The sequence below is a fragment of the Adiantum capillus-veneris genome, chromosome 16 (assembly GCF_014529385.1).
Source record: "Adiantum capillus-veneris isolate H3 chromosome 16, ASM1452938v2, whole genome shotgun sequence".
Classification (NCBI taxonomy): Eukaryota; Viridiplantae; Streptophyta; class Polypodiopsida; order Polypodiales; family Pteridaceae; genus Adiantum; species Adiantum capillus-veneris.
In genome coordinates this window covers 16,390,215-16,462,303 of record NC_140946.1, presented here as the reverse complement: position 1 = coordinate 16,462,303, position 72,089 = coordinate 16,390,215, and the positions used below count along the sequence as shown (strand labels likewise).

The 72,089-nt window shown below is 41.6% G+C and overlaps 2 pseudogenes; one reads left to right on the top strand and one right to left on the bottom strand.

The window, feature by feature from the left end:
• Nucleotides 1–39,301: 39,301 nt before the first annotated feature.
• Nucleotides 39,302–56,464, top strand: LOC147438616 (uncharacterized; annotated as a pseudogene).
• Nucleotides 56,465–58,419: 1,955 nt separating this feature from the next.
• On the bottom strand, nucleotides 58,420–62,129 carry LOC147438615 (uncharacterized; annotated as a pseudogene).
• Between the last annotated feature and the right edge of the window lie 9,960 nt (nucleotides 62,130–72,089).

The window sequence follows — 72,089 nt, the reverse complement described above, 5'->3', positions numbered from 1 at the left end:
AGGCAGTGCGGGCTTTGATTCACCCCACACTGCAGCCCCTACCTTCTTCTAACTCTCGGCATCACCAAAACTCACTGGACCTGTTGTGAACAAGATCGCCTTAGCCTCAAAAGGCTTTTGTGTTCGAGAAGAGAAACTCATCCCCGATAAAATAGTTGACCATGAGACCACCACTACACGCACTGGAATGGTTTATAACCGTTACCTTTTGACTTTCAAGGGCCACCCTAGAAAGGATGCCAAATGGATGCCTGAAACTTTTTTTCACAACTTTCCCGACCTTCTCCACACTTTCCATCACTCACGGTCCAATTGATTTCTCTATTGAGCAACTGAAGACAGTTGCTATCCCTATGGGAGGGATGTTATGAGACTGGGCACCCTCCTATTGTAGTGGTTAGCTGCAATTGGGATAGCTGGCGTAATGGTTAATTATGTGCTGTCTATTTATTTTACTAATTGAGTTGATGATGATTTTGTAGAGTGGAATGCAGGGAGTTGATGAAGAGGCGACGGCAATTACTCTTGGCCATTTTATATTTGCACAGTATCTTAGAACATCATTTCAATAAGCCACTATGGCTATGTAAATAGTTGTAGTGGGAGCTCCCCTTATGGGTCATGCAAGAACTAATGAGCTTCACTCATTTGCAAAAGTAAAGTAGTTGTAAAAAGAGGGGCCTCAATTTTTGGCACCTTAAACTCAAAATAATATATTAAATACCAACTCCACAAGAGAGGTGTGGTGGAGTTTGGGGTTAGATTTAGGCCTTTCTCTTGCAGATTCTCTTCTCTACTCTCTTATGCTATGGTTATTTGCTGTGTACTCTCTAATCTAGTCTCCATCTCTTACACATCTCTTATACTCTCTTACAAGATTGTCTATGTCAATTCTATGTTTACTGTGTGTGTGTGTCATAGTCTATGTGAGTGTGTGTGCTTGGAAATTGGAAGAAGAAGTGGACAGGTTGATGGTGATTTCTTGGAAGCTTGTGTTGAATATTTTAAGCGGTCGATCTCCCCCTCTTTTCCCAACATAAAACTTAGCAAAGATATGAATGGAATGGACCCATGTTGTGCTATGTGTTCAGACGAGCATATCAACCATGACAAGGTGAGCATGTTGGATAACTACCAAGGTTGGTTAAAGTGCACAAAAGGTTGGTTAAGACCGTGGTCATCCATCCTTGGATGTCCAATGTATGCTTTCAAGTACCAAACACAAGCCAAAATATTTGAGTTATAAATCACATGCTATACAAATCAATAGCCGCATTATCCAATACCTTACCTTGCAATAATATATTTTTGTTGTGCCTTCTGGAACTTTTTCTCTAGTGGAAAAGAATCCTCAACCAAGAGGGCTTTACACAGCTATTCCAATTCTAAGCTTTCTGCATTGTGATAAAAGGGATGTTGTGACATTTTATTCAACACAAATGGGATAGCTCTTTTGACACATTGGTAGACAAGGAAACATACAAACAAAAGGACACACTCACAACATGAAGCATCAAGAGAAGATGAAGAGTTGACAATAACTTCTAGGTGGGTATGATGTCTTTTTCGACATCATGAGACCATAAAGAGTATTCCATCATCTAGACTGCTAAAATGGAGTGTACAACATGAGCTCATCGTATGATCAATGCAAAAGCCTTGGATAGCCCTATCTATTTCACCTTTCCTTCCTCCACTCACTTTTTATTTCCTTCGCCTATGAAACACATCAAAGCTCACAAAGAAACATTGTGCTTTGTGAAAAAAAAAATTTATATGCATGCATAGCGAGTAAAATAATTTGTTTGCATGCTGAGCATTTGTATCTGTTGTTGAAATTTTAAAACTATCTGAGTTGAAAAAAGATTGTATGCAGGAGGAAACCTCACTATAACTTTGATTGGAACCCTAGTGTCAACTAGATTTTGGTAATATAAGTCAATGTAATCCCCATCAAGCCTCTTGAGGCTAGCTTCACAAGCTGCATGCACGTAGACAGGATCTCCTTCGTCATACTTGATGCCAAAATTCATGGAAAGTTGGAATTTATGCCTTATTCCCTTCAAAGCCTGCACAAGGAGCTGTGCATCACTTACACGTGCACACATACATGCTGGGAATGCATATAGAACCACAATATGGTCCAATAGTCTCTTGCCCTTCTTGAAAAGTACTAATTTTTTGGTCTTGATTATAAAGAGAAAGCTAATGACAAAATCAAGATATATGTAAAAATCTAAGTTAGCTACCAAAATTTGTAACCAAGAATACCAACAACAGAGCTTTTTTTTGTCTTGACTAGGAAATCTACACTACAAAATAGAAAATGTGAACATTGGGGGACTCAACTTGTAGGATGCATGAAAAACATATAGAATGACCATGTTCTTGCACACACTGGCACACATAAATCTCAACAACAAGCGTGCCATATGATAAGATGAGAAAAAAAAGCACCTTGCTGGGAACAATTTCATTGGTGAAGGGTCCATAGACATTGGAGGTGTGGAGGAAGGTGATGCGAGAGTCGACAACATGGTAAATGAGATCAATCTCTAGATCAGGCTTGTGAGGGACATACGAGAAGGACATGCCCATACATCCTAGACCCTAGGCTATAACTTGGAGGCCTTGTGAGCCCCAATGGGTTGTCTTGAATGCAAGGGTTTTCGTGGCTGTGAGACAGAGGTTGGTTCCTGATGATGACGATGATGGATACTTGGTAGTGATAAAAATTATTGACATTGCACCATTTTTAAAGGAATTGAGATGGAGGGGGAGAGAGAGAGGGAAAGAGGCGTGTTGTGCACATGACAACACCTGTGTTCCCTCTTCATATGCCATAGTTGCCTCCTCCCCTATAGCACCTACCTGCAAGATCGCACACCAACGTGCATTGCTACATGGAGTAAATAATTCTTTGGGTGTGCTCTTGTTGACCCTATTTGTTCAGGATATTACCTCCAATCCCATCTTGTCTTCCATCCTTCTCTACCACAATTGCCTTCTCCCCCACAACACCTACCTCCACGATTGTACACCGGCATTTGCTACGGGGAGTAGATAATTTTTTGGATGCATTTCCACTATTGACACTATTATTTCAAGATATTCCCTCAAGTCCCATCCTTTTGTCCCATTTCCAGCATCTGAATTCACCTCTCTCACTCCCTAAACAGGGATGTAAGATTTGAACATGCATAGCTTGGGAAAGCTACACCCTGTGTGACGACTCTTAGTAGCCAACCCACGACCCATGTCAACCTGCTTGAAAGGCTAACCCAAACATTAAAAAAATCCTAAATCTCTCTTGCCACCATGAGATTGATAACGCAGATCTTATAATTTCTCTATGAGAAAAAGGCCGTTGTTGCGTATATGTTGACCACAGATCTTTTGTTTCCAAAAGATTTGATGCTTACATAGCATACAAGGGCATGCCATCCTATTGTCCATAATTAAGGTAAAGACTACAAAACAAATTAACAAATAATAGTGAGTGGATAGATATTGACTGTTATTAGAGCCAAACCAAAGGAAGATAGCAATGTAACTTAACGACCTCACTTTCTCTAGACATGCCTCCTCGGTCTAGAGGTGAACAAAGATCAGGACCACCGGGTAATACTTTCATCTTTATTGGTCAATTCCTATATTCATGGGTGTGACATTAGTACACACCCACACTTTTATGACAATGCATGTAGATCAAGGACAAACTCTAATACATAATGTAATCTATCCTAAAACTCTTAGTAATCAAACTAAGACTCATACCCTTAAGTGGAACCTAAGTGGCTAGCCCTTAAGTGGGAAAATACAGCTCATGCTGAGTCTCAATCTCAATCCTAGCAGACTCTAGAGGACCCACAACCACATTTTGAGATAGACACACTCCCTTATGCTAATGACTATTACTATAACCGCTATACCACACCAACTATCGAGCCCATCACACACACTTATGCTCCTCCCTACACACATAGTGCATGAAATTGCAATGTCTGTGCCCCTTACTACACCCATGGCTTCTACTACCATAATCCTTACTCTCACCAAGATACACCATCTCTTGGCTCTTGCTCCATTATGTAATAGAGAGCGCTCATAGGGACGCATAAGAGTTTTATAAGCAACACAATATGGTGTTGCATAAGCAACACCCATCATTGCTTAAGCAACACAATATGGTGTTGCTTGTGCGACACCTGTCATTGCTTAAGCAACGTAAATAATAACCATTGTTTGGCATCCTTTAAGTGACATACTATTAAGGAAATGCTATTTTTTTTTTAGCACATATTTGTTGGGCTCTTAGGAGCCCAGCCATATATGTGCTTAATTACCAGGGCTCTCTCTCTCTCTCTCTCTCTCTCTCTCTCTCACACACACACACACACACACACACACACACACACACACACACACACACACACACACACACACACACACAACATATGCCACATATGATTATCACCCTTTGCTATCACACAAACACACATGTGCACATGCGCACATTATATATAATACCAGTGACATATCCAAACAAAATGTAAAATTGCACACTTGATTGACAACATGTTACCATGGATTTACTAATCCTTTTATGTGGCACATGCAACTACTTCATTAGAGGATGAATGACAAACAACACTGGAGGTGGAAGAGGGCTCCAAGCAAGACACAACCGGAGATTTTTAATAAAGCCGTATGGCTCTTTTTTTGTAAATATTCCCCACATAGAACAGGGTGTTATTCTTTCATAGAATTCATCAAAAAAATGTACACAACCTTTGAATAAATAAATCGTCAATATTATCCCCCTTGGTTTGAATAAATTAATGGAAAGAGATAAGTCCTAATTGGCTAAGGTGGTATAGCAACACCCGGTGGGTGGCTACACTTGCACAAAGTGAAGTACGTGCACATGATCAGTGTATGCAACAATTCAAGATTTTTATATAAGGAACGTCGTTTGCAAGAAGATGGAATGCAAACTGCGTAGCCTCCAAGAAGCACACATGCTCTATATCTATATTTGCTAGCGCAAGTAATAAGCACTACGTAGGTATCTGAGAAGCAAACACACCCTCTATTAGGCAATGCACTACACACGGCTACAAATAATTATCATCAACGCATGAAAATTAGTAGCATACGGGATGAAAATTGCTCATCATCAATGCACACAACATTGTTGCTCGCTTATCCTACGGACAAGCCTTGAATTAGATGCACAATCGCACGAAGGTCTCTTGATCTTGCTGCATGCAACATTCCGTTCACCCCAACGGTTTGTAACCGGTGAATACACCAACCAAGATAACAAAGGCATCACAAAGAACCTCAAAGTACATACAAAACAAGCAAAGTACGACGTAATACAAACAATAATTGATGTTTTTTATCAGAAAACCACACACACAATGATAGAAGCACATGGAAAAGCGCCTTTATGCCTAATTACACACACAATAAATTTAGGTGATCTCCATTTGCATAACACACATGATGATTGTTGGGATTCAGGACAACTGGCCGGACATCCCACTTACTACTAACCCATCTACTAACTTAACCATATATACACTTATTCTTTAATACAATAGAATATGGAGCTGCAATAACAGGATAACGTTGCTGCGCGCTCCACCCAAAGCATGTCTCTCTCTCTCTGCTCTTGCACACGCTTCCTACGGCACCTTCAACTGGTATCAGAGCAGGGTTTGTGCTTGCCGTTTTTGCGTCCGCGCGCGCATGCACTTTTAAAAGTGCAAACAGGTTTTTGATTTTGGCATCGACAAATTCAGCATCCCAAGAGCATTTCCACCTGGCCTCCTAGGGTTTCCCCCCCTTTTGAAGCTGTTCGTGCAGTCGAAAGCTTCATCTGAGCTACACTTCAGGAGTTGTATTTTTCAACTCCACTTTTGCTATAGCTATAGGTACAGGTACATGACATAGAAGCAGGTTGTTTAGAGACTATTTTGGGATGGTATATATTAGCCATTTTATGGCTATTATGTGCTATTGAGATGGTGTTTATGGGCTAATTAGGAGCACTTTTCGGCATCGAGATTGTCTCGAATTTTTCAGGCATCCATCTCCTCATAGGTTCTTGCATACAAACAGGACATCCAGGTTTCTCACAGGTTGCAGTGTTTAGCATCATCACAAATTTCAGTGGGAGTATTTGATACGGATATGCATTGTTTTGGCACTTTTGATAGTGCTTGAGCTCTTTTGAGAGCGGTTTTACTCCCCGCAGGGATTTGTTTACTGCTTGCATATTTTGTTTGGTGCCTGCTTAAGCACGTATACTGCACCTTGCAGTATTGTTGACAGTGGATGTATGTTGAGTTGTGGAAACTGCCATATGTACCTTTTCTGGAGCCGATTTTGCTTGTTTCTGGAAGTCCCTGCCGTTTCTGAGACTCGGTTCGGAGGCCCTTTTTGAGACTGGGCTGGTTTCTTGTCTACATAACCTTTTGTGAGGGTCGATAGCGTGAGGTTTTCTTGAGCTGGGGGATTCTCACATGTTGAGATCCTTTTGGTGATACAGGTTGCTGGAGTAGCTCTTTTTTGTGGTCTCACCATTGGACATGTATAGAGAGGGCTAGGTGCATTTGACACCGTGTTGGAAATATTAGGTCAATTTTTTGACTTTTTATGCGTAGTTAGTGACAGTTAGTGGTTGTTGCGCCTTTCTTATGCTTTGAGAGCATTACTTTTTATGCGTTACTGATCTCTTGTGACAGTTTTGGATTGAGGTTCTGTCAGTTTTTCTGGGGAAACTTTGCTGAATTTTTCCTAAAATTACTAGTGTTTATCGCCATATTATCTTTAGTCTTGCAGCCATGTCATCTAGTGGTGAAAAGGATATTTACAATACCTAGAACTTTGATGGGATGAATTTTGCTATTTGGAAAGAGCAGATTCAAGATGTTCTTATAAAAAAGGCCAGTTGGATCCTATCATGGAGCGCCCAGAGGGCAAGTATACAGATGTTGAGTGGGAGAAACTTGATGCTTAGGCCAAATCTACCCTCTGTTTGCATTTGGCCGAATCTGTGTATTTTACTATAGTTGGGGAAAGAACTGCTAGAGATGTATGGGATAAGTTGTGTTCCAGTTATATGAGAACAAAAGTGCCACTAATGAGGTTTTCTTGATGAAGAAGATGTTTGACCTTCGTATGAAGGAAGAGGGCACTATTTCTACTCACATTAATGAGTTCAATATCATTTTCACTCAGTTGACTACTCAGGGTTTGGTCTTCGATGAGGAAATCAAATGTATCTTCTTGCTATGTAGTTTACCCTTGTCTTGGGATACGTTTTGTACTGCGATTAGCAATTCAGCACCTGGTACCGGTCTAGTGTACAATGACGTCCTTGGGAGTCTGTTTATCAAGGAGATTCAAGGAAATCTCTCGAAGGCAAGAAGGATGGTGATGCGTATGTTGCTAGTGATAGACAGAGGGGTCGCACTCAAAGTTGTGCCAAAAGCAAGGAACGTGGGGGCTCACGCAGCAAGTCTCGAGGTTCTATGCGTAATGTTGAGTGCTATCACTGCCATAAAAAAGGGCATGTGAAGAAGGATTGTAGGAAACGGCAGCAAAGCAAGAAGGATAAACAATCCGATGAAACTTCTAAGTCTGATGATTCCAACAAGGGCAAAGAAAAGTTAGAGGAGATCAATGTGCTAGAGTCTTCAATTGTTCCTATTGTAGAGACTCTTCCAGCGGTTGTTATGCCACTTACCTCTGACGTATTGGTCTTCACATTAGATCTACCTGTCGAGGCTCTTGTTAGAGAAGATGCGCAGTATGCAAAAAATTGGATAGTAGATTCTGGTGCGAGTTTCCATGTGACACCACATAGAGAGTGATTCTCTACTTATTCTCACTCTTATGGCAAAGTGAGACTTGGTGATGCTATGAACTAGACATTGAGGGTGTCAGAAACGTCAAATTGCAACTAAGGAATGGCACGCACTTTACTTTATGTAATGTCAGACATGTGCCCAAGTTGACTAAAAGCTTGATTTCTGTTGGTCAGCTTGATGATTTGGGCTACAACACCACATTTGGAAATGGTTCGTGGATGGTACGCAAAGGTAATCTTGTTGTACTCAGAGGTCAAAAGCATGGTACCTTGTATTCCATGCATGTGTCAGATGTTGGTCATGATTACATATCTATAGCCGAACTGCCATCTGCTGAGTTGTGTCATTTCCGGCTAGGTCATATTAGCCAAAAAGGAATGAGAACTCTGGCTCGTTTTGGCTACTTACCTGTCTTGTCTTATGTTGAATTCCTGTTTGTGAGCACTGTATCTATGGCAAACAGACTAGGTCCGTGCACTTACCATTGGGTCAAAAGCGAGCTGAACCTCTAGATTTAGTACATGTTTGTGGTCCTATGTCAACCAAATCTCTAGGGGGGGCCAGCTATTTTGTGTCATTCATAGATGACTCTACTCAAAAGGTGTGGGTATATCCTTTGAAACATAAGGATCAAGTTCTTCCTTTGTTCTAGAAATTTTTAGCACTCGTTGAGAATCAGTCTGGCAAGAAACAAAAGGTTCTGGACTGACAACGGTGGAGAGTATGTCTCCAAGGAGTTTGACAATTTTTGTGATAAAAGGGGGATTAAAAGGCAGTTTACTGCACCATACACACCAGCTCAGAATGGAGTTGCTGAGCGCATGAATCGTACGATTTAGGAAAGAGTCACAGCCATGCTTTCTAGGGAAAATCTCACACAAGGCTTTTGGGCAGAAGCCGTCTTGACTGCAGTGCACATTATAAATCGTTTGCCTAGTACGCCATTGAATTATGAGATTCTAGAAGAGTTATGGTCTAAACGTAAGCCCCACTATGAACATCTACGTGTTTAGGTTGTGAAGATTATGCTCACGTGCCTAAACAACTTCGCCAAAAGTTAGAGCCAAAGTCACAAAAATGTATTTTCATTGGATATGGTGCAGATGGAGAGATGGGATATCGTCTCTGGCACCCGGAATCTTGTCGAGTCATCTGTCGTTCAAATGTGATCTTCAATGAGTTAAAGATGCATAAACAACAACCTATCAAGGAAATAGAAATTTGGAGAGTCATTTTTGAGAATGTTGCCTCAGAGACAGTGAAATCAACTCAGCGGCGGGCGAGTGATGTACCTTCCACTAGCGATGCTCCAGAGGGAGCGGATAGCAATGGTCAAGGAGTGAGACAGTCTACTAGAGTCTCTCGTCCACCTGCACATTTTGAGCCAGGTCTTGATTACATCATGTTGACCGATTGCGATGAGCCTAGTTGCTACGAAGAAGCCATGATGACGGATGATGTGGTGAAGTGGGAGCAGGCTATGGAATTTGAGTATAACTCGATTCTGGCTAATGACACTTGGGACTTGGTAGAACTTCCAAATGATGCAAAAGCTTTACCTTGCAAATGGGTTTACAAGAACAAATTTACCTCAGGTGATTTAAATCCAAAGTACAAGGCTAGACTTGTAGCCAAAGGATTCAAATAGCAAAAGGGAGTCGATTTTGATGAAATCTTCTCACCTGTGGTCAAGATGACAACACTTAGAACTGTACTTGGTCTTGTAGCAATTGAGGACATGGAACTTGTCCAAATGGATGTGAAGACAACATTTCTTCATGGGGATCTCGGTGAGGATGTTTACATGCAGCAGCCTGAAGGGTTTGTTCAGGAGAATGCATCTCGTGAGGAGCTAGTATGTAAGCTCAAAAGGACACTTTATGGCTTAAAGCAGGGTTCAAGGTAGTGGTATCATAAATTTGATGCATGTATGAGGTCTCAAGGATATAAAAGGAGCGAAGAGGATCACTGCTTGTACAAAAGAAAGCTAGATGATAGCTCGATGATCATTCTAGTTTTGTATGTTGATGACATGATTATAGCTGGGAAATTCGTTGCAGAAATTTCCAACTTGAAGAAAACACTTAGCAATAATTTTGAAATGAAAGATTTAGGGGATGCTACACACTTTCTTGGCATGCGAATCAAAAGAGATCGCAAACGTCGTATTCTTGAGTTATCTCGAAAAACATACATTGAGAAAATTTTGCAGCGTTTCAATATGCAGGGGGGGAAAGCATTGAGTACCCCAATGCACGCATTCTTGAAACTTAGCGAGGAAGATGAGCCCAAATCTGATGCTGAGCAATCTGAATGGCTAAGGTACCATATTCTTTGGCAGTGGGCAGTCTCATGTATGCTATGGTGGCCACAAGACCAGACATTGCTTTTGCAGTGGGAGTGGTGAGCCGATATATGGAGAATCCTGGTAGCAAGCATTAGGAAGCAATGAAGCACATTCTTAGGTACCTCCGAGGTACAATCGGCAAGTGTTTACGCTTCGAGAACAGTGATGCATCCATCGTGGGTTACGCGGATGCAAACTATGCGGGTTGTGTTGACAATAGGAGATCAACATCTGGCTATGTCTTCATATTTGCTGGAGAAGCAGTATCTTGGAGGTCATGTCTTCAAGATTGTATGTCATCTTCCACTACGGAAGCAGAGTACGTTGCACTGTCGAATGCAAGTAAAGAGGCTGTATGGTTATCTTGCTTGGTCAAAAATCTTGGCATTGATGAGACTCTAGTGATATATTGTGATAGTCAGAGTGCTCTTGCATTGGCAAGGAATCCCGTCTTTCACTCCAAATCGAAACACATTGAAGTCAGGTATCATCTCGTGAGAGAATATTTCTTGGCCAAAGAGCTCATTGATTTGGTCAAGGTACACATTGATGACAACCCAGCAGATGATTTTATGAAAGGATTAGCTTTGGAGCGGTTTACACATTGTAGTGAGTTGATCGGTATAGATTGAAACCACTACATTGCTTCACGGTTGTACATACCAGGTCACTTGGGTTGCGTTGGCCTTCAAGTGGGATTTTGTTCGGATTCATGCCAACGGGCCGGACATCCCACTTACTACTAACCCATCTACTAACTTAACCATATATATACTTATTCTTTAATACAATAGAATAAGGAGCTGCAACAGGATAACGTTGTTGTGTGCTCCACCCAAAGCTGATCTCTCTCTCTCTCTCTGCTCTCGCACTTGCACTTGCACACGCTTCCTGCGGCACCTTCAATGGTTGGTTGTTGTATCTCTTAGAATCACACACACGGTTAGGGGTACACAAGAGGTGGTTCCGGACACATTTACACACACATAAGAGGTTAAATAACGATATGTTAATAGCCACCATCACAAGTATAACATAGGTATGGCGATGTCACATCAGAAAGAGGATGAAAAACAATTTTGTTCATAGGTCATAAACGTACACATACACATACAGGATTATAAGAAACATTTTATTTTTTGGATTCCACACACATAGGCATGTACACAAGCATATATACAAACAACACACATGAAATGTTTCACATATGCACATACAACAGTAATTATACAATTATACGAGTAGTGCAACATTAAAAGTAAAACATGCATGATATAATGTAGTAATAATCATCATCATAAAGCTAATACCCAACAAAAAAATATATATCATTTGAAGGGCGTAGCAGTGATGGAGGTGCAGTACTTTTTAGACAATAAACATATACAAGAGAAATAACACAGATGACGATGGCAAACAATAACAAGGTAATGTGGTACATAAAGCTCTACTTACAAATAAGTTCCCTTTTATTTTCATGTACTAAAAAAAGATTGTTAAGTTATAAGTTTTCCTTTGAAGTGTTTGAATTCAAAGAAATCCCCTCTAGTTTTGCTAGGTGGCAAGCATAAATATAGATATTATTAAAGATAACAAAACATTTATGACAACCTCCTGTGAGGGCACAAGTCAATGTTTAATCCGGTTTTTTTATCATAGAAGTGATATTACAAACAAAATGCTGCCAAAATTTTTACAAATTAAAGACACTTAGAAAGAAATAGGTTGACTTTGCATGGTAAAAAGTAACTGTATGTACCATAGAATGTAACAATTGAGGGATTCATACACATGTATTGAAGAGATAACTAAATGAGGCAATAGTTAGATATAGTACATAGGGATATTAACCATATGCGTGTAGCTATTGATAACAAATAGGGCTACGGGCAGACGACTAGGATGAGCATCACTCAGGACATGTTTAAGCTACAACAAATTTAGATTCGAGACAAGCTCAGGGCTGCACATAGGAGGCAAAGGAAAACCAAGCCAATAGCAATCAGCGACCCTATCTCCAAACCATGTAAATCCATTCTTTTTTTCAAAGACCGTAATAGACTCTACTTACATAGGCGAGCTAAAGAAAACATAATATATATTTAGGATTATGGTTGGGGTCTAGGATGTGATAACAATAACAAGCAGTGGGGATTTCTTGGAGTCCCTCTTCCAAAAGAGTATGTACTCACCTCAATGTGCTTTATCCTTGAGTGAAAGGCTGAGTTCTTTGCAAGATGGATAGCACTTTGGCTATCACTGTACAAGACACACTTGTTTTGTTTGAATCCAAGCTCTTCTAAGAATCTGTAAAGCCAAATTTTAATTTTTAACTTGCCTTTGTCATTGCTACATACTCTGCTTCACATCTTCCATCCGTTTTTATGTGTAGAAAATGCCTCCTTTATAGGCCAAAGGGGTTGCCCTCTCTCATGAGAGGCAACCATGTGTAGCCTCCCTTCTATAACAAGTCCGAGTTGAATTCTCCCATGTGGTGTGGCGGCTCTTCAGAAGACAAGTACAATTTGAAATCTGTCACATGCCATTGGCCATTGACTTCCAACCTCCGGCCACTGGCCATTGGCCAACCGATCGGCCATGTTTTGACCTTTGGCCGCCATTCTTCCATAATATTCCGACAAAAAAGGAATAATTGATGAGTGATTTTTCTTCATGCATGATGGCTTCGATTCATAATGAGGGCCTTACAAATGTGCATTTTTAGTACAAAAAGTTACAAGGGATAAATCAGGCTCCATACTTAACAACTCTCCCTCATGGGAAAGGGAAATCATCGGTGGGTGCACCTTTAAGACACTATTAATATAATGTGTGTTCAAAGGGGATTAAAAAAAACCCTTCACTTACATGCGTGAGGTAATAAAATGACCCCACCACCAAGCCATGAATCCATGTATGGAATGTTACGGTCTATGCAATGACCGTGATGCCACCATTGGCGTATTAAACGAGCCTCTACTACTGCAACCTCTTTTGTTGGTGCTTGCCTCCACTTCTCACACATTTATTTATGTATGTGCTGAGAAGATTGCACCACATACTTTGTTGTATGTTAATTCAAGCTTTGCTTCCAATGGAAAAGACAAGAACGCTCTCGACCGCTCATTGTATTTTTCTTGTCGCCACCATTGAAAACAATTTGGATTGCATTCCATTTTGCTCATTGTATTTTTCTTGTTGCCACCATTGAAAACAATTTGGTGGCATTCCAATTTGTTGAGCTTTGTCCACCATGAAGCCAAAAAAGTTAGCTCTTTCACACCAACACGACATCATTACATCATTGAGGCACTCCCAAAATAGACATTGAGATTTCGTGTCCTCCTCTTTCATTTCACAAGTAGCAATAGTCAAAAGGTCCTGCATCTTGTAAACAAATCGTTAGAGGGAAAGTCAAAGTCAACCCACATTGCTATCAAGGTGCAGCATGTACCTTGGATCATAAACATGACATTCCATAGTCACCCAATCGTTCACGAGTCTAGTGTAAACCGGATCCACGCACGTCAAAGATCGCCATCCCCGTCTTGTCTCATTTGGTTCACCAGGTCCACACCAAATGCTGGACCAACTGTGGACATTTTGAAGGCATAACATTTGTCTCCCTCTTTACCTTGACCATGAAACCTCCTTCCATGGAAAAAGTCATATGTGCACTCTCGCTTGAGCTTAAGAAGTGCATCAATGCCACAGATTCTCTGAAACTTCCCTCCTCGGTGTTGTTGTGAAGAAGTGTTGTACTTATAATTTCTTTTTCAAGACACATTTGAACCTTCGTGGCTCCTCCATGTGGATTTATGGTCAAAGTCCTTTACACCATCACCTTGGTGCTATCTGTTAGTGTTTTGGATGTACCACTGTGCACATTGTGTCTATGTGTGCCATGATGAATCGTGACTCTGGTTGCCGTCTCATTTAATGGCATGACATGATATACTACACAGTCACATGTTGCAATGCAGAAAGAAATTTCCTTACAAAAGTGGCATGTAAGGCTCTTATCTCCAGTCTTACAATATTGTCCAGGTGTAGCTGCATTTTGTACGTACCCATTGAAATGGCTTGTATTGGGAATATGATAATAAACTAGACGGGAACATTGTTCATTCGTGCACTTCAAAGATCCTAGGCAATGACTAAGATGCACTACACCTGGGAAAACTATATTGGATGTTGGAGGCTTCGACCAAAGATGAGGATCATACTTATGCTCCATTGCATCCATATGGTGCAACCTTCCCATTGTGGGTGGAAATTCTAAAACAATATCACCATGGTAAGCTCTTGGAATCTCTGTAAATTGATCCACTCATTGTCCTTGCATTAAGAGCTTTGTCAATGCACCCGTCTTTTCGGCCTGCAGAAGTTTTGCCTTGTACTCCTCTTGAAGCTATTTGGGAGCAAAACTTGAGGTAGGGTGCAAAGATCTACTTTTGTTTTTTTGAGTGAAGTGCATCTTTGGGAGACCATCGACAATGGCAATGGGAGTCATGTTAGGTGAGCCTGCAGAGTGTACAACATGAGATACGTTGACTTTGTATTTACGTGAAAGCTGTTCATCCAGTACATAAGTAATTTCACCCAAATTGTTGAGCATCCTTTTAAGAGGCAAAGTCATCTCAATATCACCAACTTCGATCACTGCATCTAAAGTTGTAAATTGCATTGGATAAATTATTTCTAAAAGAAATGATTCTGATATTATAAATTTACCATTGTAAAAAGTATAAGAAAATTCTTTATCAAGAAACAATAAAGAACAAGCTAAACAAACATATTAATCTTAAGACATTATTATAATAACTAACAAATTGTTTATATACTCACGTGTAATAACATAATCGTTATAATTTAAAATTTAATAATATTTCAATATTTCAACAACTATATTTTGAAAATTATGTTCTAAAAAAAAATCCAAAAATTTGTTCAAAATATATTCGTGTGTACTCTCCCTAAACTCCTCCAATGCATGTACCCCTCATATAACCCCCCCCCCCCTCCGCCTGCCCCTCAATCCCGTGTACCCCTCCACCCTCCTCACACGTGTCCCCTCCCCCACTCAAGCTCGCCTTTCGAGTGCCCCCCGTCCTCACGCATGTTCCCCCCCTCTCCCCCCCCATACCCCCAACTCAAGCTCACGCGTGTGACCTTCCCTCCTCGCGCGTGTACTCTCCTCCTCACGCGTGAACCACCCCCCCCCCCCCCCCCCCCCCTCCCCACCACGCATCGTAGCTGCCATGTGTACCGACGGTACATGTGGCACTTGCCACACCACATGTATTACCGCTTGACGACACTACATGTGGCATGCCACATGTACCTAAAAGGTATGCCACAATGGTAGCTGTACTGCCACATGGACAACATAGCTAACATGTGGCATGAAACGTGTATCGACGCTTCTCGGCGCTACACATGGTGAAACACGTGGCACCAACAGGTACCACATGTTGCACCATGTGTACCACCCTCAAGTGCCACATGTTAGCTGCATTGCCCAAGTGGTGGCACAACTGTCACTATGGCACACCACGTGTATTGTTGGCTGTCAACAGTACACGTGGCATACCACGTGGCCACAAGGACAGCCTGCATGGCGGTCCCATGGCCACATGGTATGCCATGGGCCACACTAGTGGTTATGCCACTAGCGTGTCCTAAAAGTCCACAAGCTAGCACGTGGACCGTTGGGACACACGCTACCATGTGTCCCAACGGTCACATGGAACCAACAGGTGGAACATGTTGCACCACATGTACCACCCTCAAGTGCTAGTACATGTGTCATGCCGCATGTTAGCTGCATCGCCCACGTGGTGCCGCAGGTGCCACTATGGCACACCACGTGTATTGTTGGGTCGACAGTACAACGTGGCATACCACGTGGCCACAAGGACAGCCTGCATGGCGGTCCCATGGCCACATGGTATGCCATGGGCCACACTAGTGCTTAGGCCACTAGCATGTCCTAAAAGTCCACACGCTAGCACGTGGACCGTTGGGACACACGCTACCATGTGTCCCAACGGTCCACACGCCAGTGAGGAAAGTGCGTGGACAGTGTGACACGTTGTCCATAGCGCGTGTCCCCCCCCCCCCCCCCCCCCCCCCCCCCCCCCCACACACACACCCCCGCACATGCGTAGACACACCAACGTGCCGCATGCACGGTATGCACGAAGACACACACAGACATGCATACACACACACACACACACAAACATGCGCATACATGTACACACACACAGACATGATTGCACGTGTACACACACACATTATCCGTATGATAGATAGCTGTATTACCCTACCTCCCACAATGTGGACTCTCTCCTACACATATACACACCCACACACACACACACACACACACATACCACTACATGGAGAGTAAAGCCAATCTCTTTCTTGATCCGCACATACCATGGTCTACATGGAGGCTAATGTGGGTGCTGGTCCACAGGTTTTCTTCTTAATAACAAGCACATGAACAGGTGTGTTGTGCGAGTATTTTCAAACAATAATATCACACCACATGCACACTTGCATCCACTTTCTCACCCTTTCTCAAGTTCTCTTTTACCACTATAGAAAATATGTTTAGATACTTGCATAAGGTGAGTCCAAAAAAAAGTAAAAGGAAAAGGAATTCAATTGATTGAATCCTTGAAGCGTTTTGTTGTTTTCTCAAATGAAAATGAGAAAATTAAGTAAAGCTCGTCACATGTATCTGGAAAGAAAGAAACCACTTGAGTTCTATAGAAAGTAGAATATAAAGTAGAGACAACAACTTTGCAACACATTTTTGTTGCTATTTTTTTTCTTTTTTTGCAAAACTCACAATTGTGAGTGAATTATATTGAACCAGCCCAAAAAATTACAAGGTCTAGTCATGCTCTTGTTGAGCCATGACTATACTTACATCACGGCAGCCCCCCCCAACTTGTCGCCTCTTCCTTGTTACAAAGGGTCCATAAAGTTGTCCTTTTGAGATCTTTTATTTATCGATGTCCAAGATTTTCCCCCGTCCTAGGCATTCCATCTGTTGACAACAAGGCACAAGTTGTCTTGGACCAATCCTCCGAGTGTTGCTTGCACCCGAGCGTCCATATGAGCACTTTGCTTTCTTGAGTAATTTCTACAAAGCTTTCCACCTCAGAATCTCCTTCAAACACATGGCGGTTTCTTGTTTTCCATACATTATGTAAGAAGAAGTATCTGACGATTTGAGTGCTGACGAGGAGGGCAAGATTTCCTGAATTCTTGCCTCCAAGGAGTAGGTCAGTCTTGAAGAAACTAATTTTCCATGTTCTTTGGACCCACTTGCATATTTTCCTTGCAAGGCCTTTAATAGTTGGGCAGTCCATGAATAGGTGGGCCAGATCTTCTGTCGCCATCCTGCACCCCAAGCATCGATCTGACCCAATCCCTCCCTCCTGAATCTTCACCCCCGTCGGTAGAGCACCCCAAATTACCTTCCATAGAAAGACCTTCATGTGCTGTGAAACCTTTGTCTTCCATATGTACTCCAATACTTGCTCCCACCTTTCTTCTAGCCATTGCTTTTTCCATAGCTTGTTTAGGGGGCTAGACCAATTCTTCTTATGCATCATTGTCTGGTAAATGCTTTTAGGATGGGGTTCTTCAGATTCGACTTTGGCAAAAAATCAAAAGCTTGATTTGCAACTTGGAAACTGAGTGAACATGTAACAATTTGGATCCGATTGAACCCAAAATTTCCTTGTGGCTTTGTATTATGCTGGTCTAACACTGTACAAGTTCAAAACTCAAAACTGATGTCCCTATGTAGCAGTAGTAAATAATTGCGGTTATTTACTTTTGCCAGTTTTTTGCACTTTTTGGCTTGGTTTGGCAAGTATACAACCTGTTAAAGTCCCTGGACAAGTTTTAACAAGTTTGGACAAATTCTGTTCAAGTTTATCAACTATTTTGTGTCTGCAAACCCTGATTTCAAGAATCTGGCTTAAGTCTCACTTTTGTGATCCAAATTTCACCAAAATTGATTTGCGGGGTCTATTTGATATGCTTGACCTTGTGGTATACTCAAATTTGCAAATTTGTCAATTTTTGAAATAGATGTAAATAATTGCGATTGTTTACTCCAGCTATATTTTTGCAAAACTTTATCCCAACTTTGGCACAAATCTGTTAAGCACCTCAAGTTAACGTTCTTAGCCAAGTTTCATCAAGTTTGGACATGTTTTGGTCAAATGGTCATCAGTTTTCTGTCCGCAGACTAACTTTGCAAATTTGATCTGAATTTTCAATCCAATGATCCAAATCTTACCAAATTTGGTTTGTGGGCTTATTACAACATGGTATAGCTAGTGGTATTGGTCAAAAAAGTTGAAAAATAGAGCAAATGTAAATAATCATGATTATTTACTTATGACAACTTTTTGCATCTTTTTGGTCAACTGAGCATGTACACATGTTTATCACATCAATATAAGCCTATAAATTAAATTTCATCAAGTTTGGACCAATTTTCTTCCAATTTATACTCAAGATTCAGAAAATCAGTACAAACTTTAGTTTCTTCCTAGTTTTTTGCCAGTTTGGTGATCTAAATCTTTTCTGCCTTTACAAAAGTTATTTGTACATATGCAATGAGTCAATGGTATGAACCTTGGTCAAATCTGAGCTGAAAGATAATAATCGTAATTATTAACTTCAGGCTTGAAATGAACTAATTTTTGCACTTATTTCAATGACATTCCTTTTATGAGTTATTTTAAGCCTATGAATCGAGGCAAAACTTGATTTGGCTAAAAATGTCAAGAAAAAGTAAATAATCTGAGTTTTGGTCAACTCTTGAAATTTTTACCTCGAAGTGTCCTTGAGCTTACCCACTGGTTCAGACAACTTTTAAGCTTACTCTCCAGTCGGATTGAGTGGTTGGAGTCTTTTCGTGCTATTTCTAGTCATAGACCTGAAATTTTGCAACTTCCAATAACAACTCACAATGATTCTTTCAGAGAGATCAATGTTCCAAAATCCATATCGAATCCTACTTACCCTACTCCTAGATTCTCATGCAATGGAGTTGTGGAAAGTGTTCACAAACACTCGTTTTGTTGTCTTTTATGCTTTTCTAAGCATTGATCTTAAAACTTGTCTCGTCTATCAATCATTCTCACAATCCTAATCTATTTCTACAATCCTACAATCCTAAAGACACTCGACAAGTACGATTACTTCCAAGCTACCTGTACACAGCAAAAGACGACAATCTGAGGCTATGCGATTTCTAAAAGAAAGTTTTGAACTCTAGGCGATCCTAGAGGAAGTTAAAGGATAACTTCACAAGACGCTCGTGCTTTTCCCTAGTTTAGGTCTCTTGGATCCCCAGAAACGGCACCAAATGCGGGACACGTGTCTAACCTCACTATCCTATCTTATTACAGTATTAGTGAGAACCACGATTAAATTATCAACCCATGGGACAAAGCTGACTCGACTAGTGCATAGAGGCTACAAGAGGGTGTCAATCTCTCTGAAAACAACAAACAAATCGCATCTAACTCATGCTACATGGCAAGTGACAGAAATCACTAAAAGTCAATCACTCATCGACAAACAAATCACATCCGTTGCATCATCAAACGACATCCAAACATAACGAAACTTCTAGGACATGATTATAAGATCTAAGCACACATGCTTATGGTCTCAACCCCACTTTAGGTCAAGTGCCAAAATCGTGATTATTAACAACAGTGGATTTTTAACCTAGTCATTTTCGACCCAGAATGCATCTAATGCTTAGCAATGATGCCCCAATACCCCACCTATACTTAGTTTTTGATTTTGAATTATAAATTCCTAGTTATGATGCAATTAGACCGCTGGTCGGTGACGCCAAAAGCTAAAAATTACTATGATGTGCTTACGTCAATGTGTAGAGTTCTTACCTGCAATTGCAATGCAATCGCGACTGCAATGTGACAACCGAGGAGGGAGTAGGAAGCGCAAGAAAGAGAGAAGTGAGTGTCGTTAGCTCACACTGTGTATTTCATTATCCAAAACTTAATAGCTTACAAAAATTGGCTTTTATACCTTAGCCAAGGTTTTTGGTGGTCAAAACTAATAATCTGGGAGTTCTACCAAAGATGGGTAATGACAGGTTGATACAATCTGGAAGCTTGTAGCCACGGCTCATCAATTACAAGGTTTATCCAAAAAATAGGAGTTACAATATTCTCAATTTATCAAAATAATAAGTGTTTTTACAATGAGAACTCCAAAAAATGGTATTTGTGGTATCTGTGTTAGCTTGCTGCTAACATGCACTAAACGTGTTGATGAGGCTCACAAAAAAGAAGACCTAGGCAACACCCCGATCTAAGAAATCCGAGGTCATCGACACTTTTGTCTAAGGCTGAGCAATGTAGGTGATCCTAGTCTTCTAGTGTCGTTTCCATGAGAAACATAACAAATGGGTCCAATTACAATAGCATCTTCCATATGCACATACAATCTTTTTCAAGCAGTCAGATTGTACAGGGTCTCTACTCTTACACATCCACCATAAACCATCAAAATCACTTCATGATCCACTCCAAAACCCTAAACCACAATCAAATCTCATCATATGAGTGAGCACTCCACCCACCTCAGGGTAGTGCACATCCAATCCTGCAAAACACTTTAGCACATAACATGGCTGTAAAATTTCAGTAGTATTTTGGTATCACAATTATATCCCCAAAAAATATCCAAGCGCCACATCGACTCCCATAATCAAAATCACAACCATAATCCATGAGAGATCTCACTCCTTTGGCCATAAACCATATTCCACACTACATCGACTCCCACACTTGGAGTTTGAAATATCCATTGCAATCAAATGGATCCCACACCCACGGGCCTTAAGACATGAGATATTTATGCATAAATAAGTGCAACTAGTGACCAAACGTGACTTCAAAATCAAATTTTAACAATGTCTAACCTTGCATGGGTGATGCACTATGACCACACCTCACCGCCCTAGCACATATAGCTAATTTTGAGTTTGAAAGGGTGGAAAGCAATACACCCATGCACATGAGGTATCAACATCCATCCATGAGGTTCCATAAATCACATGACATCCCATCAATTTAACCATAATGCAAAACAGTCCCATCACTTTGATCAACCATAACACCACATATACATGCGAAAAACAACTTTTTGCCTTTTTTGGGTGCATGCATAACATGCAAATGAAAGTATTTGACCTCAAAAATGCATCAAGTTAAAGCCCAATGTTTTTGTGCAAGCATTTGATATCCCCAAATACAACAACATCAGGATGATCTCTATCCATGCAAGCATAAAAGGGGGAATCATGATGAGAAATATAGCAGCCGGCTACAAAAATGGGTGCTCTTTTAAGTGTCATATATTTCAGCCATACATAATGTTTGTACTTGTCATCATAATATAATATAACACCTTATCACATCTCGTTGCCCATATGAGACTCATGCAACAAATAGTAGCACAAAAAGAAAGCCACCTTATTCATACTTGTCTGTACAATCAATCCGGGTTGACTAACCATATATTCCCATATAAATTTATGGACATCAAACACTTGAAGTCAACTCACCAAAATAAACTATAAACCATATATGAATCACGCGACCAAATCCAAACGTCATATGGTATTCCCCTACACGCGGAGGTAACCCCATACATGGAACGGTTAATAACTCGCACTCACAAAGTGATCTCAGAGACCTAAATACGTTTTTCACCATGTTTAATCAAGATTTTGATTTGGCTAAGAAAGTTCGTTCATTTGAGGAATCCATATAGTGGTTCTCCAAGGAGCCTAGGATCCAAAATTTTGACTGTGCAATGGACAACAAGTTGTATTTTGACCATAAATCTTTGCTCATGCCGAATTTTCACATCATACCTAGGAGATTTTTTTTTCTAAATCATGTGTTTAATCTTTGGTTCAAAGGGTTTGCCGTGATTCATAGCGGTTGAAGAGATATGACCAAATGATGTGAAACAAAAAGAGCTTTTTATGTACATACATGATCATAAACACATTGTGTGCAAAAATCAACGTGCTAAATATGATGTAACAAACATGGAGCATCCTCATACACACCAAAAAAGTCCAAATACGCCCTCCTCATATACGAAAAAGCAACCATCAAGAGGGAAGCTACTCAAAAAACCGGAGTAGAGAGAGAAAGATATGATGGCTATGGAGTTCAAAGCTTCTCACCGTGCTATAGAAGTGATTATTGGCTATTGAGTTTAGAGCTTCTCACCGTGCTTTAGAAGTGATTAGAAGGCTTCTTGCTTTGCCGCAAGAGAGCGCGGTGAAGAGGAGGGTGACATAGAGGTTCATACCATGAAGTCGTTGGAGAATGCACACACCGTGAAAAGAGAAGAGGAGATAATAAGCATTCGGGAAAATTTGGACTCTCAAAGGGGCTCTATAAGGAGGTTTGAATTTGCCTCTCTTGTCCAAAGTGCTTTGTCAAAACCTATCAACCAACTTATCATTGGAAAGATCTTAGAAAGTAGGTTCTAAATCCCCAAACTCCTACAAATCTGGAGTTGATTTGTAGAAGTTATGGCCTCCCCACTTAAGATGAAATGTGGGGAGAGATTCCATTTATAAGACAGAGTTGTCACATCAAAAAATAGAATCTTCTAGAATATAAGAAATTTAATGGCATGCTATATTTCTTTGTATAGATCCTGACGAGTACATTCTAAATCCAAAAGGTCCGATAAGTTTTGATTTCATTTGTAAAAATTTTACCTTGCACCCGTTTTGGACAAGAGGGAGAAAGTCAAAGTCCTTATAGGGCTTATTTGAGAGTCTAAAATTTTCCTAATGCAAGTAGAGAAAGAGAGAGTGTTATTCTTCTTCTTCTTCCCAAGAACGAGAGAAAAGATCTTATGGAGATGGTGGTGGAGAGCTTGCACCACTCTGTACGAAACGTATATATTGCCATGCGGTAATAATTGAGGTAAGTGTTGACACTAAAAAGTCAGCTTTCTATGACAATTTATAGGCTCTTTGCCTTGGCTTGCACCCCAAGGCAAAACAGGGCGTCCCCTCTCAGCTTGGATTAGCTTCTGATTTTTGGGAAAAGACTCTAGTATTTTCAAAAACATGGCACGGGTTTTGATGGTCAACTCTGACCTTTATCCTTCAACTTGATTTAAAAATTGATTAATTGGACAGTATCTTGATGACTAACACTAGAATGGTAACATGACACTTTTATGTCCTTGGACACTTTTGTGTCTTGTTAAGTGACCATTTTGCTTGAATTATTTGAAGAGTATCAAAATGAATTTCTAGGTGCTATATATCCACAAAGTTGCCTTATGAGCTGAAAAAAACTTAGCATTTTTTTTTGAGTATCAATCTCACCATTAACCTTGCTCTTGCACAACATTTTTGAACCTAAACTGTGTGAAAAAACGGGTCCTGTTTTTGGCTTTTTTTCAATTTTTGGCAACTATACCACTCTAAACTTCATGTTTGTGAGGTTTAGATGGCTAGAGGTTAGGCCTTCATAGTTCTCAACATGTTTTGATGCTTGTAGGGAGAGCTAAGTGTTAAAATTGAAAGTTATGACCAATTTACAAGAATTGCATAATCCTGTTTTTTTTGGCCAAAATTAGCACTTTTATGATTTTTTTGGTGGCTTTCTTGATATCCAAATTCAATTTGGATTGTGTAAGTGTAATGTATAACATAAAGCTAATCTTCCTTGAGTTTTGGGGGACCTAATATGCTATATAGCATAGTATATGATGATGGTTGAGTTTTTTGATTGCTGAAGAATACAATACATTTTAGAGTAGCAAGTATAACTTTCTCAATATTACTAGTTTCTTAGGCCAATTGTGTGTATTTTGTAGGTAGTAACTATATCTAATCATAGACTAGAAACTTGGCTAGATATTGAGTAGTTTCTATGTGTTTCTAGAGGTCATAATGCTAAACCTAGTTTTTTCATGTTTGCTGTATTTAGCACTTTATCATTGCCCCCAAGGTTCCAATTGTAAGAGATCCATTATCCTTTTGACATGCTCCATGGCTCCTTTTGAATCCAAATGCCCAAAGGGAACTAAGGAAACATGTATATAGTATCTGTATTGAGCGTGACTATAGAAACTTTGATGATAGGTCCGCAGAATGGCAAAAATGCAACTTTTTTGTGCCTATTCTTTTTTCCCAAAAAAAATTAGTGAGGTAAAAGCAACCATATGTTTTGGTCACCAACCCATTGAAGTTAACGGGGCATTTTATCTCATGTCCTACCAAAATCCCCACTCTTATTTATATGCAATCAACCGTAAGAAATTGCTGTTTTGGGCAAAATGCACTGGTCCATCAACTTTGGAGGCTTGTAGTGACCAAGGGATGAGAAAAATTACAAGTTTCTCATTTTTTCCATATGTAGTAGTTATTGAACTATAAGCTCATACAAGGATTTTTCAAAATGAGTGGATCTACTATGGTTTTGGAAATTTTCCCAAAACCCTGAAAGGACACTTTTATGTCCTGTTAGGTTACCATTCTAGTGCTAATGTGACTGTGACCAAACTATGCTTCACCATAATGCCTCTACATAAATATGAATTTCTTGTACTATCCCGACGTATTTAGGTTGTCGCTTTTTGTAAAAATAATTCTCGTAAAAATCTTGATTTATCACGTTTCTTCACTCAATAGTTATTTTTACACTCACTAGTGACTAAAAATAATATTTTTATATTTAGATCATCCTAGAAAGCATGTTGCTTTTTAGAAATGCCAACAAAGCACCAAAAGATAAAAATAGAATAAAAAGCAATTTGTTTTTTGAAATTAAACCGCGAGTTCCTCTTGTCCATCAGAACAAGAAGGCGAACTAGCTTTTCACTAAAAAGGACTAAAAATCATGAAAATCATGAAATTTATTTTTCTTATTTTCAAAAGAGACCCAAAAATTGAGGATGCTACAACATTACAAAAAGTATACTCTACAAGGCCAAAGGATCATTGTAAATGAGACAATCTAGGGAATCCAAGAAACCTACAAAGGGCTACGAAATGCCAAAAAGATTGACCTAGTAGAAGTTGGGAAAGAATCAACACCAGCTTACATAGTGACGCATTTGTCTTCGAAAGAAGAGGAGGTCCTCATCACAACCTTAAAAGAATATATGGAATGACTTTGCATGGTATTATAGAGATCTCAAGGGAGAGGACATTTGTCATCATATTATACCCATGAGAGATGATGCAAAGCTGAACAAATAACTCAAGGGGGTCAATGTATAGGTTGTGTATATCGTGTGTGTTCAAGGACTATTTTTAAAACTCCTTGTATGTGGATTTTTGACTGATAAAATACATGCTTCTCGTATTTAATGTGTAAAGTTTTTTTCCAACTCCATTTTTAGAATACCCTTATATATGCAAAAATGTGAGAAACAATAAAATTTAATAACCCCTTCTGCTACACTCACGTGATAGTTACATAATTATTAAGTGCCCCCCCCCCCCCAGGGCAGACAAAGACTCTATACCTATAAAGAGACATTCACAAAAAAGATCAAGAGATTGAGAAACTCAAGGAGACAAAATTCATCTATGAATTAGAACACACTCACTGGGTATCCCCAATTGTGGTAGTAAACCTTAAGAAGAGATAACTATGCTCTTCCTATCACTGATCACGTCTTAGAGAGAGTGGTGGGAAGAGAATCTTATAGCTTCTTGGATGGATTCTTTGGCTACAAAAGCCATTGATCCAAAGGACCAAAAAAATGGATTCTGCCACAAAATGGAAAATATTTGCATGTAGAATCACGCCTTTTGGGTTGACAAAGACTCCAACAACATTCCAAAGGTTAATCAGCCACTCATTCAAAGAATATATGAGAAACTTCTTAGAAGTTTATATGGATGAATTGTGCGTGCATTTATTCAAAAGAAAAAACCATTTTGAGCACTTCAAGAGTGTCTTTGAGAAATGTCGTCTATAAAGGATTTGTTAAATCCTTAAAATGTGTATTCATGGCTAGACAAGGCAAAATTCTCAAACATATTGTTTTAAAAAATGGCATTGCTATGAACATGGAGAAAGTGGTAGTGATTGGTGAAATTCCTAGACCAACTAGAGAAGTTCAACCATTCATGAGACATTGTGGATATTATCAAAAACTTATCTACATGCACTACAAGAGGTTGTGTGCTCTTGTGACGCTGTTAGCGACGGAAATACACTGGGTTTTTATAACCCCCGGCGTCGCTAAAACCGTCGCTACGAGCGTCGCTAAAACCGTCGCTATATGCGTCGCTATGAGCGTCTCTATATAGAGACGCTCATAGTGACGCTCATAGCGACGGTTATAGCGACGTTTACACTGAAGATTATAGCGACGCCCGAGAGAATTTTTTTTTGGTGGCAGGGCATTGAATGCCCTGCCACCCATCAACCATATTGTACTTGATTCACTTTTTAAAAAAAGTGCAAGGGTAGATAATAGACCCAAAATAGTCACCCACAAGACGCATTGTTTGCAAAATTGACAATTGTACACATCATAGGCAAAATGAATTGATTGGCAAATGTAATAATGACAATTGTACAACATCATAGGCATAAAGAATTGATTGGCAAAAGGAACTGCGGTGACAAATGTAATAATATACATGGTTCAAAAAGACGTATAAAATCCGTCTCATGATACATAAGCTATGAGAAACCCTAAACTAATGCTATCTAGCTACGGCTAAACTGACATCGTCTAGTCAGACGTCTCATCGCGTCCAAGCGGCGTATCTGTCGGATTCTGCAAAAAAAGACAATAAGACAGCTTTCAGTAAGTATAAACATATAACGACATTTATAAAACAATACAAAAAATAAAAAAGAGTAAACCCTAATACTAACCATGCCGCCGCGAGAACTGAGAATGTCCATCAGGGCGTTTAAGCCCTTCCTGCCTGCGTACTCGCGCTCATACGATGTGGGATCACGTCCTGTCATCGACCACTGTCAAAACATACAAAGATTTCATTATGTTAGAATTAAAAAACTCATAAACCCTAAACTATGGAACATAAAGAGCAATGCGAAAACACTTACAAAATCGGCCTCAAATGATGCCCATCCACCGCTCCCCAAGTGGTGCGAGCTCCCTGTCTCTACTCGCGCTCTGGCTACATCCTTTTGTTGCTTCCACTTGTCGGGATTCTCGTGCGCTGCTTTCTTCGCATTCTTCCAATCTTCTTTGGCCAGCCAATCTGGCCTGTTCCACCCATTCTTGATTGCTTTTTGCACTTCGGAACGCTTGTGTTTGCAGTATTCACGCATTCGAATCTTCATCAGGTCTTCATTGAAGCGCTGATCCCGTGTTGGAACGGGAAACTCATCATGAAGTATGCTGATGACTCTTTTTTTAAATCACTTGGTACTTCACTCCATTTGTTTAGTATGTAGTGTCTAAACAGCTGAGAGCAAAGACCACGCATGCGCGAGATCACCTTCTTGCCGTCATCATCCATGATGATGCCACCGCTGAAGTCGATGGAGTAAGACAAGCCCTCTGGCCGGTGACGCGTGAACCTGGGTGTCCCAGCAGGGGTCTCTAGCGGCGTGTCGATGGGGGTACGGACGTCAGGTGTCTCCACCGGCGTCTGGGCCCCGAAGCGAGGAGTGTCGAGTGGGGTGGCTCCTGGCGGAGTAGGTAGAGGTGTGTAGCTTCTAGGAACAGTCAGCCGTGCAAAACCTGGCGTAGATGGCGATGCTGTGGCTGGTGTGGGGGCGGGCAAAGAAGGGGAGGGTAAAGAGCCTCGTCGAACACGAGGCGGTGTGGAGGCATCGGTGGCGGAATCCCCACAACAACCGCCACCGCCACCACTAGAGCGCCGGTGTCTAGACGAGTGTGAAGCTCGTCTCGTCGACGCCGAAGCTTCAGAGCGCGCCGAATGCTCCGAAAGAGAGGGAGATGCGGATGGAGTAGGAACGCACGATGATGCGCCAGAGCGATGACGCTCCACGTACCACTGTCTCTGCTACGGTGACAAAGAAGAAAGAAACTCCTCATCATCCATACCTGCATTAAACACACGAATATTTAAACTTAATATTGAATGAATAGAGTAGACAATGACGCAAAGACCATTAAATACAATGACGTAATGATGCAATGAATTGAGTGATAGAAGAGGCAAGTCGAAAACTCAAAATTTTCAATCAAAAGATGTGAGCGCGAGTAGAAAAGAGCGTTATACACCATGGAAGGTACTTAGAGAGCCAGAGCTTTTACAACACGGAGCAAAATTGTTCAAATACAATATTTGTGGCTTTAAGAGATCACTCTCTCATCCTCGCATAACTCAGCATAACTTCCTATATCTATATAGAGCTCTCCGTTTAAACACATATCCTCTGTTTCATTTTGTAGCTCCTCTGCATGCACCCCATATAGAGTAGTAGCATCTTGATGCTCGTCTGGCACCACCGCAGCGGCTTCTGATTGAGCATCTTCTCTGATCTCCTCCATTGATGCCGTATTGATTGGCACATGGTAGCCTTCATACGTCCTTGCACTACAAGGGGCTACCTCTATGACGTACCACCAGTTTGATGTAGACTTTGTAGGATGAAATATTACCTGCCAGAGCCACATAACTTACATGAGAGCTTTCAAGCACATAACTTGTAAAAGGGGGATGTTAACTATTTACATACTTACTTGTTCACAATGCTCGGGTAGTACGAAAGTGTCTCTTAGGTCAGTCCATTTCTTAGTAGAATCCACCTCAAGAAAACCAGACTCTCCTCTATGCACAGTAGCGTTGCGACCCTCCATGGTTATCTTGAACCATTGCACGTCGAACAAGTCGACAAAAAATCCTCTGTAATCGATCCTCAAAATCTCTTGCAGCGTGCCGAAGTAAGTGGGTTCCGCCACCACAGGATCTGCATCAGAGGAACGTCGTCGACTAGACTGTTCAAATTTTGCCATGATTCCACAATCTTGAGTAAAACGCTTTTTGTCGATTCGTTCCACCCTAAAATGTAGACCTTTACACCATGCTGCTGTGTATGACTTATACTACAACGAACAAAGATTATGAGTGGCCGTTCAAAAGTTTATAAATAAAGTCACTTGCTAGTCGTAAATTGCAAACTTACCTTGGTCGCGCAACCCCGAGAGTACTCCCACTCTTCCTCAGTCACTTCGTCACCGTATTGTTGTGCGCTTTTCAATTGGTTGTGCAACCATCTTAAGCTCATGAAGGTTGGTAGGCTCTCCAGAACCGCTGGATAGTGCATCGGTGGTCGTCTTCCCCGTCTCCACTCGATTCGTGCCCTTTGTCGCTCTTGCTTTGCATCCTCATATTGTGAAATCCACTTTTGCATCACTGGATTGTGAAGCATGCAAAATCGGTTGATTTTAGCCTCTAGATCTTCCGTCATCTTCTTCTCAACACCGAGATTGCACATGACAATCCCATATATGCGCTCATCATCTATGGTTTGCCATAGCGTGTCCCGGGCTTTATCAAATCCGTCTAGCCACTCTCCAATGTACACTAGGGACTCTGATACCAACCAACCTTCTGCCATGCTACCCTCCGGACGTGCCTTTTGACGCACATATTCCTTAAGCGTTTTCATGAAACGTTCTAAGAAGAACATCCATCTGGAATGAACTATGCCAACTATTTCCACCTCATCAACTATGTGAACAAGAAGATGCACCTGAATGATTCGCATTGTAGTAGGAAAATGTTTCTCAAACATGCACACAAGCTCCGCAGCATTTAGTTTGGCGAATGGTATGGAGTCTACGTTGATCTCCTTCTGTGAGATCCATTGCACGAGCTTTGCAAGTTTGTAGATTGTGTTACGGATGTCGAGAGACAAACATCCCTCAATGGCAACCGGTAAAATAAACTGTAAAGTATGTGCAGCAATGATATTAAAGTCCACATTTTATGCAATGATATTAAAGTCCACTATGAACGTACCTGACACATTTTATGCCAATCGTGTGACTTCAAACCGGTAAGCTTTCCTTCTTTAGTAAAACACGTTCGGAGCGAGTGCATTACGCCAGTGGGGGTCCGCAAAGATCGAATGGTCTCTTTTACTTTGCGTTCTTGGGCTCCTGTGAAAATCCATGGTGCTTTAGGGAGTTTTATCGATCCATCAGACGCTGTTTGCGGCCAATATTGCTCCATACGATCCACATTTCTAAGGTCAACTCTGGCTCCCAAAGTATCTTTCCTGCCGGTCAGATGGTCCCATAGTAGATTACCCACATTCTTGAATATGTGCATTGGATCGAGCAAGTGATTGATCATGAGTCGGGGCCAGTATGGTAACTCGTACCATAGAGATAGTCTCTTCATCCCTGGAGGCAATCCGTCATCGCACATCTCCTTCTGCTCTAACCATGCTTGTGCAGACATCCTTGGTGGCTCTCTTCCCAAAAAGCTGTCGCGTAACACATGATTCTCTGGAAGATACGCTTGATGACCTTCGTAGATTTGTTTCTTCAGTGAGGGTGCCCTACGTGCATTCAGTCTAGGTCCACATGTGACACATGCTCTGTATCCGCTTGTTTGAAGCCCTGCATGTATACACATGATAATAGATCAACTATGGGAAAAAACAAGATTTACAGTGTCTGAGTGAGGAGTGTCAAGAGATCACCTGAGCATTCTGTTAGCCCGGGATAGTCATGCATGGTCCACATTAGAATGCCTCTGATCAAAGCATTCCATCGTCCTGTGTGTCGGCTCATATCCACCACCTCTATGCCAATCCACAATTGTTGTAGCTCTTCCAATAGTGGACGAAGATACACATCCATATTCCCCACTTTATATCGCCCTGGCACAATCAAACTTAGCCATAGGTGCCCCTTCTTTGTAGTCAACCACGGGGGAATGTTGTAGTTGACGATGACAACGGGCCATACACTGTAAGATGTTGATCTTTGACCAAATGGATTTACGCCATCCATAGCCAGGCCTAAGCGCAAATTTCGAGCTTCCCTGGCAAAATCCGACCATGTTCCATCTATATGTTTCCAGGCTACGCAATCTGCAGGAATTCATAGCACACCATCTGAAGATTTATTCTCCTCATGCCATGATGCTAGGGCGGCCATGGACTTACATTCGAAGAAATGCTTGATGCGAGGAAGCAGAGGGAAATGTCGCAAAACCTTTTGTGGAATTTTTGTCCCATGGAGATCTACTCGATATCTTTCGGAATCACATTTCGGACACTTCTCCATGTCTATGTATTCCCCTCTGAAAAGAATGCAGTCATTAGGACAAGCGTGGATAGAATTGTAATCCATCCCCAAGTTTCGCAAAATCTTTCTTGCTTCATCTCGGGAATCTGGCATCACATTGTCAGTTGGTAGTATGTGCTCTTTCAGCAATCTACACAACATAAAAATATGATACAGTCGTGTAAAAATCTATCAGATCATTATACATTTAGAGTTTTATTAAAGTAAACTAATTGTAATAGATCACCTGAAAAGCGCTGTGACGCTAGTGTCACTCCATCCAAACTTTGCCTGCATGTGGAGAAGAACCAGGAGTGCTTTCAATCTAGACATACGTGCTCCATTATACAATGGCGTATTGGCTTCACTTTTCATATCATCATAGATAAGCCTTTCTGAATCCATGATCGTCTCGATCATTTCATCAATCTCGGGCTCAAACATTGCCTCGTTGGGAATGTGCTCTGCATGATTATCCCCCGAGCTATCAGAGGCTACATCTTGTGGCCTCACATATGCTGCTTGACCAAAGCGCCTGCGAACACGTCTATTGGGTTGCAAGATTGCTGCTTGTTGGCCAGCGTCAGAGTCCGATGAGTTATAATTGGCAACAACTTGATCTATAATAGATGGATCGAACTCGCCAAATTTGCGAACGTTCTGCAAAGAAACACGTCTTGTCCGTCGCACAGCATGCTTGCATTGATTACAAGGACATAAGACCCTCGTTGAGAGATAGGTGTTTCGGTTGGACGGTCCCACATCCTCGTCACTACTCATAATGAGGATAAAAAACTTATAACCTGGACAACAAATTTAATATTCTATTGGCATTCTTCGTCTTATCTCTCTCTCTCTCTCTCTCTCTCTCTCTCTCTCTCTCTCTCTCTCTCTCTCTGTCTCTCTCTCTCTCTCTCTCTCTCTCTCTCTCTCTCTCTCTCTCTCTCTCTCTCTCTCTCTCTCTCTCTCTCTTTACCTCACATTCTCTAGTCATGTCCAATCCCCGCACACCTCGGTCTAGAGGTGCACGGAGATCAGAACCACCGGGTTATAATCTCGCCTTTATTGGTCAATACCTATATTTGTGGGTACAAGAAATCTACACACCCACGTCTACATGATACTGCATGTAGTGGACAAAACCCCTTTGCCTCTTCTCTAGCTGTAGCACTTCACAGCATCTTAACATCTTTTCACAGTAGATCTTTTCACTGTTCGTCTAACTCTAAACCCTAAACCGTAAGTAATTCTTGCGTGGACTCGATCTAACGTAAATAAGCGTAAATCTAAATAAACGTAAATCTAACTAAAAATAAACCTAAATCTAATTTAACGTAAGTCTACATCTAACCTAATCTTTAACGTCTTTTGGGATAGTTTCCTACGACGTTAAAACTCTCTTCTTCTTGTGTGTGTGTGTGTGTGTGTGTGTGTGGGTAAACCTAAATAAACCTAAGTCTAATCTAATATAACATAAATCTAAATCTAATGTAAATTGTGTTATATTAAAAACAAAGAACTAAACTAACAGGGATTATAAGAACCTTAAAACTGATTTAACACATAATTTTTCACATAACTCGGCAAGAGTTGGCATTCTCATCACTAAAGATGTGAGAGTTAAATTCCGGCGGTGACGCTGCCTCATCTCTATCCACATCTGACGACAGCAATTGGCCCTTTAGACCGTTCTTGCTCTTGTTACTAACTTTGAAGTTGCTGTTGAATGACTAGAGGTTGTCTAGATGGTCATTGTGTCGGGGATGTAGTGACTCTTGCCGCCCTGAAGATCCACCTTCTTCCCTATCTTATGAAGACATTTCACTAGTACTTTTGGATCGACGGAGCCCACCATGAGTGAAGGCAGCAATACCCTATATTCCATTGAGGGCTTTCTTCACCCGCTTCATGCAGGCATCGCAGTCTATGGAGACCTAAATCTAATCTAATATAACGTAAATCTAAATCTAGCGTAAATAAACGTAAATCTAGTTAAAAATAAACCTAAATCTAATTTAATGTAAGTCTACATATAACCTAATCTTTAACGTCTTTTAAGATAGTTTCCTACGACGTTATAACTCTCTTCTTCTTGTGTGTGTGCGCGTGTGTGGATGTGTGTGCCAATAAAAAGAGATAAATGGTATAACCTTTCTATCACCCATGCCAAGTATGATAGATTGATTATGCCATTTCCCTCTTGAATAATAGGTCTTGAGTTCAACTCCTCGTCGGCTAGATCTTTAGGTCTTTTAATTTTAATTAGTTTCCTACGACGTTAAATTAGTTTCTCTCTCTTTCTCTCTCAATGTGTGCGCGTTTTTTTGGATCATATGCATGTTTTCTCTCTCTTTTCCTCTCTCAATGTGTGCGTTTTTTGTTTATGCATGTTCTCTCTCTCTTTTCCTCTCTCAATGCGTGCGTTTTTTGTTTATGCATGCTCTCTCTCGCTTTTCCTCTCTCAATGTGTGTGTGCATTCTTTGTTTATGTATGTGTGTGTGCGTTTTTGTTTTTGTTTGTACTCTCTCTCTCTCTCTCTCTCTCTCAAAAAAACACTATGTGTGTGTGTGTATGTGTGTGTGAGAGAGAGAGAGAGAGGGAGAGAGAAAGAGGGGAAGGGAACATGAGAATGAGGAGAGGGAAGGAGCATACCTGGCTCTCCTTCCTCTCCTCGTGTGTGTGTGTGTGTGTGTGTGTGGAGAAGAAAGAGAGAGAGAGAGAGAGAGAGAGAGAGAGAGAGAGAGAGAGGGAGAGCGTTACCTGCTCCTTGCTTGAGGGCGCCGAAAAACTCAGATCTGAGATCTGAGTTTTTGGCGCGCTCGGTTATTTTTTTAGCCCAGCCGGCGTCGCTATGAGCGTCGCAAATTTCTTTGTGAATTTGCGAGGCTCATAGCGACGCCGGGAATTTTTTTTTTGAGCGTCGCTGTGTGAGCGTCGCTAATATGAATAGCCTCTTGTAGTGATGTATGCTATAATTGCTAAACCCATTTATGGCCTAATCACGCAATTCATATGGACTGACAAGTGCAAAGAGTCATTTCAAAATCCCAAGAGATATTTTTCTTCAACACCTATCTTGAAGACTCTAGATTAGACTAAATTTTTCATAAGCATGTTGATGCGTCAAATTTTGCTATCCGTAGCATATTGGCACAATCAAGAGAGGAAACCATGGATTTCCCCGTCTCATATGCTAGCACACAATTGAACACAGCAAAAAAGAATTATACCATGATAGAGAGAGAAGGACTTGGTATGGTTTATGCCGTCAAGAAGTTCATACACTTATAATTATTAGCAAATAAGTTTTTTCTTCTTTGGAGACCACCAAGCTCTACTTTATCTCATTAAAAAACCATGTAATATGAGAAGCAATTGTAAGATGGTTCATCATCTTATTGGATTTTGATTTTATGGTGATTGTTAAAAAGGGCACCACATATCAGAGAGTTGATTACCTGTTGAAGATTACCTCTAGGGAACATCTCAAGGGAGTAGATGATGATTTTGCCAAATGCATATCTATTCTCAGTTGAGATGATTTTAGATGGTCAGAGGCTATAGTCACTCTGATGATAATAGCACAAGTAGATTTGGAAATTCCACTTCCTATAACACCAATTGCTAGTACCAAAAATATTGTACCAAAAGAAAAAAGATGGACTTCTACTTTTTTGTATAACCCTAGAGGAACATGCTAACTACCTGAATTAAGCTCCTAGAATAGTAGTTGGGATTCATTTTGCAAAAGAGAAAACATTGAAAAGACTTACATGATTAGGGGGTTTATTGGCCAAATATGAAACAAGATGTTTATGCCTATGTAGACTACTGCTCCCAATGCAATGCAACAAAAAAGGGCAGCAATACCACATGCTACTTTGTCTTTAGATATCTATTGCACATAAGTGGAGCAGATATTTGGTGGAGTAATTGACAAATAGAAAATTCCTTGAAGATATGAGAAATCACAAACAAGGAGAAAGTAAAATGAAGGGTGTAAATTACACCATTATTGGCCAATAGCTATATAGAGGAAGAAAGGAAAACAACTAAGACTATGTGCTAATGAAGACAAGTACATTTCTATCTTGAATGAAGCGCATGCGGGTGTAGCGGGGGGCCATTTCTCTCATGAGACTACAACCAAAGCAATTTTGATGGTTGGTATGGCGGACTCTATTTGTAGATGCAAAAACAATTGTTCAAAGATGCGACCCTTGCAAAAGAGCTAAAATGCCAACTAGATTGGATAGCATGCCATTGAGACCAATGATGGGAGCAAGAGTATTTGCTAAATTGGGTATTGATTTTGTTGGTCCTATATAGCCACTTGCTTAAAAGACTCAGGTACAATATATTATTGTAGCCACAAATTATCTTGCCAAGTGGACCAAAGCTAGAGCCACTAAGAAGAATGATGCACAAACCATGACTACATTCTTATATGAATGTATATTCATGTGATACGAACTTCCTATTGAGATTGTCAGTAATAGAGAGACACAATTTATCAACGAGGTGATAGAAAATTTGCTAGACGAGTTTATGGTTATCCATAACAAATCCGTGCACTATCATCCTCAAGCAAACCAGAGCACACAAATGAGATCCTTAGCTCTGTACTAACAAGGATTGTCATCTTTGGATGTATGGACTGGGAAATGAATCTTCGTTCAACTCTCATCTCCTATAAGTAGTGATACATGGGGCTATACTAGATGTTCCATGATATGACAATTTTGTATGTGGTTCTCGCTATCATTACAATAAGATAGAGAGGCTTGGCAATCAGAAAGATTACAATGAAAAACCTTGAATAGATGATAAAAAACTTGGCATGAAGCCTACCATGCTCGGGGGGTTCACTTCTTAGACATGTAAGCTACCACATGAGTTCAAATGGATGGATTTTTTAGCTTCAAAGTTTTAAAATTTCAACAGGATTATATTAATAGAAGGGGGTTTTTAATCAATTTTAAAGAAAAACCGGCAAGTTTTTGAATAAAAAGGGGTCATTTTATCATCCTAAGCATGTAAGTAAAGGGGTTTTTTAATAAACTTTGAATGCACATTATATGAATAGTTTCTTAGAGGTGCATCCCCGAGCTACCATTATCCCATTTTAGTTGATGTATTTTGGAAAGCAACACTCCTTGATGTAGTTGCATATACAATATAGATAAAACTTCACAATTTTGTCTTGTATTTATAACTTTTTCTTGTACTATAGATTTTTTAATTTGGTTCATAATATCTGTGCAAATGCATATAAGAAAGGGCGTGTCATGGGAGGGCATTCATAAAAACTCATAACTGCTTATTGGAGTCCGGGTGCTGGAGGCAATGAGCAATTTCTCACCAAAACTGAACACAAGAGGGGGGGGGGGGGGGGGGGGATGATGTTGATGCAACCAGAGGCAATCAATGCTATAGTGGTCAAAAAGTGGATATGGCTACAAGGAAGAGCAAGCTAATAGTGTTGTATAACGGCCAGATGCCAAGGCAACCAAGGGAACAAAAAATTGTATGTTACATGTGTTCTTTTAAGCCTATATGCTTGGCTTTTGTGCCATTTAAATGAAATGCTCAAAGATAGTCAAAGTGCAAGTTTTTGAGTTCTTTTATGTGCCATTTGATGTGCTCTCCAAGCTTGTCCTTGAAGTTCATAAAATGGTGTTAGGGTCATCAAGTTATGAAGCCAGAAACTTAAAACATTTTCAGAGAAAGTTAAAGCAATTTTAGAGATTCTTTCCAAGTGGTGCTAATGTGACAAATTCCAAGTGGTGACCAGAGCTAGGAATTTGAAACGCTGAACATGATTTTTGGGGTGATCTTTGTAGATCTAAAATTAGAGTTCAAAAGGGGAATAAATGGCCATTCAAAGTTGCTAGGTATGCAATGAATTGGTCCGCTTTGGAATGCATGCATTAGAGGTTTCTTTCTAGCTCTCTAGGAATTTTGATAGTAATACTTGCTAAGAGCTTTGGAATGTGCTTTATGGCTCGTCAATTGTATCTATATGCATGGAAATATCCTCAGTTGAAGTTGGAAATGCATCGAAATAGTGGGGAGATTTTGGATTATTTTTTCGGTTTTAGGAGGCTAGTATGGTTGATCGGGAATGATGGGTATGTAGGCTTGGGGCCAGATCTTACAATTAGAGCCATGAGAAGAAACTTGGCCAAACGAAGTGTGCTTAATATTCAACGTGTTTGTGATTTTTTTTTTTTGGAATTTTTTGGGCTTCAAAGTGGACACCTCATTGTTCCATGTGGGAGGTGGGAAAATCCCATATGCAAAGCTATGGGCTAGAGGTTCACATTATATTTATAAGAATATTCATAAGTCATAAACATCTCAACGAGAGAATATTCATAAGTTATAAACATCTCAAAAAGAGAAAGAGAGAGAGAGAGAGAGAGAGAGATTATCTCCCCCTATATATGGAACCCACTTTGCCTTCCCCATGGGTGGTGCTGCTATGACGTGTGGTGGTGGTGCCAAGGAGGGGCTATTGCCAAGTGTTGCCACTACTGGAAAGCAAGGGGCTGACACGGGGAAGATTATCCATTGACTTGCTCAATTGAGGGGGGTTCCTACTTGGCTGCCCAACGGCCTCGCCTTTTGAACGCGCCAAATGATAGCTCCTTGAGTGGTGGGTGAAGGTGTGCATACATTGTGGGAGTGTTCATAGAAAGTTGTTGTAAAGAGCCCAACTTGGGGGAAGATAAAAAGGGCAACAAGACGAAGAGAGTTTGTTTGTTTGTTTTTTCTAAAACATTCTAGGGCAAGGAGAACCCAAGCTAAGGTAGAGAAGGGAAGTTTCCCATACATTCTACCTGCCCTTTTAATTTAATTGTACATACTGGCCGATTTGCATTTCATTAGTTTATTAATCAACAAGATTCCTTCTGCCTCGTCTTCGTAAAAGAAAAACTTCAGTCGTTGCTGGTTCCCACGTTGCCTCCGCCCTCGCTCCTCCGGCTCTCGAACCACTGCCTACGTCGACTGCACCCTTGCACCATTTTTCCATGGACTACCCCCTTCCCCTGGTACCCGGTGATGACAACCTCGCATCAGAAATGTGGTGCTACCCACTTGCGCTAATCACATTCGTGATTTCTCCGCTGCGCATGATGAGTGAGAGAGAGAGAGAGAGAGAGAGAGAGAGAGAGAGAGAGAGAGAGAGAGAGAGAGAGAGAGAGAGAGAGAGAGAGAGAGAGAGAGATCCATCAGCGTCTGTACTTCGCAGACCAACCCTTTGCAGTCTGACTCTCCTCCGCCTCCCTGCCTTGCCCACTCCTGACCGCGTTTCTCCTGCCCTTGCCCGTCCCATGCCTGCGGACCAGTGAGGACCAGCCACCATGCACTGGCCTGCGTCCTGGCTTGCACCGTTGTTCATGCATCCCCATGAAATCCACTTTCCATGAATCCGGGAGGGTCCACCCTCAGCACTAAGGGGCACGGGAGCTTTAAGGAAGCCCAGACGGTGGGATCAAGGGCGCGGAAGTGGGGCGCGGTGATTGATGGCATCGGGGCGCTACACGTGGAAAAAAAAAGTAAACTTGGACGGGTTTTGGTAAACGGGGGCGCCGGGAGGTAAACTCGGACAGGAGGGTGACGTGGACAGGAAACGTGGCGCAAATGGGTTGAGGTGGAGTCCCAGGTAGCAAATGGTGGGCCAACATGGCATTACTTTCATGCGGGCATCCCGTTTTCAAATTTTCCCTCACGGGAATGCAGGGTAATCAGAGATAATCGGAGGTGAGATGAGAGCAGGAGAAGGGGAGGCTGGTATCTGAGACAGTAATCAGATGAAGACTCTGTAGGAAATTGGAAGCTCAAAGGCAGCATGGATTTGAACCAGGTGGTGTGTGTGTGTGTGTGTGACAGAGAGAGAGAGAGAGAGAGAGAGAGAGAGAGAGAGAGAGAGAGAGAGAGAGAGAGAGAGAGAGAGAGAGAGAGAGAGAGAGAGATAGAGATGTTGTGTATTAGATGCCTCCCATCGATGTAATCGAAGACCGGCCATTGAGTGGATATTTCAATGGTGAAACAACGACTGAAGGAGAATCGTCAGATGACTGGCCAATCAACGAGGATCATGGCATGGATTACTGGCCACAAAACAATGGAGCTAGTCCCAGCTCAGTCGCATGTTGGCATTCGCAATGCTCTTGGGTTGCCTTAGATCCGTCTTCATACACATCAAAAACATTTTTCTCCTTCGACGAGATGACATACTCCTGAATGGCCAAAGATTTGGGAGGGACATAGACCATGTCACTAGCAATGCTTCAAGCGATCGATGTTCGGGGATTGTTTGATTTAAAGAAGTGGAATAGGATGAAAGACTCCTTGATGCTTTGTCCAGGTATAGGGCTGGAAATAGGCTGCCTGCACTTGAAATCTACTGGCCTAAAGGTTGCCTTTATGGAAGATTGGGCACATATTGTTCATGCAGCCCATTGCCCTTTGACACATGACAATCATCTTGGAGTGGTTGCCACTCTCAAGGCCGTCCAGAAGGAATGGTGTACAGACAAGAGACAACATGGGTTGCCTCTTGATTACATAAAAGACTCAATCACTGCATGTGGATGCTTACTAAAAGAGAAGATTATTGATTGTGATGTAGCTGCGATGCCTATTAGTAGCAGAATCGCAAATTGCCCAACCTCTTCAATCGAGACAACAACATCTCAAGTCGAGCAACAGTTGACAAGAATCATGATAAAGCATCACACACGGCTGGTCCTAGTCAGATCTTCAAAGAGGCATAGAGCATATAAGTGGCTACAAGAATACATTTGCAATCGAGGTGGAAGCATAGATCGGAGAGGTGCGGATAAGCGGCGACAACGAAAGTCAAAGAGGTGTGGGTGCCTGTTTAGGCTGGTGGTTCAACACTGTCATGATGGTGATAGGGTGACTATCGCAATCCATGGCGATCACACCGGGCACATACCTGGCTCACGTGCTGACCTTTACCACTTGCCGGTGCATTCAACTGTAGTTGCATGCTGTATGGATGATTTGTTTGATGTTGGGATGTGCCGCCATGTCGCCAAAATGTCGATCTCCAAGGAAAGGTTTCACATGGCAAATGCATCTGAGCTAGATCGTGTAATCTACAAATTTTTATGATACCAAAAGAGGTGCAAATGCTATTTCATCAAATGCGCACTCGTGGTACTTAGCTTGCCATTGGAATTTCTAAGAAGCCTTTTCTCTGCTGAGTTTTTGATAGCATTTGATCCAACATTTTTTTTTACTGTAGGTAACTCTGTAGGTACTGAATGGGGTGCGATGCTTGCCGAGGCTCTACGTTTGCAAGAATTGAAGAAGGTAATACTACATTCTCAACTTCTTAAGCTGGATGGGTGAGCATGCATCCTCAAGTATACTTCTCGTATGGACAGGTAATCTTTGTGCAGCCTTACAGTCCCCAAAACCCTGATGAGAACAAGCGGCCATTCATCCTCCTCATTCAAGACGAGTGGATGCTACAAGTCGATCTTCGTTTCTCTCGTCGGAACTCATGGGCCGTGGATAGCACTTTCAAGACAAACATTTATGGTCTACCGCTCTATGGTGCAGTCTTGCCAAACCAAAACGGCATAGGGATTCCGATATGGCTGATGTTATGCAACAATGATGTGGGTACCAGCCAAGAAAAGGTGGCCCTAGAGCTCACGTTCAAGATGATCTTTGCAAGGTTAGGTGATGTTCGGCCCGCAACCATTGTCATTGATAAGAGCCAGCAAGAGCTCGAAGCCATCCTCAAGGTTGTGGATCAAGATTCTTTTTTCTGGAGAGAAGACGAGGATGGAAGGCGGCAACAAGTCGCATGCAAAGTTTTGCTATGCTGGTTTCATGTCACGAAGGCATGGGTTGAGAACCTATTGCCGCATGTAGCTGGTCATTTCTTTGATGTGTTCTTTGTGTCAGCTCATGTCTACAAATTGACTGTCGTACTCACATGGCGTTGTTGTGCATAGGTCCCTAAGGACAAGCGCGATGATGTGTACAATCGCATGTCAAATTTGATGCATGCAACAAGTGAGGATATATTTGATGCAAGGTGCGATGAGCTATTGCAGGTGTATCAGGCACATGAAAATATTCGACGGTATGTATCCATTGGTTGGTGTGGCAGCACATGCATGTGGCGAAGCCGTTGGCCAAGATTCGGTCGTCTATTTCAGCATGGGAATGTGGATACTACAAACTTGGTTGAGCGATTATGGCAATATGTCAAGTATACCTTGCTAAATGCACAGATAAACAGGTCTCTGTTGGTCTTGTTGAATGCATTGGTGGGCGATTCAATGCATCGGACAAATATTGAGGGAACACTTCTCGAATTCTTCAAGCAAAAGCAGGAGATTGGTAAGAGCGGTTCTCTTTCGCTTGAGAGTATGCCTTTGCTGTTGCCAAATGTTGAGCTCATGTTGTTTCAATTTGACAACCGTTCAGCTCATTCCGAGCGTTTTAGTCGTTTTGGATCAAGCAAGCAACATACAGCCAAGCTAGCAGCAGGCGAATCGATTCTTAAACGATTTGAAGCAGATCCAAGCACCCTCGAAGTGATAGAGGAAGGACACATGCGATTCAAAGTCCTTAGCACTACTTCGGCCTCAAACTGGTATCATGTGAGCATGCAATCCAACTACTGCGATTGTGCGGATTGGGGATCAGAATGTAAGCATCTATATGGCCTTCGACTGATAATTGAGAGGCACTTTTCTCATATTCACGAAGTTCTCCCCATCGTAGAGCCATGTGGACCTACAACCCATAGTTGGAGCAGGGGAAGATAATATAGCACTAGAGCATGACAATTTCAATGTAGCTGAGACAGTTGTCAACAACATAGACAATGAGATTGGTAGCTGCATCTATGACATGAGAAGCATGTTGCAGAGTCTAGAAGAGCAGTTGGTGCAATGTGATAGCTCTTTGAAGCCAGCCATACTAATGCAGCTAAATCTTTCACGAAATAGTCTCGCTGCCTTGATCATCCCAAAGGAGATTGAGCTACCAGCAAAGGGCTCGATCAAGCAAGTCCAAGCTCACGTTACTCTAACTCGCGACTCGGGCATCGGATGCCCGTAGAAGCAAGTGGAGCCAGCAAGGAACAGGTTCTCGAGGCCGACCTGCCACCATCTAAAGGTCCAACTACTGGTGTTTTGCGAGGCAAGAATCAGCGTGGACGGAGTTGAGTCCGCTTTCAAAGAAAGCCTCGAATACATTGTCCTCATTGTTGCAGCAAAACTCTCATGCTCGATCCATTGGAGAGCATTTCATGCCATACATGCCATGCCCTCCTTTAGCTGAAGCCTTGGTTTGTGCGAAATTTGAAAGATCGAAATACTTGCTGTTGTGTTTATCATATCAAACTGATGTATCTCAAAGATGCATTTAATGTTATGCGCTCATCTGCTTTTGGTTTTCATGGGAGGTCATGTACATGTAAATGCAATGTTTGCAAATCAGATGGGGTGAATGCAGAATGTCTTGCTGTTGAGCACTCATTTTCAGGGATCACAAAGTTGTGGGAATCATGCGTATGTACAAAGGCTGAGGGGGATATGTTCCATAAACACACCTGCTTGATGGGCCAATGCAAAAACTGTGGTGTGGAAAAGCTTAGCCTTTGTCCACGAGAACTTTCAGAGATGACAAAGATAGTTCCACTGCAAGTCTTCGAGGACATTAAAGTTCAAACTAAGCATGGTCTAAGTAAGAGAAAGATGTTGTCACTCAAACAGGTGGCTTTAAGTGAGCTGTGAAGGAGGATAAAAGACGACATCAGAATCTTCATCGAGCACAATTTCACTTACACAATTTCACCTTCAGATACCATTATATATGTAGTAGACTTTGCTGAAAATTACTCATTCAAAGAGAAAAATGAAGTACAATCTATGCATTGGCATACAGATCAATGCACCATCCTTGTTCGCATAACATACATGCGTGGCAACGAAGATGACAGTATTATCAAGCATATGCATTTCTACATCTCCGATGATAGGCAACATGATACGCTGTTTGTCCAGCATTGTTTTCTTCTTTGTGATCAGTGGCTTAAAGACCAGGGGCTGAATTTCAAGAAGAACTGGGTGTGGTCAGATGGTGCAGCCTCGCAATTCAAGGCTGCAAGGCCATTTTACTTTGTTGCTAGATATTACCAACTAATAGGTACAGAGATGACATGGAATTTTTTTGGCTCTGGCATGGCAAGGGGGAGCATGATGGCGCTGGCGCTGTGATAAAGAGAGCCCTTACACATGAACAACTCAAGAGTAATGGAGTTGTTCTTAGGAAAACTGCAGACGTGGTTGCATTTTTGACGAGAACAATGTCCAATGCTGCATGTAGCTCTTATGCACAATCCACTAAAGCACGTCCTACTATAAACATGAAATTTTGGCTAGTAAAAGAGACAGAAGTGGATAGGTCTAATATATGGGGTTGTGAGAGAGTACCAGGATCTCGATCACTCCATTGCATTTCAGGCTTTTGTCGTCATGATCCTACTCAATTAAGGACCAGGCGGCTTTCTTGTTTTTGTGATGCTTGCATGAAGAGCCATTGGAGGACTTGTTCCAGCAAATCATATGCAGGCAAGTGGACACATATTGAAACCACTCTCTGAGGTAGCAGAAGAGACTGAGGTACCAGAAGATGAAGCTGCAATGTTTGAGGGATCCCAGGATATACTGAGTGAGTATCTCATTGAAGGTGATAACTTTGCGGTCAATGCAGACGCTGGCAATGCAGAAGGTGTAGAGTTCTTTCTTTTGAGATGTACAAAGAGAAAATGGATGACAGATTGCATCTTAAGAGATAAGTGGAAAAACAAATGTGATAAAAACACTTATGTTGTCACAGGGTGTTATTATCAACAGCAAGATGGGGATACAAATCACTACACTCTACTTGATGATAGGGGAGTTACTAACCTGTACTCTCACCTTGTTTGGGCAATCAAGTTTGACATGCCTTTGGTAGATGCTACCTCAAAGACATATTATTTATCTCCGGAACTACATGAAACCATTTACAATGCCATGCCCTATGAAGCAGCATGATACTTATTTAACAGGATTATATTATGTTCTATATAGCCTTCACCATTCAGTACCTCCTTACACATGTCCATTGTGCTATGTATCACATAGCACACAACCACACATAGCACATAGCATAGAATCACACACATTTCAGATAATGAGGTTACTATTGTGAACATGTTGCACCTTGAAAAAAGTCCATTGTCTCTACCTAGGCTATTATGTGTGCTATATTGTACAAGTGTGTGTAATAATAGCCCAATGTCCCTGTCTATGCTATAAAAGGACTCTATTGTAGTAAGATAGCAACATGTGTGCTATATAGTAAAAGTGTGTGTATCACATAGCACAATGTTCCTGTCTATGATATGATGTGTGGTATGTGAAAGAGCTATATTACATATTGAGAGCACTATGTGTGCCATATAGCGTAAGTGTGTGTAATAAGAGGCCAATATCCCTATCTATGCTATTATGTCATAGTATTTCTTGCAGTATGAGTGCTATATAGCATAACTATGTGTAATAATAGCATGATGGTCCTGTCTATGCTATTATGTGTGCCATGTAGCAGGACTCTATCAGAGTATGACAACATCATATCAGCAAAATAAAATTACATCATATCACCAAAATAACATTACATCATTCAATCATTAAGTTTAGAGAACTTTGAACAGGTCAGTTTTTGGTATAGTAATCACAAGTACATTTAGTGCGCAAAATGCTGTATACATGATTCCATAACCACAATCAACCTTCCCTACATACTTCTCATTGACTTCTATAGTGGCTGATGACATGAGCAGACACTATGTCTGAAGGATTTTCAAACTCGTTCATCTTTGCATAAGCATTAGGGATGGGTGAGACTGTCCACTTGACTAACCAAGGGAACAATGTGCTAACCAGGTAAATTGGGGACTGACAAATATCTGCTGGTTTAAATGAAGCAGGACCAGACCCAAGTCTCGGGAGGGTTGAGCAGACACTTGTAGAGTGTGTCATCCACCACCAATGTATTATCAGAGTTGAACTTAGGATGGTGCTTCCAAAAGTCTTTGCGTTATCTCTACATGGAGGGATGACAGGAACTTCATTTAGATTGAAGCTCGCCTCTCTACACCCCTCTTGATCGATAATATCGAGGAAATGCTGTTTGTTCAGCCTAGGAAAGCATGCACTCAAAGCAAGTGCTAGATTGTCCTGGGTCATGCAGCTCCATAGTGCAACTTGTGCTCTTTGCAGCAGTGCATGCAAAAAGATTGATGCATTGGGACTGACCACATATTCAAATTGCATCTTTTCTGTAGCATTTGGTCCAGTGACTACCCGACCTTGATCTTGCCCAATCAGGAATACTGCTTCTCGCTATTCCTTTGTAGAAGGAGACCTTATACCTCCTTATGAGAAGCCCATTCACATCCAGTATGATGCATAAATTGTCCCTTCTCTTCTTGTCCTCAAAAGATGCGGCAGTGCAACAATCTGTACTGGCATTACCACAAGACACGGCCTCTCTTGCCTCTCATATTCATGTCCATTTTTGGCCTCTTTATCAGCATTCTTTGTACCTGCCTCATTTGTATCTGTAGCAGCCGCTCGACCCATAGGGACCTCTGGACTTTTACCTTTGGTATTACCAACAGTGGGATCTGTACAAGACTCAGTTGTATCATGTGCAACTGCCTCTTTCGTGTCCACAACAACCATGAAATGTTCTCCCATTGCCTCTCTCGATTGAGCTGCTCTGTCAGTGGGCACCTCTGTGCATTTGCCTGCCTCATTGTTTTGCTCTATACATGCCTCAGTTGTATTATGTGTATTTTCCTCTTTCATGTCCGTAGCAGCCACGAGAACTTCTCCCATTGCCTCTCCCAATTGAACTGCTCTTTCGTATGCCTCAGCTGTGTCGGCAGAAGCCGCGATATCACCGTTACCCACTGCTGAGCCGATTCCAAGTACTCTATTAGTGAGGTCCTCCTCACCCAAGCCTCCCATATCTTCAACAGTGGAATTTGTACCCTTTTCCTCCTCTGCATCAACAATTTCATTAGCTGCATCACTTGGGCAGACCACCTCGGCTTGGGCTGTGACATCACTTGCACCCACTGCCTCACGTGTTCCATCTTCTCTCTCAATGAGGACCTCCTCACGCATTCCTCTGGTATCCTCAACAGTGGCATCTGTACCCATAGGCACAACTGCATCAAGAAGGGCATCCATGACAGCATGAACAATACTTTCTGTTCCACCATCATTAACATTGCCATCAGCAGTAGCATCTATGCTAGCATCAACTTCCATATCATCCACAATGTCATTTGTGCAGGAATCAACTACTGTAGCATCAGCAATGGCATTTGTGCAGGCATCAACTGTGGTAGCATCATCAATGGCATCTGTGCCAGATTCAATAGTGGCATCTGTACCCATAGGCACAACTGCATCAAGAAGGGCATCCATGACAGCATGAACAATAATTTCTGTTCCACCATCATTAACATTGCCATCAGCAGCAGAATCTGTGCGAGCATCAACTTCCATATCATCCACAATGTCATTTGTGCACGCATAAACTAGCATAGCATCAGCAATGGCATCTGTGCAGGCATCAACTACCATAGCATCATCAATGGCATTTTTGCCAGATTCAACTATGGTGGGGGTGGGTAATGTACCCTTTTCAAGTTTAGCACTGTTGACCGCCGGGTCAACAACACAACATAACTCAAGTTTCGTACCAAAGTCTTATCTTTTGCGAGTTATGAAATGCTGCGGATTATGGCTATAAACATCATTTGTAATGAGTAGTTATTCTAGTTTCAGAAGCCGGGGTGCAATGGCACTTCCATATTGTAAATACAAAGCCATTTGACCCATTCAACCCCATTTTTGGTTAAACCTAAGGTAGCCTTAGTATATAAGGTACCTAGGTCATTTTGTAAAAAAAGGACTTTTCATAATCAAAACTTAGCGTTGCCGTCTACTTTGTGTGAGAGAGAAAGAGAGTGAGCGTGAGCTTTATCCTCTTGCTACGCCCGGATCACTCAACACATTGGAGATCCGACTGCACCATTGTTGTAGGCTCGAGGAGAGCTACGAGACAACGCCAAGCATTCCACGCGAGACGAAGCGCACACGCCGACGCATCTTTGAGCTATTTGTGGTTGTAAGTGTATTAAATGATGTCTGTTTTCTGCGTGCTAGTAGTCTATAGAATCGTGGAGACATAAGCTACGCATAGGTACTCATAAATTTCAGTTTCGGGCACTTTCAAAATTTTGTTCTGTCATCCTACGCGTTTTCCGCAGATGGGTTTAGAGTGAGGGTTTTGAGTGTAGAAGCTTAGGGACATGTGTATCCTAGTGAGGGGATGGTGTTCCTTAAGTTTCGTACGAATCTGTCATGATTAGGTGAGTTACCTTCCGTATGTGTGTATGTGGCTAGGTGGTGTAGTTGAGAGCAGTGAGGTTTTTGATTGTGGTTTAGTTGGCCTTCCTGAGTGTTGTATGTGTAGGATGGTCTTAGCCTGACAAGCTAAAGAGATTTCCTCCGTGTGCCTATCGTGTCATCTGTGTCCTCGATTGACATTATGTTGATCTAGGTAGTGTTTGCATGCACTTCATGGGTGTGTGAGTCGCTCCGTCCAACATTGGCGCCGTTGCCGGGGACACAAGGACCTAAGTAGGTTTCCTACTAACACTCGTGTGATGGTTGCTTGATTTAGTTTCGGCTAAAGAAAACGTTTTTCTTAAGTGGATCCAGAAGAGGATATTCCGCGATCAAGTGGATAGCCAGGAAGCTTGTGTCTTGCCGAGGGTCTGCGACTAGATAGGTTTAGTTAGGATCTCAGGATTAGAGTAGTTGTTGGTTGTCGAGTGATTTGTGAGGTGATAAAGGCGTTTACTAGTCCTTGTGTGGCAGTGAAGCATTTTTCTACTCATAGATGCAAAACCCCATATGATTTGTAGGAGTAGCTTTAGGTACGTGATCCGATTCTGATCTAGAGCTATTCATCACTGAATTATTTGCTAAAGTGCTTGATTGCATTTTAAACCACGGAAAAGTGTGCTTTTGAGGGTAAAAATGCATTAAACAAGCTTTTGTGGATATTTTTGTATGACTGACTAATGTTGTGCATATAAAAGAGCATTTGCAAGGGTTCTGTGAAGAAAACCTACAATTCTGTAAACATAGACATCCTACGCGTAGGATGTCTGAAGGGGGTTCTGGAGACCAAATTTGAAAATTTTGACTGCACCAGTGGGTTCAGAGGGTAGGTTTTACCCTAGTAACATATTGACTTGGGTGTTTTTTCCTATTTTTGTTGACCAAAAGCCAAAAGGCGGAGCCAGAAAACATAAAATTTCAGAAAAGGCTTAAATAGAGTGATTTTTGCATGTTTTTGCAATTGTGAAGCATACTTGCACTTGCTGAGAGCATAAGGAAGCACCAGGGACACTTCAGTCTGAAAAAATAAGCACTAGACATCCTACGCGTAGGATGTCTAAAGGGTGATCTGGGCATTTTTTTGAAAATCTGAGGTTACCAGTGTGTTTAGAAGGTAGGTTTTACCTTATTTTCGCCTGGAAAGTGGAAATTTGACCAAATTTTGACAGATCAAAGCCAAAAGACGAGAATTGCCAGACATCCTACCCAAATTGTGTCCAAGGCCTAATTTTGAGACCAAACCATAGGATGACTCCATAGGCATGTTCTAAATGTTGTATTGAGTGCATGTGATAGATTTCATCTCATTTGGGTCAGTGAAAGGGAAGATTGAACAAAATTTAGCATTTTTTACTGAAAAAGGCAAGGATAGCTAGTTTTGGGGTCTTTTGACATCCAAACTCAAATCTAAGCATAGCATTGGGTTGCTGATATCAAGGGGAAGCTGTGGGACAAGTCTGGGGTCAAACAAGCCAAAAAGACATCCTATGCGTAGGATGTCTTCTGTGTGATTTTGGACTCTAAAAAAAATTCTGAGCATACCACAGTGGTCAACACCTTAAGGAGAGTCTGTGGTTCAAATTTGGGGCAATTCTAAGCAGTTAGACATCCTACGTGTAGGATGTTTAAGGCATGATTTAGAGGCCAAATTCAAACTGTGGATAGAGCAGGGTGTTGTATAGCCTTAGGCAAGCCTCCTAGTCAATTTTGGTCCAATTTGGAGTTGATTTGACTTGGGAATTCATCATAACAGACATCAGGCTTTTGGAACAGATTCTTGATCATTTGACCAACCCATAGGTGTCAGAATCAAAAAGTAAAAATAGCTGTGAGTTAAGCACATCAAGGGGAAGCTACAGTGCAAGTTTGAGCTGAAACAGAGCAAAAAGACATCCTACACGTAGGATGTCTCCAGGGTCATAAAGTGGTCAAAATTCTACTTTGGCCATAAAGAGAGGTTCTAAGTGTCTCAAGGATTCCAGATATTTTTTCAAAAGTAAATTTGGACCTTGTTTGGCCTATTTACCAAGCAAAGACAGGAATTGTTAGACATCCTACTCTTGGAGTGCACTAGAAGCTTATGCAGCCCAAATCTTGACCTACTGGCATCCAAATTCAATTTTAAGAATAGCATTGGGTTTCTAAGCACTAGGAGAATCTTGGGATCAAGTTTGGACAAAATCTGAGCAGTTAGACATCCTACGCGTAGGATGTCTCTAGCTTGATTTAGGACTTCAAACCAACCTATGAGCACACCACTATGATCAACACATCAAGGAGAAGCTGGGGTGAAAATTTCAAGTCATTCTGAGCAAAAAGACATCCTACGCGTAGGATGTCTCAAGGCCATTATTAGGTCCAAATCAACCTCTGAGCATACCATTGTGTTGTTGGACTTAAGGGGAGTCTGTGGACCAAATTTTGTTAAATTCTGAGCATATAGACATCCTACACGTAGGATGTCTCTAGGCCAATTTTAGGGTCCAACTGTACTTTTGACCATATAGGAGTGTTCACAGTGTCACAGAGATCCCAAATCTTCTTTTAAAATTGAACTTTTGGACTCATTTTGACCAGTCTAAACTGCATTTCATTGTTTTGGCCATAACTTTCACAAACGGTATTGGATCGAAAAAGTTTTTATATCAAAACGTAGCCTGAGAGCAGCTCTACGGCAACCATTTAGTTCAACTTTGAAAAAAAAACATCGTTTAAGGCCTCAAAATACATCCGGAAGTCAGGGGTGTCTGAAAGCGACAATTTGCAAGAATTGTGACGAAACGGTTGCGGTTTTGGACATAGTTTCGACTTTTCTCTAACCAAAGCACTTGAACACAGTGGACTAAGTCTACTTGAACCAAGCAAAAGCTCTTAAGCCCAGAAATCATGTCTACCCTAGATTCAAATGCAGCTTACACAAGCTTGGAGATCCCGACAATAGAGGAATATCCTCCCACAATGGATCTTCCAAACTTGCAATTGATAAAGACCCATCTTGTTGAGAGAGTTTGGATGATTGGTCATGAGAGTGAAGGACTATATAGATACATTGACGACAATGAGGTCAATCTTTATAGGTGCTCAGATCCATACTTAGAAGAGATAACGGATTACAAGCTCTTATATGTCTACACATACGGAGTCGACTGTCAATGGAGATCTATAGTTGTCGACAAGTATGGACGAGAATACAGAGTTGTAGAAAGCACAAATCCACAGACTGTACTAGAAAGAGGTGAATATTTGGTCAATGAAGGACTACAAATGCCTCCACCAAACACGAGAATTCCTATAGGAATTCCAAGAAGAGAGCCACCAGGATTCCCTTCAAGAGCGATAACGAGAGAAGGATTGGGAGAGTCTCTGGTTAGACTTGTAGACAATCGACGAGTTAGACCATCCCAAGTCCAGAAATGGGTAAACAGAAAATACTCCGGAGATAAAGATCTGAGAGATCACGTAGCGGCTTTTAGAAGAGTGATTAGAGCAGAGGAAGTTTCAGATTTTGCGACACAATTTGCGGGATTTGGATTGACTCTAGAAGATGATGCAGCTACATGCTTCGACTTGGTGGGAAAATGGGATTTTGAGACCCTAGATGAGCTGTTTGAGGAGTTTATTGAAGAATTCTCGCCAAAAGGCATTGCTCACAACACGGTCTCGCAAATCCATAGATTCAAACAGAAAGAGAATGAATCAGTACGCAAAGCATCATTACGGCTCAAGAGATATGTTAAGCTCTGTCCGAGAGCGGAATTACCTACGCAAGCACGATTGATGCTGATCTTTATCCAAGGAATGAGACATGTGGGCCTTCAGAAGGATCTGCATATGATAAGGAGGATGGCGCTAAACGAGTTGATCAAAGAAGCTCTTTATCTAGTGGATAACTGTGAGGCATACAAAGAAAAGGACTTAAAAGAGTCAAGGAGATGACACATCCTCTCAGCACAGTGTTTCATAGATAAGTGAGTCCATTGCCAAGCCAACGGCACCTATTGATCAAGAAAATCTTATCGACGACTTGGTCAAGAGGTTGATTCCTCTTGTAAGGTCTGATTCGGGAGAGCCGAAGTGGTGTGAAATTGAGAGAAAATGGACGAACCATACGGAGGAAGAGTGCTATTATAGCATGGAAAATGCTAGGGAGAGGTATGTACAACCTGTTCGAGAAGCACCTACTCCACCTAGATACATTACGGGGAATGTGCCAGGATCGGTAGGAGTTTTAAGGCCACAGATTGTCTTAGGACAACAACCTCCGCTGCCAGGTGCTAGAATGTAGGTAGACATGAGATACATGCCAATGATGGAAGCATCAAATAAACCAACGCCAGTACCAGCTACAATGTGGTATAGCAACCAAAGTGAGTACTACCCTTCGGAGCAACAAAATGTGAGAGAAACACATGGAGTGGTGAGGCTGGTACAACCTCCACCTCCTGGGTTTCAATCGAAAGAAAGAAGGTATGAAATGGACGAAAGGACATTGCGATTCATTGCAAATAGCGGCTTATCTAGGTCAAAGCTTGGTTATAGCCAAGAGGAAATGCTAAAAGTATCTCCTCAACCAGAGATAGATTGTCACAAAAGTCATGAAAACCACTTGGTCAAACAATGTCCTCATATGGAGATCACTGAAGTAAATGCCTATTGTCTTGAGTGTGGCATCACTCACTTGATCCCCGATTGCCCGAAAAAACCAAATCAAATTAGAAAAATCAAGACAAATGTATTAGGGATTGTTCAGCTACCTAGTAGCTCAGAAAATGAAAATGTTGTACCAGTTCAACTAGTTACGAGAGCACAAGCTCAAAAGAAAGTTGATGAGAATCCAGAGACAAAGAACACGGAAAGTGACACGAGTCCAAATACAGATGATGGACCAATGACAGACGCACCTAGTCAGAAAACGAAGAGCAAACGAAATAGTTGGAAAGCTAGAAAGACTAGGATGAAAGCATGCAGGGATCGAGAGCAAAAATCCCTAGTTGAGAAGCTTATGGAAGCTGAGAAGAAGATAAAACAACATGAGGAAAAGGAGGCATCTTCTCTTACACAGATGGTTAAACCTCTAGAAGAACCATCCACAAATGAGAAACTGATAAGTGTTAGTTCAAGAGGATCTGTGTTGGCAGAGAAGGTTAATGAGACATTAGATGCCCTCTTGAAAGCCTATGATGTGAGGCTCAAAAACAACCAAACCCAAGAACACAGGTGGATGACATATCCCTATGCAGAACTAGAAAAGCAAAAATTTGAAATGTGCCAGAAAATGATTCAAACAGCCCAAGCTTTACTAGAACCACCAGTTGCAAAACCTGAGGATGTGATCCGTGTCATGCCTACACAAGTAATCCCACCAAACCAGGAACTAAAAGAGCCAGATTCTAGTCATGAGCACAGACCAAACCTCAAAGACCCAGCATTAGAACCAAGGATAGTACTGAATACCACGGATAACTCTTCCGAGGGATTTGACCAAGCTATACCTGAGGATTGTAAAGAGATAGATGGTCTTGACGAATTGTGGAAACAAGTTAGAGAGGCCAATGAAGCCGATGACCTAAGAAGACAAGTAGACAAGACTGGTGATGAACGAGGAGTGTTTCTACCACCAATAGAGGAATTTGAGAGTGGATCTCAAATGAATTTAGACGTGCGATCGTATTGGGGCGACAAAGGATCTATACAATCTATGGATAGTCAACCCCATTCGCTAAGAACACTACCGTCCTACATGGGAGAGTACGAGACCAAGTCAGATGTGGTTGCAGTCCCATCACAGAGACTGTCTCCCAACAGGGCCATCGATTCAAAGGGGCTAGTAGATATTCTATCTACCCCAGTCACCTGTACAATAATGTTAGCCGAGTTGCTCAGAATAAGACCAAACATGTGGGCTAATGTGGGTAAATGTCTAGAGAAATTTGGTGTAAAAACCCCAATGACTCAAATCGAGGAAGGCATCAAAGAGCTTGAAATGCCTCAACTAAATACTAGGCCAGTGCCATTAAACAAGGTAGGCAAGTATTACGAGGGAGACGAGGGAAAAACCACCCTTCCTGTGGAATTCAATAATGTAAAAACCATGGCAATCCTTGACAGTGGAGCTGGTGTGGAAATTGCAACCAAAGAGGTTTGGAAAAAATGGGGATAGCACTTTCAACACAAACATTTATGGTCTACCGCTCTATGGTGCAGTCTTGCCAAACCAAAACGGCATAGGGATTCCGATATGGCTGATGTTATGTAGCAATGATGTGGGTACCAACCAAGAAAAGGTGGCCCTAGAGCTCACGTTCAAGATGATATTTGCAAGGTTAGGTGACGTTCGGCCTACAGCCATTGTCATTGATAAGAGCCAGCAAGAGCTCGAAGCCATCCTCAAGGTTGTGGATCAAGATTATTTTTTCTGGAGAGAAGACGAGGATGGAAGGCGGCAACAAGTCGCATGCAAAGTTTTGCTATGCTGGTTTCATGTCAAGAAGGGATGGGTTGAGAACCTATTGCCCCAGGTAGCTGGTCATTTCTTTGATGTGTTCTTTGTGTCAGGTCATGTCTACAAATTGACTGTCGTACTCACATGGCGTTGTTGTGCATAGGTCCCTAAGGACAAGCGTGATGATGTGTACAATCGCATGTCGAATTTGATGCATGCAACAAGTGAGGATATATTTGATGCAAGGTGAGATGAGCTATTGCAGGTGTATCAGGCACATGAAAATATTCGACGGTATGTATCCACTGGCTGGTGTGGCAGCACATGCATGTGGCAAAGCCGTTGGCCAAGATTCGGTTGCCTATTTCAGCATGGGAATGTGGATACTACAAACTTGGTTGAGCGATTATGGCAATATGTCAAGTATACCTTGCTAAATGCACAGATAAACAGGTCTCTGTTGGTCTTGTTGAATGCATTGGTGGGCGATTCAATGCATGGGACATATATTGGGGGAACACTTCTCGAATTCTTCAAGCAAAAGCAGGAGATTGGTAAGAGCGGTTCTCTTTTGCTTGAGAGTATGCCTTTGCTGTTGCCAAATGTTGAGCTCATGTTGTTTCAATTTGACAACCGTTCAGCTCATTCCGAGCATTTTAGTCCTTTTGGATCAAGCAAGCAACATATAGCCAAGCTAGCAGCAGGCGAATCGATTCTTAAACGATTTGAAGCAGATCCAAGCACCCTCAAAGTGATAGAGTAAGGACACATGCGATTCAAAGTCCTTAGCACTACTTCGTCCTCAAACTGGTATCATGTGAGCATGCAATCCAACTAGTGCAATTGTGCGGATTGGGGATCAGAATGTAAGCATCTATATGGCCTTCGACTGATAATTGAGAGGCACTTTACTCATCTTCACGAAGTTCTCCCCATCGTAGATAGCATTCAAGATTTGAGCCATGTGGACCTACAACCCATAGTTGGAGCAGGGGAAGATAATATAGCACTAGAGCATGACAATTTCGATGTAGGTGAGACAGTTGTCAACAACATAGACAATGAGATTGGTAGCTGCATCTATGACATGAGAAGCATGTTGCAGAGTCTAGAAGAGCAGTTGGTGCAATGTGATAGCTATTTGAAGCCAGCCATACTAATGCAACTAAATCTTTCACGAAATAGTCTCGCCGCCTTGATCATCCCAAAGGAGATTGAGCTACCAGCAAAGGGCTCGATCAAGCAAGTCCAAGCTCACGTTACTCTAACTCGACTCGGGCATGGGATGCCTGTAGAAGCAAGTGGAGCCAGCAAGGAACAGGTTCTCGAGGCCGACCTGCCACCATCTAAAGGTCCAACTACTGGTGTTTTGCGACGCAAGCATCAGTGTGGATGGAGTCGAAACCGCTTTCAAAGAAAGCCTCGAATACATTGTCCTCATTGTTGCAGCAAAACTCTCATGCTCGATCCATTGGATAGCATTTCATGGCATACATGCCATGCCCTCCTTCCGTTATTGCTCAAACATGCCCCAGGTGGAGCAGAGTCGAGCTTGCTTAATCGTCATGTCACCCTCTTTGGTGAGAGCATCCAAAAAGGGATGATTGTCTGTTGCAAAGCTAGCGAGGTTCCCACAGAAGAGAGAAGCTTCACAATCTGCTTGCTTGATGGGTCAGTACTCGAGGCAGTCCTTGCGTCCCAGCATCGAATGGTTCTCTCTACATGAGAGACATGTAGCTTTTTTCTCCCTTATGCAATCTGTTGGGCTGATTTGATGACCGGTTTGTGAGCGTTCGGCAGGCACTTGTGAGCCCATTTGCAACTATCTTTGGACTGATTGGGTGGGTTGTTTTGGGAGCAAGCTGTGAGCTGATTCCAACTGCAGACTTCCAACATGTTTGGCTGATGAATATTTACCTTGTTTAGGCTATTAGGCCGATCTTTTTGGATGGCATCTTGCTTGATCGTGCGTGAGCGTTACAGCTGGGTTTCGAAAAGTTATTCTGCCAATCTGTCATGAGCTCATTTCAGCTACCAACTTGATGCATTTCTCTTGTAAATTGTGTACGATCTCTATGGACTACGAATGCTCTAAGTGGATGGCATTGAAACTGACCTTTTGTGAGAGTCATGGATGGGTTGTTGCTAAATGTGTGTCTTGTTTTGCCAGCCAATTTTTCTTATCCGATTTTGTACGATCTCTGAGCACTAGGGCTGCCCTAATTGGATGGCATTGAGGCTGATCTGATTTCTCAGCTGATTTCACTTGCAAACATTTAGCGTTTTTGGTATCTGATTATTTACAGTTTTTGGTATCCGAAGCATCAATGGAATTTATGGCATCCAACAATTTACAGTTTCTGGGTTAGAGGGTTGATTTCCTTTTTGATTTTTTGATGTTTTTTGGATTCTTGCCATACATGCGAGTGAGTTGTTTTGCCGCCCATATATGAGGTGTGTTCCACACTAGAGATCAAGACATTTACGGTCACCGACTATTTACGTTACTGGGGATGGAAGGCTGATGTTTTGTTTGACCATTCTTGGGCAGTGCGGCTGGTTTCCCACTAGATTTGGTGAGCATTATGGCATGTTTGAAGCCGGTTCATGCTTAAGAGGCTGGAGAAAGTGAATGCTTACTGCAGTGACTTATGTTGGGCAGCATAGACCCTTGCAAAGAGTGGCTCCTTCGTATACTTTCACCGTATTTTGACCATTCAAGGTGCAAGGTTTGAGATGTTTTTCTATTAGGCTTTGTGTCATAACCATGTAGTGAATAATGCCTTTGCATTTATATGATGCATTTTTCACTCACCAATGCCGAGATGAACTCTGTGCTGCATCATGGGCTTGTAGCACTAACATCTTGGCGACGAACTTCGCTCCTTGGTTGCACTATTCGTTTGTATAATCAATATTTGTATGTATAATCTGGCCATGCATTTGTTTGATTGGTCAGGTGACAATTTAATCCATTGAACAAAATAAATACTCTGCCAATGCACACAAATACTATGTATTGTCCTTTAAGTTTGCAACCACAATGTGCCTACATGGTATGCAAACAAAGGGTTGTTAGTTTGTCATTTTTAATACAAGCACCTTTGCTTTTCCGAGGATACATAAATCTACCAAAGATAAAATTTGGAAGTTAAGAGTTGCTATTCTCTATGAGCAATGAGATTATTAAAACATTACAAAGAGAGAGGGAGAGTTTCAATCGCTGACATTCTGACAAGAAAGAGATTCCAAAAAATGTACACAAAACTTAGATACAACGAGCTTAAAATGTGTTCAACCTGCTTGCTAAATCTGAAGCAAAGGAAACCCATATGTGTAAACTCAACAAACACCTCACTTGGACTACAATAAAGGCTATGACAATGTCACGCTCTCACCACTCATGGAGCTTCTCAACACCCACAACGCAATCCGAGCCAACAACCACCCTTAAAGAGATATAAAAATAGAATATATGCATGCTCCAAACACCTTAGCAATACTAACAGCCACCAATAACATCTCACCACAACACCTTAACCACATTCATAAATGGTACCAACACATACCACAACCCATAATGAGCAATTGTAAATTGACAAAATAACAACACTACGATCGATCAATTGACAATGAGATTGAAACGTAAGGCGGATCATTACGTAGACTTAATTAAAACATCCAAAGGGTGTGCTACATTGCGCATAAATGCGTAGCTAGGTAAGCCATCCACAAAAAAAAACATTCACTTAGATCCGCTCAAAATGGAGGGTTCAAAATCCATAAAGTACACCGTTGTATAAGTATAGTGTCAATTGAGTTCATATGCTGGATATGCTCCCAAAACACCAGTCCCCGAGCGTGCTATTGCTCATGCATCTCTAGACCTTCGCCAAACAACGTAAGCACCAATCATGCAGCTGCACCCTCAGAGTGCATACGTCCACGTCCTCGAACCAATCCTTTGTAAGCCAATGTCGCCCAGGCCGGTCTTCCAATCCACCTGCAATCAGTTCCCTGCTGAACAGTGCCGTATGTTAGTCCATGCAATGACCCTCCCTAACAACCTGTCGAAACTATTGCACAATGTAGCATGATCTCACCTCATGATCCTCATGACATAAAATCCATAATCGATCGCATTTGTCTGCTGAGGCACATCCACAACTTTGAGCTCAATCTCTTCCTTGGAATCAGCCAAAGCACATCGAATATCGTTGTCATATACAAATTCTGCCAGGCTTCGAAGGCCACTAAGGCACAACCATACAACAAACTAGGTTAGCTGAATTTAACCACATCTGTTGGGCACAACAATCACATGATGAAAACCAACCTTTGCACTTGCTCTAGGCACTCGAAAGGGTTTGTCAAACCCTTGAGGGAATCAAAATGAATTAGATAGTGCTTCTTGCCAGACAATCGGAGGAGCCTTGCTCCCCTATTCAGGTAGAGAGCAAAAAGAGTCCAGTGATGCCTTCAAGCACACATTGCTAGTGTTACGAATGAGAAGTAGTTCAGAATTCACCATACAAAGCATTATGTCACCCTGAAATACCTGCAAATGACTGGCCAAAAGCAAAAGACCAGCTCTGACATGTCAACACCGCTAAATTGCCGCTGAAGAAAATTGGACAGAATACGTCCCTCCATCGTAAACCAAAGCGAATCGACAAAGTATACTTTCCTTAGGATGGTCGGAGGCAAGGTGTGCTCCATCCACCTGTGCAAAGATTTCAGTTTCCAAATTAAAACACATGCAATCCTATATGTGCGTATAGCCATTTACAATGATCAGGGCAAGAGAGAACTTACTGGCCAAACAAGTCAATAGTCCTACTACTGGCCTCACCACGCAATATGTCAGTTACTAATCGCTGATCTACATTAACTGATAACTTGAAACGGTCGGAGGTGAAAGTAATGCATGCAATAGAGCCAAGCCTAACATGCGATAACAATCAAGGCTTAGCGTGCAAGTTTTATAGAAGAAGAAGAGGCCCAAAAAACCAACAAGCAAACAAACAGTAAGAACTGGCTCATGAGTTGTACCCACCTGGCAGCTGCGATGTTTCCTCGTGTCGTGACAACCCTACCTCCCCCTTCTTCCATAACTCTTAACTGGCCATTTTGTATGGCAAAATTCAGAGACACATGTGTGGTTGCCGCTGCACCAGGTGGGGATGAGACATCAACAACAACCCAGGTCTATGTTGTTTCACAATTCCCTGCATGGTTAAAAGAAGATTTTATGCCAAATCATTCGAACAAATTTGACACCCTAAACCTGCCAAGAATAACAACCAAATAATGCATTCCACTACTGCAATTAGGAAGATGTCCCACTACCTCCTCGTGCACAAGATCAACGTTGAGCGTCATGAATGCAAACCGGCTAAATGTATCTGTATTTGCAGCAGGAACCTCCTTTGTGTCCACAATCTCAAGAGGCAGTGAGGGCGGTGTATCTCCAAGCCCAAGGGAAGTTGAGTCAGCGGAGTCCTCTTTCGCGTTGCTTGCTCCCCCCTCCTCCTCCCTGCATTCCTCTTCGTCTTCTTGGCCATCTTTATCCTCCTTGATGTCTTCATCCTCCATCCACTCATAATGTCCAGCCTCTTCATCTTCTCGATCCGACTGAAAATAATCCGCATCCTCCTCTTCTTCCTCTAGCTCCTTGCCCTTGAAGTTGTCCATGGTATGGCTGTCCTCAATGTCATCCATCATGACATTTAACCAAGGAGGTAAAACCTTGAGCCGCCTCTGCATTCAATCACCAAATAAAACCACAAGTTAGTCCCCCATTGAACCCAGCATGTTCAAATGAATGTAGCCAAAAAACCAGCACCAAATAAAACCACAAGAAGCCTGTAAGAAACAAGCAATTTTACATAAAATGATTTAAATCAAGACGTCGAGAATTAGCTTAAAATCCCTCTGAAAGCCATCGGTAAACTAGGACAACTACCGGCAAACAATGCACTGCCTTGTAAACTAGGACAACTATCCCTAAACAATGCACTGCTTTGTAAACTAGGACGAAGAAAGCAAACATGCCTCAACCACAAGTAATTAATGCATTGCCTTGTAAACTCGGACCAAGAAAGCAAACATGCCTTAACACAAGTAGTCATAGACTTCATCGGGCCTAAATTAGCCATTCAAACGGGATCTAGTGCAATGTGAATCTAAACTGCTCTCAGTAAACTAGGCCGCTTTTGGGAAAAAAATCCACCTTGAACTAGGATGCCACAACAAAGTGGACCATGCAAGCAAACATGCCACAACAAATGTAGTACTAAGCCATGCTGCAATAATATGTAAACTTGGTAGAATCACCATGATTTTTTCAATAAACTAGGACAACTTCTAGCAAACAATGTACCTTAAGATAAGCTGGGACTAGGCAAGCAAACATGCCTCAACTCATTAATGGTAAATGGTTTGCAAGGATAATCTCCAAGGTCATTATGCCTAAATCATCCATTTAACGGAAGAAATCTCAATGTGGACCTAAACCCGTCTCAATAAACTAGGACCGCAAACAATCCACCTTCAAGTGAACTATGACTAACAAAGCAAACATGCAACACCAAATGTAATAATAAAGCATGATGCAATAATATGTAAACTCGAAGGAGTGGCCATGGTACTCACATTCTTTTCATATCCTTCGTCGATTCGCTGCTGGATGCGATCCATGCGCTCTTTTGAGGACGCGAGGTAGGCTGCCATGCGCTCTTTGACAATCTTCTCAACAAACTCTACCTTTGAGACTCTTCTAAACTCATGCCTGAGCTTATCCCACTTCTCAGTTGCTCGAAGACGATGAAGGCGCTCTGTTTTTTTCAAATTTAATGCAAACTTCCTATCTCTATCCTCGAAGCGCGCTTTCTTGTGCCATTGTGCACTGTCTCTTGCTTTTGGCGGTTTTTCTCTTGAGCCCAATTCAACATTGGAACGCCTACCTCCCTTGCGAAGGGGAATGACCACATCAAGCCCATGCTCTGTCTTTAGATGCCTCTCCATCCGCAATTGAACCAACTCAAAGTGGAACTGCTGATGTCAATGATCGCTCGCCTGACATTGCCGTGCAAGCCTTCCATCAGGCAAGAAGACCTCAACATATGGCAAGGGTTCAACCATGGCTGAGGATGCACCAATGCCTCTATCTCCTTATCCCTTCAAAGAATCCATTGTTTTGCGCTCCGTAGCCCACCGCCTCGACACACGGCTGATCCCTCTTGCCTTCACCAAGTTTTTCTTTATCAAGGTTCTTTTCGTTTGCCTTAGCTCTTCCAGCCTTCTTCTCATCCACTTCGTTTTCATTGTGATCAGGCTCTTCAAACATGCCTTCCAACTTCTTTATTAGGCGCGGATTCGCTGATTTTGGTGTCTCCACTTGGGCCATATTGCCTGAGCATGGAGAAGGCTGATTCTCCATTTGCTTTAACTCCTTCTCCCTTAGCCGAGGGCTACAACGATGAACTTTTACAGGAGAAGCCTCCCCCGTGCCCCTCCCGAGATCTGACCCATGCTTCTTTCCAACTAGCTTCTTTCCTTGCACCTCTTGATGTGGCCTTCTTGGCGTCATAGTTTTTCATGTGGTGATCACCATACAATGAACGTTTTATTGTAAGAAACACCAACAACCATTCATCATAGCATGGCAACATGCTTGCAAGCACCATATCGGACAAGCAAGACGACTCATGATGGCAAAAATATGCATGAAGCAGAATGCATCGGGACACAGCTCTCTCTCTCTCTCTTCCACACACAGACACAAACCTGCTGCCCGGTTCTCTACAAAATTGTTGTTGTCCGTGGGCTCATAGAGTGTGTGTGTGTGTGTGTGTGTGTGTGTGATGCAACATGACAAGCAACAGACAATAAAAACATATTTTCTTGGAGGTGGTTTTGGGGTGGTGTCACACATACACACACACACACACAACACAACACACATACCTGGTAATCCCGCCTACCGTCCCAATCTGTACCTGCGCCACAATCTCCACCTGGCTCCAATCTTCGTATGTGTAGATTCGTCTAGAGGCCCCGGATGGCTCGTCTAATGCAATGCAGGCCCTCCCCCAGGCCCTCTCGCATCAGCTAGCAGCAAAACTCCCTCTGCTTGAATGCCCTAAACACAGTCACTCACCCCCCATCCTCGGGCTTCCATCCGCATGCATGCGACGTACGAGGTATCATGAAGTGCAAGCCGCCACCTCAGCCCACCCCCACCACCATTTGCCACCTGGGACTCCACCTCATCCCATTCGTGCCACGTTTCTTGTCCACGTCACCCTCCCGTCCGAGTTTACCTCCTGGCGCCCCCGTTTACCAAAACCCGTCCAAGTTTACTTTTTTTTGCCACGTGTAGCACCTCGATGCCATCAATCACCGCGCCCCACTTCCGCGCCCTTGATCTCACCGCCTGGGCTTCCTTAAAAATATCTCCACCGAGAAAAAAATATATCTCTCTCTCTCTCTCCTGCGGCATCCCTTTTCCTCTGCCCCCCACGTGTCACCTCCACTTCGAAGCGGTGAAGGGATCTCCCAAGATCCCCCTTAATTGAGCAGCTTTGCAAAATTGAGCGGACATACTACCTGCCCTTTTCTGTCTGTAACAAAAGACATGGCGGTTTTTGAGGCTTGCAAATGTTTTTTCACAAAGAGGATTATTTGAGTGTGTAGTTGAGAGTGATTGTGCATTGGGTGGGAGAAGTTGTGCAAATTGGTGTGTGTTTGCTAGTGGATTAAGGTATAGTGTGTATCCTAGGCTATAGAGAGAAATCAATGTGTGTTCGGCGTGTGTTTCTCATTCCCCCTTTCCACCTTGCGAAGGGGATGAGGGACCTGGTATGCCTCTGCATGCCATGCATAGAGGGAATTTTTTGGCCCACCCAACACCATCGAGCATCATGACGCCTCACCGCGCCCCATATCCTTGGCATAGCCACCCTCATAGATCAATTTTGACAAAGAAATGCCCACCAACGATTTCCCTTAGCATCCGAACTCCAATATTGCGATCGGGAGCTTTTATGGACACATTTCCCGACCCCATTGTTCCAAAATAAACTAAACCACTCTTCATCACTTAAATTAAACAACTTAAAATGTACGTCATGGAAATTTAACAAAAGTAACAACTGTTATAAGCCAATTATTTCATATTATATGGAATAGTTACATTTGTCAAAGAGTGGTTAAAGAAGAATAATCTAGTTCTTATGGAGGCAACCCTTGTTTTGTATATTAATGGCTAGATCTAGATCGGTTTTTTAACATGACCCTCTTGGCATGCACCATAAATAAGAAGCCATCTTAGAAAAGATGCACCAAAATGTCTTTTGTTTTGAAAAACCATGTTCAGAGCAAGGGGACAGGATGGTCAAGCACTCGATGAAGAGAAAATCCCAAAAAATTTCAAAATTGACATGCTTATTATCTCTAGAGTCAAAATGAGCCCATTTTTGCAAAATCTTATCACCACCAGTTTCAGTACAGACCCCCTATCAATTTTGGGACAATTTGGACATTCCAAGAATTTGCATCAACACTTAGTCATTTTCAAAGGCCTTCTAGTAAAAAGTGATCCTAACCTGGCATTCATGCATTCAAATTTTCCCAAAACCCAAGTCCTACATATTTATTCTATAAAAGTGGAAACCTTGCACAACAGGTATGGCATGTGGAGAAGCTTTCAATGCATGTGACTGGCTAATATAACTTCCACATCATCAATTAATGTAACCTTTGTTTTCTTGCCTGGTATAGGCTCAGAAGTGGGATCCAAGGGTGCTAGGAAGAGCCCAATGTCATCTACAGCAAGAAGAAAGGAGTGAGACCCACCAAGCCAAATCCTCCTAGTACTTGATAAGATCCACACCTTACATTCTATAATCATTAATTTTCTTGGAGTCAATTGGATGTCTCACGCCCCTTATTGAGAAACCCTTTGATCAGGAAGAGGCTTGCAACGGGACCTTGAGGAGTTCTGGCAATTGAACCCTTGCACAAAGCTCTTAACAAAGAACCCTTTTTAATATGGCAATGATCCCCTTGTAGAGCTAGAAAAGATCTACCGAGAAGAGGAGTTGGAGAGAGCTAAGGAGGTCGTTGGAACCTTTGACTTACTCACTACACAACATGATGATCTACCACCCTCTCCAGATACTGGAGAAGCAACTTCTCCAGCAAGCTTAAAGAAACAACACCAGAGGAAACAATTGAAGATCTTAAGAAATCTCAAGTGCCAGCAACCGCAGGAACCACCGATGCATACATAGAGGATACACAGATGGATATTATAGAAGACACAAAGCTAGTTGCAGCTATACAAGAACCTATACAAGAACACAAAGTTTTGTTGCAGCTATACAAGAACCTGCAACACAAGAGGACACTCCAAAAGAAATTAGAGTGCAGGTTCCCAAACAAGATACATTTGCCGAAGAAGACAAGGTGGATCATGACACCAAAGAGCAAGAACAACAAGAGTTGGCACACACTTCTCAATTAAAAACATCTCAACCGTCCAGCCTACAAGGTCTTGAGGACTATGCTTAGTTTTCCCACCACATTGTAGAAAAGATGAAATCAGCAATATATGCGAAAAAGGAGAGAGTAAAGCATTTTGAGGCTGCTAACACCACCTCACAACAAGAATAGAAGTTACCGATGCATTTGTAGAAGATTACAGCTCTCTACAGAAGCAATCCCAAGTTGAGATGGCCAACTTAAAGGAAACAAATGCTCAGTGGTTGCTTGAATTGAAGACTATGACAAAGCTAGTCGAACAATTGATGACAACTAGTGAAAGCCAAGAGGAGAAGCTACAAGAAGAACAAGCTAATATATTGGACACAAATGCACGTGCTCAATGGCTCAAAACCCAAGTGGAAGTTGTAAAACTTAAAATTGCTCAAGCTAAAGCCCAATTGAAAGATCAACACGAGCTCCTAGATAAGTTGAAGGCTTAGTACCCACAAGTGCTTACACCACAAGGCTCCAGCCTAGCCTACCAAGCACTAGAAAAGTGGACTAAAGATTTGGAGACGGAGATGAAGTTGAAATAGATGCAGTGGAAATAGCTCTCACTATCATTTATGACCAATGAGTAAAATTATAAGAAACATGTAGTTGATCTCCAAGCAGCATTGGCCACAACCCAAGAGAAACTAAAGGGTAAGCAGAAAGTCCACAAAGAAGAGGTGCCTAATAGATTGCCAAAAGAGACTCGGGCATTGGAACTCTTATAGATAGAAGACGATATGCACCCAGCTATAGTGGCGTTAGAATGCTCAATAATTGAGATAGAAGAAGAACCAAGACTCATAGATAATATCACCGCCAAGGCCACAAAAGCACTTAAGGTCCACATAGAGTCCAAAACCAAAGACATTTGGAAAGAAGCCATGGTGTGGGAGCAACAGATTCTCCACTCCACCATTGTTTCCGAACTCACATCCAAGAAAATTACAAAAACATGGCACCAATAGTCTCTCCCATACTCACTCATCAAGTACAAAACCCTAAAAGTGAAGGAGAGACTAATCAAGGATCAAGTTGCAGACAATGGCGATCAACACCCAGCTTGGGGGATATACTGGCTAGAGCAGCATCCAAAGTATATCATCCTCTATACACAAGCACCACCAAATATTAGAAAGGACCCAAAATTTTGCCCAGTGACAAGAGTGAGAAGTTGGGGTAGCCATCAATTAATCTCTTAAAGAAACATCCTACATGGCTCAACTACCCAAGGCTGAGTCCCCCAAAAGGGAGAGCAATAGAAGATAGCATGATCCAGACTCTAGCAGAAGCAGTGTAAATATTCAAGAGGATCCCATATCTGGCATGCTTTATGTTCATCAAAATTGACAATATATTGCTCACATGCGTCCACACTTTTCGTCAAGCAGAGCAGACCGACGCACCTTGGATGCTCAAGGGGTTCACCTCTTGGATATGTAAGTTACCATGTGAGTTCAAATGAGTTTTTAGACAGCCAAAATATTAAAATTTGAACATGATTATATAAATAGAAGGTTTTTTTAATTGATTCTAGAGAAAAACCCATAAGTTTTTTAAGAAAAAGGTGTCATTTTACTACCTTAAGCATGTAAATAAAGAAGTTTTTTAAATACCCTTTGAACGCATGTTATATGAATAGTCTCTTAAAGGTGAACCCCCTTGAGCTTGGATGGCATTCGTCGAGGGCCACCAAGGGCTATGCTACTATCTCTCAGATCAACCTCCTGACATAGTACTATATGGCTTCTACACTCGAGTCAAGTTCTTGCCCTCATACTATATGCATACATTTGAGGAAGCCTTCTACATAGGGATCTTTGATTTCAGATTAAAGATCTTTGTTCTTGTGGTGGATAATATTCAAGCGAGGTTTGTGGGCTACACATCAATGGCGCTTCACACTCCTATTGACTTGCAGCTCCTAGATGAAGCAGATAAAAAACTCCAACTCAAATACTATGATACATTGGAAGCCTTCAATATTCAAAGGAAGGCATGAGGGCCAGAGCATTACCCAATTCCTTGAAGCTCTATCATGGACGACCCAGTCTCATCTAGCATATGATGTAAATTTTCACTTTTTGATTATTCTCAACATCCATAGCCCTAATCCGTTTTAATTCTTTTATTTTCAAAATTAATTTGTAACCATTTTGTGATTATGAGATAGACAGAGTGGGGCTATCTGCTTCTAGATTGTATCAATCAATCCTAGGTTGTAAATAACATTTTCTCATTTTTGAACCCCAAACCTTTGGCTAAGGAATAAAAGCCATTTTAAAAAAAAAAACTAGGAGAATTTTGGATATGAGCGTTATGACTACTTCTATGAGCACTGTGTACTCTCTTGCTTTCTTCTCGAGCTCATAAATCCCTTGTGAAGTGTCTGTTTAAAGTGCCATCTACTTCATTGCATTCTTAAGTGAAAGATCTTTGCAAAATCATGCTTTTCTTGTCGTAAAATTGTGTTTTTGTTGTTGGTCACCTACTCCTTAATCTATTCATAACTTAAGATCTCCTTAACAAAACTGCATTTTATGCATTGGAGGGGTGTAGGAACATCATTGCTAAGCTCTAGGGTGTATTCGGGGCTAGAAACAATTAGGTCAAATCTTCTTGTAGATATATCGCGTGATTTTGGCAAGTGGTCAAAAGGGGGATTTGAGGGTTTAGGCATGTGTCCTTAGATGTTGTCTACCCATCCTATAAGTTTTGTCTTGTTTGAACTTTGTTGGCTTGGTGAACCATTGAGATTTGTTTGCGGTGTTGTAATTAGCATCAGTTGCCTGACATGTAATTGATGCTGGAATTAGGATTGCAGGGAAACACACACAACTTGGAGAAGATGAAGTAAGCTCAAGGCACACAATAGAGAGTGTATTACTTAGTGTGCAATGGAAAGATAGATAGCCCTAGAATGAATGGGTGTGTATACAATGCACCGGGGAAAAAACCTCCTAAAGAGGGAAAAAATGCCCCGACGGTCCTAAGTATGTTCACACACCTCACTACCACATGTATATGGTAACAAATACCCCCTTGGAGTGATGCTTTGAATGAGAGCTGGCACATGACTAAAGGAAATTTCCATGCCCTGAGGACATGATCAGTTAACAAAGGGGAGGAATCACAAAGCTTTGTAGAAAGCTTCAAACTTCTCACGAGACAATGCCTTTGTGAAAAGATCTGTAAGGTTGTCTTTGTTGGCACATAAGCCAAGACTATCTCTCCTGCTGAGAGCCTCTCCCTAACATAGTGGTAATGCACCTCAATATGCTTAGTATAAGAATGAAAAATTGGGTTCCTCACAACTTCCAATGTGCTTTGACTATCAGTGTAGATAGTGTTGTTAGTAGTGTCCTGTCCAACACCCAAATCAACCATAAGGTGTTTGATCCATACACACTCAAATGTAGCTATGAAGACTGCCTTGTACTCAGCCTCAGATCTAGAAGTGGACACAGTAGGTTTCTTCTTGTTCAACCATGATATACATGAACTACCAAACATGAAACAAAAACCACTCGTGTATAAAAAAAACTAGCCCAATCTGAGTCCAAAAAAGCATGTAAGTATGGCGGAAATGATCCCCCCTTGGGATAAAACAAGCCAAGATGTAAAGTGCCACTCAAGTAGCAAAAAATCCGCTTGACTACCAGCCAATGCTTAGACCCTGGGCTATGCATAAATCTGCTGACATGTGAGACTGCAAAGTGGATATCCGGCCTCATGTTCCATACATAAATGAGGCAACCAACAACAATTTGGTAAAGAGTGACATTAGAAGGATCACCAGCATCATGTAGACTCAACTTCAAACCTGTTTCCATGGGAGTGACAATAGGTTTGCAATCCTCAAGTCCAAACTTACATAGCAATATCTCTATGTAACTTTTCCAAGACAAGGCAATACCACCATCACACTGCTTAAACTGTATGCCCAAAGTAATAACGCAACATCCCTAAATCTTTCATCTTGAAAGTAGCATTCAAATTAGTCTTAAATTCAGCAATATGTATCTCATTTGGTCCAGTGATCAACAAATCATCCACATAAAGAACAACAATGAGAAGTACATCGCCCTCACGCTTGACATAAAATGTGCTTTATGTTGGACTATTAGATAACATAGTGAGCATTTCATGAAGAACAATTTTCTAATGAGCATATAGAGAGTACTTAATTTGAGAAAGCAACATGGCAACTTACACCTAGACAATTTGGCATTGACAATAAAGAGAGAAACAAAACAATTGACAACAGTTGAGGATCGAATTTACATGGAGCTGGTCCCCCCTCCATAAAGGCTTTGTATTATAGCTTCTCCCATCAAAGGAGACTTTTATACACAATTTTTGTGTTCTTTAACAAAACTAGTTGGTGCAATGAAGATGGAAGCTTCATGCACCAAATTATGCTTGAAAAACACACCTAGTGTCCCTAGCCTCAGTCCCAAGACCTCACACACCTTCAAAAATGGTGAGAGCTAGCAGGGAATGAGGATAGATTGAGAGGAAGAAGATGTATTTTATGAGAAAGAAGTATTCTCCTCACGTTATCACTCTAATTATAGCATAGCTTAGCTTAGTAATTAGCATGGTAGAGGAGAAGAGCATGACATTGAAGCTTGGCTCTTGGTTGGAGTTGCATTTCATAGGCAAGAGTTGTTGGTGTAGGCCTCTACTTGTCATAAAATCTAATATCTAACCAACCCAAATGATTAGGATATAGACATGTGCTTATAGATCTATCTGAACACAGGGCCAATGGTAATGGACCAAAATGAGATATGGTATATCAAAGAGCAAAGCTAACCAATGGAGCATAAAGACCTTAGTATTAGCTTCATTGAAGACCTCCAATAGTTGCTGTAAAAGTCCTTTGACCTCAGGTAAGCTAGGGCTGAGCTTGAGGTGGGAACCTAGACCAAGCTTAAGGTGCTTGATGTGCTTGATGACTAAGGTGCACGTCAAGCACCTTAAGCTTGGTCCAGGTTCCCACCTCAAGCTCAGCCCTAGAGTACCTAAGCTTGAGGTGGACATGCTGGAGGTGCTTGTCATGCTTAAGATGCTAGGGTTGTACTTGAGGTAGGAACGTGACCCAAGCTTGAGGGGCTTAAGGGAAAAGCTTGTGGTGGGAACCGGGTCCAAAGTTGGGTGGCTTGAGGTGTGCAAAAGTCAACACTAATCCCTACAAGGAGGGGGCGAGCCCTACAAGAGGGGCGATGAGAGAGAACACCCACACACTCACTCAAGGCAAGCTTGGTACAAAGAAAGCAAAAGGGACATTTGTCAAGTTCCTCCTCATGGTGTGCCTAAAGCCTATTGGTTGGCCACCCAAGGGGTCCAATGATAATTTAGAAGATTTAATCAATTGTTTTTACATTTATCAAGTCCTCTCTCTCAAAGGGAAAAGGGGAATTGACCACCAAAGTCCCAAGTATTTCATGACGCAAACCAAGATTTCCAACAAACAAATGAGGTGGGAAAATTTTCTTTCGCAATTTAATTTCCATATTGCCCACATTGCTTGTAAGCACAATCAAATGGCTGATGCACTTAAAGTTAATGCGGTGTCTATAGATACTCTAAATGATCTATCTTCTATGATAGATGAGTATGCTATTGACCCTGACTTTAGAGACATAATGGAGGCCATTGCTTTGGGGAAGAAAGAGGAACCATTCACCTTGTAGGATGGTTATCTTCTCCATGGCAATAGGCTATGTGCTACCCATTACCTTCATGAGAAAGTTATGTATGAATCCCATGCTCCTCTCTATGCGGGGCATAGAGGCATTCAACCTACTCTTTGAGGAGCAAAGACGTATTTCTATTGTCCTACCATGAAAGTGGACATACAAGAGTATGTTTCAAAATGTGTAGTATGCCAAAAGACCAAATATGATAGAGGGAAGCAACCTAGATTACTCTAGCCATTGCCTATCCCAAATTTACCATGTGAGAGTATATCCATGGATTTCATCTTTGGATTACCCAAGTCTATCCATGGGAATATGAGAATATGGACAATAGCGGACAGGTTTAGCAAGCAAGCACACTTTATTACTATAAAAAAGACTATAAAGGGACATCAAATGGCAACTCTCTTCATGTCACAAATTTTCAAAAACCATGGATTACCAACATCCATCATGTCAGGTAGAGATCCTAGAATGACAAGTAATCTTTGGAAAGGTCTCTTTGAAAATCTAGGAACAAGATTGAATTTCTCTTCGGCCTATCGCCCACAAACGGATGGCCTAAGTGAGAATAAAAAGTACTTTCCTCTTGTAGAGAATGCCTACAATAATACTGTACATACTTCTACGGGAAAAGCATCTTTTAAGATCAAATTGAGGGAAGACCTAAAAGTCCCTTGATACTCAAAGTACATGGGAAGATCTTCGTTTCCGATGAGTATAACCGTGACCTAAAAGAATGTTTTCAAAATATTAAGGAGGCTATATCCATCTCTCAACAAAGGAAAAATTCTACTGCTTACAAGCACAGAAGGGCCTTAACGTTCAAAGAAAATGATTGGGTCTTACTTAAGTTTCCTAAGGCTCAATTAAAAAAAACGACAAGCAAAAATCCTACTGGCCATCAAAAGTATTATGCTAAGCTAGAAAAAGGATATATGGTCCTTTCCAAATCTTGAAACCTATCAATGAGATGGCTTACCAACTCTAGTTGCCCAACCATTGGCTCATACACAATGCTTTTCAGGTGAGCCTACTCAAGCCCTACAAAGAAGAGTCACCAAGTGAACCAATTATTGAAGACCCTCCTGAAGTTGAAGACCAAGAAGAGGTGCTACAACCCGAAGCTATTCTTTGGCATGAAGACAAGGTACTACGACATGGTAAGATTATCCGATGGTATCTTATTGAGTTAAAAAATTAATCTTTTGAATATGCTAGATTGATGCAAGAAATACAGCGTAAGGATAGTATGAACCTTGTTAATGCTTACAATGCTACATTAGAGTAAGAATATGTACAAATTT